General features: G+C 61.9%; 2 protein-coding genes across 5 annotated transcripts; one reads left to right on the forward strand and one right to left on the reverse strand.

Moving 5' to 3' along the window:
- The first annotated feature begins 838 nt into the window (after positions 1–838).
- Positions 839–51,411, forward strand: SMTN (smoothelin). Of its 4 annotated transcripts, XM_050923714.1 has the most exons (21): positions 839–925; positions 2,325–2,582; positions 17,890–18,050; positions 18,497–18,590; positions 19,970–20,048; positions 20,145–20,242; positions 21,291–21,384; positions 21,892–22,229; positions 23,426–23,492; positions 26,242–26,898; positions 27,699–27,787; positions 35,208–35,366; positions 35,911–35,986; positions 36,534–36,698; positions 38,073–38,135; positions 38,395–38,455; positions 39,100–39,270; positions 39,365–39,488; positions 41,513–41,664; positions 43,343–43,512; positions 50,254–50,352. In XM_050923714.1, exons 2-20 carry the CDS (start codon positions 2,532–2,534, stop codon positions 43,485–43,487), a joined length of 2,844 nt encoding a protein of 947 aa, XP_050779671.1. In that variant the 5' UTR covers positions 839–925; positions 2,325–2,531; the 3' UTR covers positions 43,488–43,512; positions 50,254–50,352. The 4 variants fall into 4 exon arrangements, with proteins under 4 accessions (XP_050779671.1, XP_050779668.1, XP_050779672.1 ...); XM_050923711.1 differs by lacking the exon at positions 43,343–43,512 and having other exon boundaries at positions 50,254–51,411; XM_050923713.1 differs by lacking the exon at positions 43,343–43,512 and having other exon boundaries at positions 840–925; positions 2,360–2,582; positions 50,254–51,411.
- A 1,315-nt stretch (positions 51,412–52,726) lies between these two features.
- SELENOM (selenoprotein M) lies at positions 52,727–59,093 on the reverse strand. Its single transcript, XM_050923887.1, has 5 exons — positions 58,939–59,093; positions 56,830–56,865; positions 56,492–56,526; positions 55,686–55,764; positions 52,727–53,381 (listed from the first exon to the last, which is right to left on the reverse strand). Exons 1-5 carry the CDS (start codon positions 59,038–59,040, stop codon positions 53,142–53,144), a joined length of 492 nt encoding a protein of 163 aa, XP_050779844.1. The 5' UTR covers positions 59,041–59,093; the 3' UTR covers positions 52,727–53,141.
- Positions 59,094–67,571: the final 8,478 nt, after the last annotated feature.

Consider the following 67,571-nt stretch of genomic DNA (forward strand, 5'->3'; position numbering starts at 1 on the left):
CTGCTGCCGAGCGCAGTCCCCCAGCTGTCTAGCCATCAGCCTGGGGTTCATAGGCATCACGCAGAGATGGCTGTTAAAGAGTGATTTCAAGGAGTGGCCTTGCACATGTTTTCAGGGAGCTCCTCCCGCACACATGGGCAGCATGGGAGAGAGCACGATGGCATGGTGGGGAACATGCCAATGGATGCCGGAGGGTGGCATGAGAGGTGTGGCTGGGTAAGAGACAATATGGAGGGCAGGGATGAAAGGCCAACCCAAGGCATCTGGGGAGTGGAGCAGGGGACAGCAGTAAAGCGACATGGAGAGGAGTAGCAACAAGTCCAGGAGAGAGTGGGGCAATGGGTGCCAGCAGCAGCTACTGTGGGCTCAGGCCCCAAAATAGGCAGCCCCGCCCCAGCACAGGCAGTGCCCCCAGCACAGGCTCTGCCCCCAGCACAAGCAGCCCCCAGACAGGCTCCGCCCGCAGGACAAACAGCCCCCAGCACAGGCAGCCCCACCTCCGCACAGGCTCAGCCGCTAGCACAGCAACCCCCTCATGCCCTCCCCACAGTGCGGTCTCAGCCCCCCGCATCCATTCCCTGTACAGTACAGCGTGCTCCAACCCGCAACACCCAGGCACGGGAATCTCCCTAGCCCCGCCCCGAGCCTCTCAGAACTACACACCCCAGAATGCCGCGGGCGAGGCGGGGTTCTGGCCACGGGGCGGGGAGGGCAAGGAATTGAAACGAGCCAATGGAGAAGCAGGGTGAGCCGGACTGGGCGGTCCGCTCCTGGTGACTGGTGGGAGTGGGTGAGTGGGCGGGGCTATCAGACGGGGGTTGCGGGCTGGCGCGGCGGGCGCCGCTCAGTCCCAGCTGAGGCTGAAGGGGAGCGGAGCTGGAACGTGGCCGGGGCTCGTGGCCTGGTCGAAGCAACGTTACGTGAGGTGCGCGGGGCAGCGCTCCGGATTAGAGGGGAGGCAGGCGCTGGCTAATCCGGATCGAGGGTTTGGAGGGGCAGCGGCCAGCGTGGGTTAAAGGACGGGCCATTCCTAGTGGAGGCGGGGGGCGGTGCTCTCTGATCCGGTAAAGGAATTAGTGGATCTGGCTAATCCCAGGGTGGGAGATCGGGTGGTCTCTAATCTGGATTGTACAATTGGGGAGGCTGCCAAATCTGTCTTGGGGTGCTGTGTGCTAATCCAGGTGAAAGAGGGAGGGAAAGACGCTGACCAACCCTTTCCCCCAACCCAACCCAAACCAACCCCAAAGTTGGGAAAGTCTCATTTAAACCAAGCTCTGGCTCCTTGGGGCAAACTATTCCAGAGCTGTGCCCTGGGGCTTTCTCCATCCCTTCCTTCAAGCGTCCGGTAGTGCCTACTGTCCGAGGCGAGCGACTCGTCTGAGCTGGGTTGGCAGTTCCTACTTCCTTTAGTCCATTTGGGGGGCCGAACCTAGCGCCAACGTGCATTAGGGAAATCTAGGACCCCGGCCAGTGCCAGCCTAGGACCTGGTAGGAGTGGGGGTGTAGGCTGTACAGCCTTTCACACAGGGCTAGTTTATCTGGACCTGAGACAAGCCATGCCTGAAAGCGGCTAATGGCTATTTGGTGGTTTATGTGAAATGAGCTCGGCCAAATCCCCACCTCACAGCTGGGACTAGCTGGTGACCTGAGTTGTCTTGGCGGAGAGGCCATGGATGGGATGGGATGGGATGGGATGAGCTCCCTGTCCTCCCAGAGCAGAGTCCTCCACTTTGTCTAGTAGCCTGATGACTTTCACCAGCACTAAACTCTGAGGGCAACAACTACAATGGGCAGGGCTGGCGGAATTGGCCGGTACTAAAAGGGTGGGTATGCTCGGACCAGCCAATCCACAATAATAAATGGGAGGTGACTGATGTGATTCTTTATGCCCAAATAGTGTACCTCTCTGAGGTGGAATGGCTCTTATTTTGGTTTTAATAAGATCAAACTGCATTTGGGGAATCTCTCTCTTCCTGATCAAAAAGTGGGTGGGTGTGTGGGGAGATGTGGGTGGATGATGTCTCTGGATAAACAAACTAGGGAGGGAGCGAGGTTAAGGGATGCTGACAGATCTGGAGGCATGAACATGGGGTGCAGTGCTGGAGAAGTAGTCAGAAGCCTTGTGTGAGTGGGATGGGTGCATTTAGCTCAGGTTCTGCCTCTGGCAGAGCATAGCATGTGGGTGATGAACTTGGAGTACGCTGTGGTTCACTTTCAGAGTGACTCTGTTTCCAGCACTGGGATTAGCAGCCAGTGAAACAGCTGTAGGTTGATCCCATTTGCCTTTCAGTAGAGGTTTAATTAATCCAGGAATCTCTTTGCAGGCATGTCAGCAAAGCTGCAATCTGTTCCTTTGCAGAATTCCTTCTGTGAGCTGGCAGTCCCAGTACAGCACGGGGCCTGACCCCAGCCCTACGGCCCGCTCCCATCCGCTCACTTCCACGCAGCATCCAGCCCTGAGAGCGGCCCAGAACTGTGCAGTGACTGAGACCAGGCCTGCCTCCCTGCATTCGGAGTGAAGGGAGGCAAGCATGTCTGAAGAGAACCTTCTGAGCATGGATGAGGGAGCCCTCCGGAAACTGGTGAGTCCCTCCTGAGGTGCAGCCCTGTGGGAATGTGTGTGTGTATCCTGACCTTGGTGGTGTCCTCTCCGCAGAGTGCTCAGACCTTCCCTGCTGAAAGAAAAGAGAAACCACTGCCAAGTTCACCTTTCTGCTGGAGCCTTTCCCCAGGCAGCGTGGCACTGGAAGCTGTAGCCTATGGTGGTTGGCTGAGTGCTGGGGCTCTCTGGGTGCCTGGGAGTATGTGTTAGGTGTTCAGCTGTAATCGGAATGGGACAAAGAAATGGAAACAATTCCTGTAATCTCCAGGCAAAACCTGGGGAGGACATATGGACAGCCTGCTGCTGCCAGAGGAAGGCCCTGCCCACTGGGGTTGTGGCTCTGTTTCTGTTTACACTGTAACTGTTGCTGGCTGGGGGGACTCAGGTACAGCCCTGCCATGCTTTGGTCCTGCAGTGTAAATGGGACGTTTGTGCACCTAGGCTCTGGCACGGTTTGGGATCTGGTTGAGACTAAAAGCAGCAAAGAATCCTGTGGCACCTTATAGACTAACAGACGTTTTGGAGCATGAGCTATCGTGGAGCAAAACGTCTGTTAGTCTATAAGGTGCCACAGGATTCTTTGCTGCTTTTACAGATCCAGACTAACACGGCTACCCTCTGATGGTTGAGACTAGTTCTCTCCCATGGTGGAGGCAGCTCAATGCCATGGCTGTTAGGCCCTGTCTACACTTCCTTTGAAACTGGTTTCCTAGCTGCTGGCTTGCTCGGTGCCTGATGGTGCTGCTGTGCGCTATGTGCATGCACTCGGGTGAGCTTGGCTGGCGCAGCTGGAGGGGCTGGGAGGCTGCTTGTTTGTAACTCAGGAGGTAAAACATCTCTGCCTGCTCCCCAGAGACCCTCTGGGCCTGGGAATGGCGTGAACGTGGCTGAAGCTGAGCAGTGCTAGTTTGTACTCAGGCCTGGGCATAACAGAAAGGTGAGCGGTCCTGGCCCACTGCTGTGTGGGGTGGGGGGCAATGAGACGGGGAGGTCTAGTGGAGTGGCCTGGGCTGGCCAGGTCCCTGAGCCTGGGGATGCTCCATACTGTGGGGCCTGAGCGAGCTGTGCCTGCGGGCCCTGTGTTTGGAGCCAGTCGCTGGCTGCAGGGCCTGTTGTCCATCACACCAGTGCCTGGAGATAACAGGGCGCTCCCAGGGGTCAGTCGCTATGTGAATGCCCGCCCCGCACCCCTGGTTGCGTGCTGAGCTCTTGGCTAAGGGAGGCTCGGGTCCCTTCCCTGTCTGGGATTGCGAGTGCTCCCCACTGAGCCAGATGCATTGGGCTCCAGCCACTGCTCTCACGAGGGCTCTCTGCGGCTTTCCTCCCCATGGGGCTGAGTGAGGTGGGGAGCGCCGAAGCGTGTTGGCCCAAATCTTCTGAGGTTTCTGCTGCTGCTGCTTGATCCCATGAGGGGCACAGAGACCCTGGGGGATCAGCTCCCGCCCCTGCTGAGCCCGCCCAACCACTGCCTGATGATGGGGCACATCCATAGGCAGAGAGGGCGATGGGTGCCCAGTGAGCAGCAGGGTTAGTGCTCGCTCTCTGACGAAGCAGGGCTCTGCCATGCCCTAAGTGATGGCCCCGTGGGGGCCTGACCCCCTTGTTCTGGCATTGGAAGGGGAGAGGGGGTGCCACTCCCCAGCTCTGTACCTAGCACAGTAGGGCTCCGTCATAGCTCTGGCAAGCTCACTGTTCTGTTGCTGCTGACCATACCCCTGGCCTTGGCGTGCATCAGTCCCTTCCGCACGCTGTCCTAGACGTACTCTGCCCTTGCCCCATCGCCTTGCCCTGCTCAGCTGAGCCAGGGCTCTGGGCTCCTGCTGCCAGGGACAGATGTTCATGCTGTTGCTTGTCACCTGCCTTGTGCTTGTCTGGCTCAGGTCTCTATCTCCTGCCCGCTCAGGTGGCCCTGCCCTGCACCTGACACCTGCTCTCTGCTGCTAGAATCCAGTCACAGCAGGAAGTGCTCTGCCCCCTCTCTGCAAGGCCTCTGCCCTGGAGCAGCCAGCGCTCCCCATCTGCTCCAGCTCCCTCCCTGGCGCGCGTCGTGTTGCTTAGTGTACCTGTGGAAGGGACCCCACGGGCTGGGGCAGAAACCTGCCATCCCCCTCCTTTCGGCTCCCACTTGCTGTGCCCAGCAGCAGACCACTCCAGCAGACCACTCCAGGACCACTGGCTCCTTCGGCAGCAGCACGTCCTCCTCTGCCCTGTTTCTCACCCGGCCTGCTGGACAGACTCTGGGTCCCGGGGCAAGGCATCTGCAGTCCCCCCGCAGTAATAACCCCCACCCTAGGCCCCCTCCCTGCTCAGGGTGTCCTGCCTGCTGGAGTGGTCAGAGAGCTCCCAACCCCAGGATGAGGAAGTTGAGGGGGACTCCTGAGTGGGTGGCAGCCAGCGGTCTGCTCCGGTGTACACTGCTGGGGCTGAGGTCAGGCAGGCGGGGCTGCAGCCTGTGTGGCTGAGCTGTGCTGTCCGCAGCAGGGAGGCTAGATTTCCCCCCTCCTCCCCACCAAGGCACCCTCCAGTGAGCAGCCCTGGCCACACCCCCCCCTCCCTGCCCCGCAGAGCAGCTCAGCGGGGGGTTAATAGGCCACCAATTGGCCACAGGCCCCATCACCCAGTGTGACACACTGGGGCCGTCGTGGGGTCGAAGGCCTGCGGCTAGAGCCCTGGGTTCTGGGGGAGGCCCCAAAGGCCCCATACTGCCCTCTCTGCTGTGGGGCCAGGCACAGCTGGACTGCTAACCACCCCCTCCCCCATCTCAGCTGCTGGCCCCTAGCAGGAAGGTTTGGCTCTCGCGCTCCAAAGGCCAAACTGCTGGTGGCCGAGGTGCCGTGTCAGTAATCCTGGGAAATGGTTAACGGCAGGAAGCTGAGTCAGCCTGGGAGGAACATCCCGTCTCAGCAGGCAGCGAGGACTGGAGACCTGGCACCCTCTGGGGCTCGAGGAGCCGGTGTTTGGCCTGTCCATCCTGGCCGTGTCTGGGAGCCAGCCCTTGGGAGTGCGCTCTGGGTGGAAATGTGAGGCTGACCCCCTCCCTCCAGGTTCGGCGGGGGAGAGTGGACTGATTCTCCCCCCTCCCCCCCACGCTTGGCAACGGGGAGTGGACTGACTCCCCCCCCACGGGCTTGGTGGGGGAGAATGGACTGACTCCCCCCCCCGGCTTGGCAGCGGGGAGTGGACTGACCCCCCCCCCGGCTTGGCGTAGGTAGAGGGCAGCGAGAGCAGCAGTACATGGAGCTGCAGAGAAGAAGGCTGTCGCCCCCATGCCGGGGAGTTGATGTGAAGGGATGGAGGAAGCTGGCACTAGATCAGCAGAGGGGGACGCACTGGCCAGCAGATAGAGCAGCCAGCTGGAGTGAGAGATCCTGCAGGGAGCCCGGGGTGTGGCTGGAGGGTGAGACTGATCCTCTCAGTGTGGTGAGCTGGCGGGGGCTCAGTAGTTCAGGCTGGAGGAGATGGGCCTCGGTGGAGGGGGAGCAGGTGCTGTGGTATACTGAGCAGTGCGGCCGAGGCAGAGGTGTGGGTGCAGAAGGTGAGCCAGGCTGCAGGACGAGGCCAGTGTTGCAGCCTGCGCTGAGAGAGGGAGGGGGACATGGGCACGGGGGCGCAGCCTGGGCTGGGGGGAGAAGGGGACGGGGGCACAGCCTGGGCTGTATGACACTCCACTGAAGCAGAGTCTCGGTGGAGATAGCAGCCCTGGGCGAGCTGGGGCACCCGGTTTGCTAGGTAGGAGCGGGGCTGTGCTGGGAAGGCACTGGGCGCTCACATGGCTGTCTGGAGAGCAGCAGGCCTGCCCCGTGCCAGGAGAGCGATAGCAGTCAGACACTCATCACGGGCTCCATGGAGGAGAGTGCTTTCCGGGTGATGCCCGGAGGAGGGGAGCTCTGCAGGGGATGGTGTTGGGTCAGGGCAGTGGCAGCTATTGGAGGGTTACTGGGGAGGGCAGCAGTATGGGGAGGTGGCAGGGCATGAGAGAGACCCGCATATGAGGCCTGGCTTGCTTGGGAGCCCCTTGCCCTGTGTGGGGCCTCGCTGTGGGGCAGGTGCACCCCACCAACAGCAGCTGGTGCTGGATGACTGTTGGGAGATCTTATCTTGTCTCCAGCACAGTCCCGTGACCGTCCCCTGCCCAGCGCCTGACTGCCCCCTCGGGGGCCCATGGCCCTCACTGAGCTCTTCTTTGGGTTGCTTGCTGACGGGTCTCCAGGTGCGTCTGTCCTGGCGCCTGGTTCTTGTGGCCAAGGTCCTGGAGTCTCATGTGGACTCTGCGGTCTGGCTTAGTGGAGAGCGTCTGCCCTGCTAGGGCCCAGTGCTGGGCTGTCACTCGGGCTCTGCCCTTCTGTGTGCTTGGAGGATGCACAGAAGAGCCGGGGCACCCAGCTCGATCTGTTCTGAGTGCGCGGAGGTGCGGAGTCCTCGCCGAGGCCACAGCAGAGAGGGGCTTTATTTCTGTTGCCTGGGGTAGACCACAGGTGCCCTAGCTGTACCAGAAACCCCTCTGTGTCTTAGTTTCCCCTTGAATTCTCCTCATACCCTGGGGAGCCAGGGGCTTGACTCAGTCAGTGATGGAGCAGCTGGAGGGTATGCTCGGAGGTAGAGAAGCATGGCTGGGATCCAGCGATGGCTGTCCTCTCTGCCCCTCCAGAGGCTACTTGGCCCAGCTGCTCCCCCCACAATGCGGATTGTCACCTGTGCTCTCGTCTGGCCTGGTGGTGGCTGCTGTGCGTTCAGGATGGGGCATGTAGGCTGGGCCCAGGCGTTGTGGTGAATGAGTTTCTCTGATGCATGTCACTCTCACCCTGTCTCCCCTGTGGGGCTGGAGAGGGCTATCTCCATCCCTGGCTGTGTGGGGAAGCCCCCTGCCCAGGGGCTGTCCCTAGCCCTGTGCTCTGCCTTGGGCGGCTGAGAGAGGCTCCCCCTGCCCAGGGGCTGTCCCTAGCCCTGTGCTGTGCCTTGGGCGGCTGGGAGAGGCTCCTTCCGAGCTGGCATGGGAGGAGGGATTTTTCTGCTGGCTTTTGGCTCTGCCGTGCTGGAATAGGAATAGCCCATATAAGGAGAAACTGCCTGCCTCTCCCTGCACTTCCTCCCCCTCTCCACGCCCAGACGCCTCTGCTCCCCTCTGCTTCCCCCTTCCCAGCCCTAGCTCCCTTTAAACCAATGGGTTCTCGCTCCCTCCTGCCCTTTCTGCTTTCCTCCCCAAGCTTTCCTGAGGGGTTTGCCATGGGGCGGGGGGCTGGCCAGTTCTTAGGGGGCACCGTGTGGGTGGGGAGGGTAATGATCTCTGCAGAGTCAGCTCCTGGCCTGTGCAGGCGCTGCCTGTCTCAAGGTTTACCGGGCTGGCTCGCTGGGAACCTTTCCGCCCCTGAACTGGGTGTGTGCCAGGCTCCCTGGTGCTAAGCTCTGCCCAGGGTGGCGCTGCCCTGGCCCAGCTGGCAGCTGATTGGCTGGTTTGAATGTTCACACTGCTGCCTCCTCTTCTGAAAGGGAGCCGGGCAGGCTCCTGGGGCTGACTCAGCCCATGTGGCAATAAGGGAAGTGTGGCCAAGCCTGATCATGGGGGAGACAGAGCCCCCAGGTCCTGCGGCCTGCATGGGGTGGCACCAGCCCTGAGAGCTTGCTCTGGCAGCCCCAGCTGTCGGGATCTGGGTAGCCCCCTGGCAGGGCTACGGTGCGATCAGGGGGATTGTAAATGTGTCTGAGGAACATGGAGTAAAATTCTCCCAGAGAGAGGGGGAGACTTGCACCCCTGGCACACAAGTCCTGGGGCAGAGAGGCCCGTGCTGTCACATGGATACCCCCACCTCTCAGACGCAGCCGGGTGCATCCATGGATTCCAGTTCAGCCTGTTAAGCTGTGCTGAGCCCCCTCTGGACCCAGTCGACCCAAAGCTGGGGCATGCGCCCCCCTCCCGGCCTCTCCACATTCCAGTCTGGCTCATTAGAGAGGCAGAATGCAAATCCCCTCCCAGCTGGGGCCAGACAAAGGGAGGGCCAGGGCTGGAGGGGTGCAGGTGCAGGGTCCACCTGTTTCTTCACTGATGCCACCCCCCTGCCCACTTTGGATCCTCGCTTTACCTTCCCTCAAGCCCTCTCCCAACCTGGGCTCTTGCTTTCCCACTGAACCCCCTCCCCCACCCACCTGCAGTCCTTCCTTTGACCTGTTGTGCAGTGTTATGTGCTGTTAAACAGCTGCCATGACCCACCCTAGAGATGGCTGCCTGGGGCTGGGGTGTATGTTCCTAGAGACAGGTGGTCCGCAGCGCCTTTAGAGGTGCAGGCCATGAGAGAAGTGCACCCGACTACTGTCTGTAGCTCTGTCTGCTCAGTCAGTCCGTCCATGTGCCCAGTGTCTGGCTCCTTGGTGCCCCTCTCTCCATTCTGTGCTGGCTCCCTCCAGTCCTTTGCCTGCTCCCAAAGCCGTGTGGGTTTGGAGGTAATTATAGCTTCCTAGCTGCAGCTGCCTATAAATGGGACAACGTGCCCCGTCCCAGTGCTGGGGAGAGGCCTGTGAATGGCAGGGAGCTCTGGCACTGCCAGGGAAGCCGCCCACCCGTGACTTACAATGCAGCCTTGTAAACAGGGCTCCAGCATGTTTCGCTAGGCAGGCGTTAGCTCGTAACCGTTAATTTATTGCCTTGCGGGGGGGTGTGTGCACAAGGGCCTCTGGCACGACCCGAGCTGAGCGGGGTGGGACGTTCAGTCCTTTCCCTGCCGATCGGCTCAGGCTGTGGTTTCCAGTACATTTGTTTCCCCTGTGCTGCTGGCCGCAGAGCATCTAGGGCTGTTTGTTTTCCCTGCCTTGGGCTCGGTGCTGACGTGGGTTAGAGATGTGATGCTTCCCCTGCTCTGTTGTAATCTCTCCTCCGCAGAGGGAATGCTGTCCAGGGAATCAAGCGCAGAGCAGTGCCCCCTAGAGCCAGCGCAGAGCTGGAGACCCTGGCTGGCTTCTCTCCCTTTCTCCGTTCTCCCCCACCCCGGCTGACTGGGAGCGAGAGGGCTCCAGAGGCCCCATAATAGAAGAGAAGACTGGTCTCTGGCTGGGCTGCTCCCTCAAGAAACATTAGTATGAGGGGTGCAGCTGCGACTGGGGAACTGCCAGCTGTGGGGCCGGAGAACTGCCAGCGCTGGGCTAGCATGATGCGTGCCGTTCTCCCTGGCTGTCTGGGGTCCTGGCCCATGCGCTGGGTGAACATGATGCCTGCCATTCCCCCTGGCTGGCTGGGGTCCTGGCCCGCGTGCTGGGTGAGCATGTTGTGCCTTGGGCAAGCATGATGCGTGCCGTTCTCCCTGGCTGGCCGGGGTCCTGGCCTGCACTCTGGGCGAGTGTGATGCGTGCCATTCTCCCGGCTGGCCGGGGTCCTTGCTCGCACGCTGGGCGAGCGTGGTGCGTGCCGTTCTCCCAGTTGGCTGGGGCCCTGGCCCGCACACTGGGCAAGCGTGATGCTTGCTGCTCTCCCGGCTGGCCGGGGTCCTGGCCCGCACGCTGGACGAGGACGCCATGTGGGGCAGTGGTGTTGGCTGCAGGCCGTGTCTCAGCAGGGAAGGGGCGCGGGAGCTTCTGGCCCTTGGCTCTGGGAGCGTGTGCGCCAGCCATGTTGATTCAGGCGGTCCTGCTCCTAGCAGGCCAGCGCAACCTGCCCTCTACCCTTCCTGCATGCCTGGGGGCCGGGTGTGCCGCAGAGGGACGTGGGGCGGCCAGGAAGCAGAGCTGACCACAAAGGTAAATGTGACCCATTGTCCAGGAAATGAGGCCAGGGCCAAGCGCTGTCAGCAGGATGGAGGAGGGAGAGAGGCACGCTGCGAGGGGCAGGCCGGGGGAGGGGTTCCCTCCTTCCTACTCCAATGAGGAGCTGCAGTGCCAAAAGGTGGGGACGAGGGGCACCTGCTGTCTGCACCGTGAGGAGGAAGGCTCCAAACCCCCCCATGTCCCCTCCCACTATCCCCACTCTGCCCCCCTCCCTGCGCTGCTGTGCAGTGATACCAGTCCCCTCGGAGAGCTGCCTTGCTGGGGGCTGGGCAGGCCTGTACCTGCATCCAGTGGGACAGAGTGGGAGGGGGCCATGGGGCTCGCTTAGCAGCTGGTCCCAGCCTGGGGGTCTCATTGGGACCAGCTGGAAGGTCCACAGGGCTGACGGCTCATCTGAGCCAACTGCCCCAACACAGTGGGGTGCTGGGCCTGTCGCCCACGGCTAGCCGGCAATGCCCCTGCCTTGCCTTGGGGAGAGTCCATCTGATTTCCTCAGGTCTCCCCTCACCCCGCCCCCGGATTTCCTTTCTGGGAAGCAGCGTCCTGCAGCTGAGCCCTTCAATGGGGCTGGGGCTCTTCCGGCTGGGGGGGTGGGTTTGCTGCCTCGGGGTGGGTGTCTCGGAGCTGCGTCCACACCAGGCTTCCCCAGCAGTGGCACTGCAGACAGGGCCCTGGGCAGTGACCGCCCCCACACCACAAGCAGGTCTGCACACCACAGTGGCAGGGCCGGTGGCCCATCTGCACTGGCTGGAGTAGTGGTAGGAGCCTTGAGCTTGGTGTGGACGCGCCCCCTCTTCCTGCACCGGAGGCTTGGGGGCTGGAGTGCTGCTCAGCATCTGGTAAGGCCGAGTGCTGACTAGGGGGACCTTGAGGCAGCGTTTGGAGAGGGCTGGTGAGGCAGACACCGGGCTGGTTCGGCTCAGCGGCCGGGGCCTTTCCAGAGGCTGCAGGTGGAGGCTGCTTTGGTGGATGGGAGGGGGAGGGGCTGGACCTGCTGGGGGGTGTCCCCCAACACTCACTCTGCATGGCAAATGCAGGGGGTTCCACCTCTCCTCCCCTCCCCCAGAATGACCTTGCTGATTCTGCACAGGGAAGCCCCTGCCTAGGCCTTGGAGTCCCCCGCATGTCTGAGCTCTGAACGAGCTGCCCGCTGTCTTGGCCAGCTCCGTTCTGCGTGTCCAGCCTGCCTGGCCCTCCTTTCCTCTGCACAAGGGGCAGGGCTGCACTCTCTGTCCCTAGGGGGCATGGCTGGGCTCTGGCTCAGGGGGCAGCCATGGGCTTGTGACAGCCCCACATGCCCTACTGTTAGCAGCCCCGGTGAGGAGAGCCCAGGACTCGCTGGGTGAGTATCTGCTGCTGGGCGTCAGCCAGGGAGCAGCCAGAGCCAAGTGGCTGCCCCTGTTTAGGTTCCCTTTATGCTCTCACGGGTGCTGCTGGCAGGGTCCTCCCCAGGGCTCCAGGTACGCTGCTGCCACGGGTGACCTGCCCCGCCCCGCCCCACTGAAGCAGGTGGCTGAAGGAGTTGGTCTATGTGCTAATCGCTCCTGCTGCCGGGGGCAGCTGACCCTGCAGGCTGGCAGCTGAGGGGGGAAGCACCCAAGCCCGCCCCTGTGGGCAGTGGTTCCTGGGGGGCAGCATGTGCCCAGCTCTCGGCCCTGGGGTGGAATAGCTACTGTTTGCGTGTTGCCAAGCCAGCTGTTGCTAGGCCTAGCACTGTTCTGACTCTGAATGGCCATGGGGCTGGCCCAGGCTTCCCCAGGAGGAAGCCCAGAGCCAGGGCACCTGCTTCCCACCCCACAAGCTATTGGTCCTGCGGAAGCTCCAGAGAGGAGCCTGGGGGGCCCAGTGTGGTGCGCTCACCCTGCAGAGCAGGCAGCGGCACTAGGCAGGACTGGGCCATGGAAGGGCAGAGGGAGGTGCTGTCCCAGGCTGAGTATGCTGGTGCCCCAGGTGGGGAGAGGCATTGCATGGAGCAGAACGGCCTGCCCTGGCGTGTCACGAGGGGGAGCTGTGGCTTGGCCTTGGCCTGCTGACAATTGCCGTATGCCCACTACGGGTTCACCTTGGGGCAGGGCATGCCTGGGACTGCCAAGGGGAGGGCAGGCGGCCCCCTGGCCCAGGATGCTGTGCAGTACGCCATAGCCTCTCCTGAGGTGAAGAGTCCAGCTCAGCATTGCTGGGCGAGGACAGGTGGGAGCACCAATCCCTGGCTGGGCTGGGCAGGGCGTGAGGAGCTCAGAGCTTGTGCCCCCATCCTGGCAGGGGGAAGGGCCCTGGGTCCTATGCTGAGCTCAGCTTCCTCCCCAGAGCTCCTCTCGAGCTCCTGTCCTCTGGGAGCCTGACTCCCGCATCCCTCAGGGCCTCTGGTGACTGCCCCAGTGGCAGCCCAGGGCTGAGGTCTCTCATTGCCCCTGGCCTGCATATGGAGTATGGGTGGCTTTGAACCAAAAGGGCCATTGGGACAGCTGGCCTGGCAGTGCCATCGGGGAGCGTGGGCAGTGGTGGAATCCTGGCTCTGTGGGATTGCTGAGTGCAGGCAGGAGCACTTGACTTCGGGGCCAGGATGATGGGGAAAAGGGAGAGTCCGCAGGGGAGAGTGGGGCAAGGTACCTTCCTTGGCGGGCTGCGTGGGGGTTGGGGGCATTGGGCTGTGAATCTAAGAGACCCCAGTGGAGCTGACTCATGGGAGGCGTGAGCCCTCACAGCCTGCCTGCAGATTGAAAGGGTATCGCTGCCAGGCAGGGTTTCCTGTCTGTGGCTGGGTGGAGTGGGTGTCTCCATGTGGTGTCTCCTGCCTGCTCCGTGTGCCAGTGCAGTGCGTGGCACTGCATGACTGACCTAGGGCTGTGGGGGGAATGTGTGCGGTGCTGCTTCCTGGGGATAGCAGCCACCGGCCTGGCTAGTCAGTGTGGAGTACCCCTCCACCCCCCCCCCCCCTTTACTGGAGCAGCTGCTGAGAAGGGGTGGGAGGAGGCCCGGAATGGAAGGGGTAATTTCCGCATTAGCTGCCCCTCCCTCGCACACCCGTCCAAGGGGAGCAGCGAGAGGCCCTGTCTCTTCCCAGCTGTTCTCCCTGCGCCTCTCTCCAGAACTGACTCGCTTTCCTTGCCAGGGTCCACAGAGTGTGAAGCTGCTTCCCTGCCCCAGGGGCCAGAGGCAGGGCCTGATCCTGGCTTGCAGCCCCCCATGGTAGAGCCCTGCCTGGGGCTGTGTGGAAGAGAGCCAGCTGGCCCCTGGCTGGCAGCCCCCCTGCTATGGGGACTGCTCTCAGCTGTGGTGAAGAGGCACCAGTTGCTGCAGAGTGTGAGAACCAGCTGCAGTGTGGCTGATACCAACTGCGCTGATGGGCAGCGTGTGAGAGGGAGGGGTCCCCACTCAGAGCCAGACGGGACCACGCTCGTGGCTCCAGAAGGGAGCTGCTATGCTTGCACTCTTCGGAGAATTGGGCAGCCCAGTGTGAGCCCTGTGCCACTCAGCGCCCTGCTGTCTTTGACGGCCCCGTCTCAGAGTGGGGTCCCACCGGCACGTCCCTGGGGCTCAGATGCTCTCCCAAGAGGTGCCTTGTAGCCTGCAAAATGCTACCTCCTGCCCTGGCGTACGTGGCAACCTGTGAGTGAAGGGCAGAGGGATGCCCAGGACTCTGCCACCTGGTCCCACCAGAGGCCCCATGGCTGGTACCTGGCTATCTCCCCTCCCTCTCACACCAATTAATCTCTGCTTGGTATCCCTTCCATCCCGTCTTTTCCTCCCCCTGCTCTCCTGTCTGACCCCATCCCCATCAGACTGTGGGGATGAGCTGGGAGCTCCGGGGAGGGGAATCCCTCCTATTCTCTGGGGATCCAGGGGCAAGGTGTCTGGCAGGCCAGCACACCCCACGCAGCATGGCGCAGAGCATTGGTGACCCGCACTTGCCCTCTTACCTGGCGCTACGGGCTCTGGATAGCTGTGGGCCGTTTGTGCAGCTGTTCTGGGCCAGGTGTTTGGGATTCAGGCAAGGACTAGCAGCTCCACCTCATGCTTCAGCGTCTAGGAAGCAGAATCTGGGGCAGCTCTGAGCTACCCTGCTGGCTGGTCTCCCCACCCCCCGGTGTGCCTGCCAGCTCCCCAACTTGGTGCATCAGAGCCACTCCCTAGGGACTCCACCATTGAGCACCCTAGTGGTGGGGAGGGGTGTCATGGAGTCCCTGGGCGATGCTCTGAAACTGCTCCCCACAAAGCCAGTCAGGACTCTGGAGAGCCTCCTTTCGCTTGGAGCAGACTGTCTCCAGGGCAAGAAGCTCACACGGCTTCACCTCCTGGGTCTGACCTTGGAGCATTCAGCATGTGCCCCTCCATGTGCTTCCCACAGCGAGTCCGTCCAGATGGGGTCCTGGGGAAACCAGAGGGTCCTGCACCCCCACTTCACAGTCAGACGTGACTCTCAGCCAGCCAGTCAAACAGAGGTTTATTAGATGACAGGAACATGGTCTAAAACAGAGCTTGTAGGTACAGAGAACGGGACCCCTCAGCTGGGTCCATTCTAGGGCACAGCGAGCCAGACAATCCGTGTGCCCTCACTTCCCATCCCCAGCCAGCTCCAAACTGAAACCCCCTCCAACCCCTCCTTTCTAGCCTTTGTCTCTTTCCCGGGCCAGGAGGTCACCTGATCTTTGTTCACCTTTAGCTACCCCCTTGCAGGGTGAAGGGCCCTGGCCGTTTGTTGCTAGGATACGAAGAGCCAGCACTTTATGCACACTGAAGACTTAAGAAATGCATAGGGGAAACTGAGGCACCCACCCAGTATTCAGAGGAAACATTAGGAACAGTCCCACTTCATCACAAGAGGCTCTGGGGCAGGCAGTGTTTACTCCACTGTGGGTGCCTGAGCTTCCAGAGGCACCAAAAGGCACCGGCTTCTTGCGGGAGGGTCCAGCTGGCCTGGCATCTCCCGGAATGACGCTTCATGTTGGCACAGTGAGCTCTGGCTGTGGAAACGGGGGAGCTGGTGGCTGACCCAACCCACACTGTGCTTCGTGGGCCCCCCCTCGTCGCATGTGGGCTGGATCCGGCTTGCTGCTGAAATCTGGGCCCAACCTGCCGCTGCTTTGTCCAGGCTGGAAGTGGGAACCAGGGCTGGAGCTGCCAGGAGGGAAGTGGGGGCTGTGGGGAGACTGGGGCCATCGCCTCCTGGACTGGCACCTGGGGGACTCGCCCTCTGTTGAGTGGTTGCAGTGTGGGGCCAGGAATCTGGAGTGGGGCCTCCCCCCGGGGAGTTTATGGAGTGGTGTCCTTAGCTGGCTGTTGGGGGGCTGATGGGGAATGGGCCCAGGCTACAGATGGTTGGAGATGTTAATTCCACCCTAGCCCAGTTCCCCAAGAAACAGACAAAGGCTGGGGCTGCCAGGATGGGAACTGCCTGCCCCCGGGGGGGGGGGGGGAATGCGGGTTCACTTTCTGCACTGGAGGTCTTTCCCCTTGGGCCTGGTCAGTGGGCTGCAGGGTTGGTTTGGCTCCACGTGCTCAGGGGGAGGGGAGGCGGAAGCAGGAGCCCAGGCTGAGGCTGGCACCGCTGCTCCCACCCCTCAAAGGCTCCATCTCGAACAGCAGCTGGTTTGGGTCAAATCGTTTATTTTTAACAAATTCCATGAGAAGTAGCTGCTGGAGGCCAGTGGCTCTTTCAGCACTGACGTGCTGCAGTCAGAGAGGCACTCCGGCTTGTGCAGGGCCCAGCTGGCTGTGCTCCTGCCCTTGCTTCCTGGGGTTTCCTGGGTCCCCACCCCTTGGGGCTGGGGGTCTCTGGACTCTCCTCTCCCGCTAGGCCTGGGCCTGGCTTCCTGCACCTGGCCCAGCCGTGGGGTCCCTGGCTAGTCCCTGGAGATGAGTCCCTGTGCAGAGCAAGGCAGGAGCACTGCTGGAGCAACAGCAAGGGAGCCACCCTGGGCTCCTCGGCCAGGCCCAGGGCACTGCCCACGTGGAACCTGCAGTGCCATTCGTCCTGCATGGTTGGCGCTGCCCCTGGCAGCACTCTGCAGACCTGTCTGAGCAGCCTTCCCCTGAGCAGCAGCAGGGTGTCCCGTGTGGTGGGCTGGCTGAGAGGGTTGGGGGGAAACACATCCTGTTTTGCCCAGGGTTTTGGAGGGTTGCTGGAGCTGAGGTCTCTGAGCTGGGCACTCTGCCCCCCAGAATGCTCTGTGCTGCTGGGAGCCTAGGTTCTTCACAGCCACCCCGGCCAGCTCCAACCACTCCCGAATCTGCAGTGTTCCCTGTCCCACCTACTACCCAAGATGCTGCCCCTCACCTCCCATGGGCCTACCTGCTGGACTGGCATGTGCCAGTGCTCACTGGTGCTGAGCTGGGCACTGCTGGGCAGGTCAGTTCGGTGCTGCAAACAGCGGCTGACCAGGCTCCTCTGGCTCATGGAGCAGGGGGCCCTGTTTGCTCCAAGCATGGGGGAGCTGTTTCTCCCCAGGGCCCTCCCTTGGGGCGCCCAGTTCCTGATGAGAACCTGTGCCCAGTGCTTGGTCACTGCACTGTGCCCCTTGCTCCCCCATTCTCTGGGCAGTCCAGTGTGGCTCCCCCACCTTGGCTTTGTGTGCATGTGTATGTGGGGGGGGACAATGGCTGGACATTGCTCCCAGCCAGAGCCCTCCCAAAGGAAGGGACGTGGGGATCAGCGCTTACTGCGAGATGGGACGTCAGGAAACGGGGCCTCCCATGCCCTGGCACACTGCCCTCGCCACTCTGGCGTCTCCCTCCAGCTGCTGCAGCACCCAGGATAGGGCCCCCCCCGCAGGCAGTGAACCAGAGCAAACTCTCAGGATAGAGAAGGGAGGGGTATGATGGGGGCAGGGCTGCAGTGGTCAGAGTGAATTGTATTGTTGCATCGGGGTGCCTGTCCACCCCATCCCATCACCATCTCTGCAGGCTCCCTTTGCCCCAAGCAGACCCAGCCCTTGGGCCTGCCATTTTCTTTCCCCTCCAACCACCACCCTGTGCCCCCCGGACAGATCTCAGTGTCTCTGCAGAGGGGCCTGGCGTGTGCTGCCAGCTTCCTTCCTTCCCAGAGTATGCGGCATGATCTGAAGCTGGACAGTGTGGGCCCAAGTCTTGCCTCTGCGTTCTGCTCCCTGCCCAGGCTCTGCCAGCTGCAGTGTCGGGAAAAGCCCGTTGGCCTCCTCTTGCCCAGTCCCTGCTCTCTGTCCCTGTTGGCACGTGCATCTGTGAGGCTGCCTCTGAGAGCCCTGCCAGCCATGCCAGTGCCCCTGCTGTGTAGGCACCCTCTGCTTTGTGTGCTGGGGCCAGCGGGCTGTGTGCCAAGGGCACACGCTGCCTGGCAAGGAGAGGACAGTGCCCTGCAGTGTATGCTGTGACGCTCCCGTGCAGCTAGCGCAGTGGCACAAACAACCCCTTTGTGCTGAGCGCAGGCGGAGGGTGGGGGGGCGGCTGATGGGGCGCTCCGCAGGGGTGGCACTCACCGCAGCTCCCTTGGGAGAAGGGGCTGGATAAATAGCAGGCTCTATCCGTCCCGGGTGACCTCCCCGCTCTGCTCTGCTCCTCAGCTGGAGGCCACGCTGGACCTCGCTGAGCGGCGCCAGATCCGCTCGGCCATCCGGGAGCTGCGGCGCCAGGAGCTGGAGCGGGACGAGGAGGCTCTGGCATCCAAGCGCTTCCGCTCGGAGCGCAGCAGCCACCGGCAGGAGAACAAGGAGAACTGGCTACGGTGAGTGCAGGGCGGGGGCATGGGGTGTGCTGCCCACCCCGGCCCAATGGGTCTGGTTTATGGAGCAGAGTCTTTGCCCCTCCCAGCAGGGATGGCAGTGCCCTGGCAGGCAGGCCGGTGATCGCTGCACGCTGCTCCCTGGATGCCTGTTCCTCCTGCCTTAGGGCCCGTGTGGGCTGAGGCAGGCTGGGATGGCAGCCCCTGGACTGCAGACTTGCTCTGCGTCCCTGGTTCCCACAGAGGAGAAGCTACAGCTCGGCTTAGGGGAAGTGCCCCTATCCTGGCATCATGCTGTCTTGGCCCCTCCCTGCCTGCACCCCCAGTAAGCTGAGCGTGCACTCGGATTTCTGGCATTGGGGGGCAGCCCTGTTCCCCAGCCTGCACCAGGTGGGGCACTTATCCCTTGCCAGCAGCCTCGTGCCCCTGGTCAGACTGTCTCTCTGCAGGTCTCAGCAGCTGGAGGAGGAGCAGCAGAAATCCCTGGCACTGCTCTCCGGGAAGCTTGACTCCATCACAGATGTGGAGGAGCTGACGGCTCTGGTGAGTTGCCCTCCAGGGCGTGGGCTGCTGGCTGCCCTCTGGGGGAGGGATTGACCCTGCTCTGGCTCCATTCCGGGAGCAAGGTCTGCGCTCTGCCCTAGGTGTGGGGTGGGGGGATCTAGTGCCAGCCAGGGTGCTTGCTGCCTTCCAGCTCGGCTCATGCCACTCCCTCTCCTTTCCTGTGATCAGAGCAGCCAAGGACAAGATGGAGAGCTAGGATTCCTGGGTTCTGTTCCCAGCTGTGCCCCTTACTTGCTGTGTGACCTTGGGCAGGCCATGTCCTTGACCCTCTCTGTGCCTCAGTTTCCCCTCAGTAAAACAGGCCAGGGTGCGGGTCCATTGCTGTACCCTTGCTACTGCTCGCACACTTTGGTTGGGGGTCCCCTGATCTCGTCAGCACCCTCCCCCATCTGCTCGCTCTCCTCCGCTCACCCAGCTGCCATGTCCCGTCACCTTCTGCTCCCATCAGCTACCCTGTCTGAGCAGTGCCGTCAGGCTGCTGGCAAGGCACAGAGAGATGGGCGGGCATGGAGCCCCTGGTGCCAGGAGCAGGGTGGGTACTTGCCGTAGTGCCAAAGGAGCAATTGAGATTGGGACCTCTCACGACCTGGGCATGGCTGGGGCAGAGCCATATGTATGGCAGCGTGGGGCAGAGCCAGCTGTCGACTGGCACGCTCTAGGGTCTCCCTTTTGGGGCCTAGGGCTGAAGGAGCAGGGCAGTGGAGGGTGTCCCGCCAAGGGGACCTGAGTCTAGGGCTGCAGGGTTCTGGTGGATGGGCGGTGGGGAGGATGCAGGCGGCTTGGTCTCCCGCTGGCATGGGGGTGCGGGCGGGAGGAAGAGGCTGCTGGCTAGTTTGCGTGGCGTGTGACCACCTCCCCAGCAGGTGCTGCACCTCTCACCCTTGCACCCAGTAGGCAGCATTCAGTGAGAGCGTCTGGAGCACTGTTCCCCCGGGGTAGCGCCTGACCACCTAGCCATGGGGAAACTGAGGCAAGGCAGGGACTTGCCTTCCCCAGGTACCGTGGGGAGTTTGTGGCAGAACTGTCACTAGAACCCAGGAGTCCTGGCTCCCAACCATCCACTGTAACCCCTGCTCTGTGCTCCCTCCCTTCCTGGCCCTGGCATGGCAGGGCAAGCCTGGTGCCCATGCACGGAGCAGCGGCAGAGGGTCGTCTGGGAGCCTGCACTGTGCCTGGCGGATCGTAGACCGTGACAGGTTTCTGGCGGCTGCAGAACCGGCCTGGCTCATGTGGGAATGGGCTGCAGCCAAACCTGGGTGGGCTGGACCTGGTGCTGGGGGCGCTCCCTCCCCTATCGTGCCAGGAGCCTGGGGTGGCTGTGGAGCTGAGAGTCCGTGTCGTGTCCCTTTCTGCCACAGCTGCGAGGAGCCGGCGAGTACGAGGAGCGCAAGCTGATCCGGGCCGCCATCCGCAAGCTGCGGGCCAATGAGATTGAGGGTACGCCCCCCCTCCCCTGGCTCCTTGCGCAGGCCTAGCCTGGCCCTGCCCTGGGCCAGCTACCTGTTAACCGGCTCCTTCCTCCCTCCCTTCCAGCTGCAGCCTCGGCAGGGAGAGCCCACAGCAGCCGGAAAGGGGAAAATGAGCCACTGGCCTCCAAGGGGAAGGAGAGTGCGAATGGGGGCAGCTCTGTGGTGAGTGGGGCAGGGGGTAGCTCGTCGGTGAGGTGTGGGGCTGGGGGGCCCTGCAGGAACTGGGAGGCCTGGGGCAGAGGGTTAGTGTAGGGCTCTGCAGTGAGCCGGGGATGTACCCACACCCACATGTGCTATCGCTGCACTTGGGGGCAGTCTCCCACCATGTGCCAAATATGCTGGGCATTGGGCTGGCTCCATCGTGTCCCAGGCTCCCCCCCCCCATGCATCTCGGTGCCCTCTAGGTTGCCCACTGTCGCTGGGTGCCATTCCTCCCTCTTGTATCTCAGGGCACCCTGGGACCCCACAGCCCCATGGGTAATCACCACGGTCCCACCCTGCCATCCCTGAGCCCGGGGGGGTGGGTTTCCCACAGCTGCTCTGGGCAGTGACGTGAGCGGGGGATTTGTGCCAAGGGGACCTTGAGGCTTTCTTCCTGAAAGCAGGAGGGAGACAAGCCGAGCCTGAAGTCTCCTCTGTCTGGCCAGGGCTTGTGGGACGCTGCGGGATGGTGCCTGGGCCTGCGGGCATTAGCCCGAGAGCTGCCCCACACGCTCACTGTCTGTGTGACCCGAGCGCTGGGGCTTCGGGGGGAGTTCTCTTCCCGCAGGATAAAGGCAGCAGGGGCAGGGCCAGCCTTGCCAAGTGGCCTGCCCGTGTACCCTCCCCTGCCCAGCTACCCACCCCTCTACCCCTCTTGGTCCTGCCTTGCATACCTGGCCCCCCGCCAGCCCTCAGAGAGCCCTCGAGATCAGCCTCCTGGGGCTCTTCAGTTCCCACCCCCTTGAGAGAAGGGCTGACTGGCTGGCTTGGGGAGTGGGAGCTTGCCTGAGCCCTTTTTCCGTCACCCTGGGGTCTTCCAGCCACTTCCTCCCTGGGCTGGATTTGAACCCATCCCCAGAGGAGCATGGCAAGCTGCTGAGGGCTTACTCCAGGCTCCTGAGGAGATATGTAAGGGGGTGGCCTGTACATCTCAGTCCTGTCGGGGGGGGGCGGGCACTGGCAGTGGGCGGGCTGACCTGGCACTCACGCCCTTGTCTCCTGGGCACAGCTAGAGGACCTGGAGGAGCAGGAGCACATCCGGGCTCAGATCCGGGAGCTACGCAGTGAGCAGAGGGGAGAGCCCCAGAAACCGGATGCCCAGGGTGAGTCCATGTAAATCCTGCCACCGGGGCTTGATTTCCATAGGCAAAGTCCTGCCCCGGAGCGCTGCATCCGGCCCGTCCCACACCGGGGCAGAGCCTGGGGGCCCAGAGGGGAGGGCACAGAGCCTTCTCCTCCGCTGGTCATGCAGGGGCAGTGGGATGGGGTGGGTGGGACCCTGCCATGCCCTGCCCAATGGGGTCGTGGCCTGTAGGGTCTGCCTGCTCTCTCCCTGGCAGGGAGCATCGGACTGGGGCAGCCGCCCCTTTCCCAGGCTGCAGTGTGTGGTCAGGGCAGCACGCTGTTTGCTGCTGGTCCTGAACAGGGGTCTTGCCAAGCAGGGCCGGACCATGGCAGTTGGTGTGCGGCAGGGAGTGGTGAGAGAGGGTTTGCCCCAGTGGGGATCTCACTCGGGAGGGGCTGATGGGGCGGTCTATCTGTGTGTGCGTGTGTGGGGGGGGACTCTGGGGTGACCTTCCCCCATAAAAAGCTGGTTTTTTCTCCTGCAGACCTGGCCTCGGGGACCCTGCTGCTCCTGGACCCGCTGCATCCTCCGCGCTGCTCCTCATCCTCGGAGCTGGAGCCACAGCAGAGAGCCGAGCCCCCGGAGCACAGCTCCCAGAGCCCGGAGCCCGGCCCAGGGGCAGAGCAGCCCTGCGTGAGCCCGACCAGCCCCTGTGCACAGGAAGGGGATGGCGAGGGGCTCGGCCAGCCAGAGGCAGGGGGCAGTGGGGGGCTCAGCCAGGGCGGGCCAGAGCAGCAAGAGGCACCTGCAACCACGGGCGACAGCTGCCCAGCGGAGGAGACTCACCAGAGGCTGCCCAGCAACGGGAGCTGGAGCAGCCAGGTAACGGGACAGCTGCCCCTCCTGGGGGGCCTGACGGGGGGTGCCCAGGAACGGGCTGTGGCTGCCCTGTCTGCTGGGCCGGCAGGTGGAGTGCGGTGCCCATGGGCTGTATGTGACAGGGCTGAGCCGGGCACTGCGAGTGCTGGCCGCTAGAACCCGCTTTCCAGGCCTGAAACAGGACGTGAGCGAAATGAGTCTGGGGCTTAACACGTCCCCCTTTATCAGCAACATAAAACTACCCTGCGCCTTGCAAGGTCCCTCCTCGCCTCCCCAGGGTCCCAGAGCGGCATGGCAGGGGGCTGCAGGTCAGGAGTGGGGCGCATCAGCGGGGCTGGGGCTAGGGTGACCAGGTGAGAGGGAGAAAATGTCGGGACACATCGGGGGGGGGGGGGGGTCCGCCAGTGGAGCAAAAAAAAGGCAAGTGCTGCCAGCGGGGGCTGGGGAGAGCTGAGTGCTGCTGGCGGAACAGTGCGGGGCGGGGGGGGATCCGAGTGCTGCTGGCAGAGCAGCAAGGGAGGGTGGCGGGAGGCAGAAGCAGAGTGCTGCCGGCAGAACAGTGGGGGGGGGAAGCTGAGTGCTACCGGTGAAGCAACGGGGGGGGGGGTGCGAGTGCTGCCGCGGAGCAGTGGCGGGCGGGGGGGGAGCCGAGTGCTGCCGGTGGAGCACCGGGGGGGGGGGGGGGTCCGAGTGCTGCTGCGGAGCAGTGGCGGGGGGGGGAAGCTGAGTGCTACCAGTGGAGCAATGGGTGGGGGAGGGTGAGAGTGCTGCCGGCGGAGCAGTGGCGGGCGGGGGGGGAGCCGAGTGCTGCCGGTGGTGCAATGAGGGGGGTGCGAGTGCTGCTGCGGAGCAGTGGCGGGGGGGGGGGAGCTGAGTGCTGCTGGTGGAGCAACGGGGGGGGGTGCGAGTGCTGCTGCAGAGCAGTGGCGGGTGAGGGGGAGCCGAGTGCTGCCGGTGGAACGAAATATCAGGACAAATTGCTTCCTGACCAAAGGTCCGTCGTGACGCGGGACAAACAGCTACATATCGGGGCGTCTGGTCACCCGAGCTGGGGCCGGGTTATCAGGGACTGTGTGGTGGGATTGAGGGGGGTGGGTAGAGCTGGGGGAGGGGGGCCAGGTGGCACTACCCAGCACCATCTGGCACCTGTCAGGTTGAGGAGTTCCTGGGACTAACCCCCCAACTCCCCCTTCCCCTAGGTCAGCGTCTGTGTCAAAAGCCAAGCGCCCGAGAAGCCGGCCAGCGCTGCCAACAAGACGCGAGCTGGTAAGACGCAGGCACAGCGCCAGCCCCTCCCGCCAGCCATCCCCAGCTGTGCCTGGCCGGGGCTTGTGGTCAGGGAGCCTGTGCCGGGAGTTGGTGCCCACTAGTGTACATGGGCTGTCTGCATAAGGACCTTCTTGCATCAAGTGAGGGCTTCCTTGTATGCTGGGGCACCGAGGCTGCGAGCTTCTCCGCAGCAGTGCCCCCTCTCCAGTGACGCTGCGAGCTTCTCCGCAGTAGCTCCGTGCTGGCCACGTTGACTTGTGCAAGTGGCGGGACCCCTTTCTGGAGGTGTTTTGCAGACGTCCAGCAGTGCTTCTGCTGGAGGTGCTTGTGTGGGCAGTTCTGGGAGCTCCCCTGTGTCAGTCTCCTCCTTGGGGCTGTGAGCTTCCCCACAGCAGTGCCCCTTCCAGTGTGACTGCTGTGAACCGCCTTGTTTGGGGATGCTGCACCCCCCCCCCAACCCCTTCCCCCACAGTGGTGCTTCCCTCTGGGCTGGCTGCAGAAACGGCTTGGAGCTCCTTGCGGTGGTGGAGGACGGGTGGGTGGAGCTGTGCCACTCTCCAAGGCAGGTCAGTGGGTGGCGCTGTGGGCTCTAAGCTCAGTGCTGCCCTCAAGGGGAGGCGGCGTGGCCTTGCCAGCGCTCCTGGCCAGCCTGTGTCCTCGTTGCTCCAGTCTGGCTATTTGAAGGAGTTGAGCCTTCTGTGACCAACTTCTGGGCTCCTGGCTGGGCAGAGCTGGATCTGTGCTCGAGCTGGGGGATGTGCACCCACCCTCCACCGCCCCCCCTCCTCCGGGATGGGACAAGCTTCCCAGGCAAAATCCAGACCGATGGCAGGGGGCACAAACATGGCGGTGCCTTGGGAGACTGGTGCAGGTCTGCGTGGGGTCCTGGAGGGGGTGCCCCCGGTGTCCCTGTGACCCAGGCCTGTGACCCCTCCTTGACCCTGCTCATCAGCTGCTGATGTGGGAGCAGGGCCGGGCTGCTGCTGCTGACATCCCCTGCCTGCTCGCTGGACTGCTGCAGGGCCATGAAAGGGAATCCGTGTGTGCAGCAAACTCTGGCCTTTTACATTCTTTAGCCCAATAAGGCGGGCGGCTCGGCACCGCTCTGGGCTCTCCTGGCCCTCCACCCCTCTCTGCTGGCTGGAGGCATCTCAGCAGGGGAGTTGGGCTTCCAGCTCAGGGACTGCCCCACGCTTCGACTCTTACCGTGGGCCAGCTGCGCCAGGCAGCTCCGGGGCCTCCCCCCCCTTGGTGTCTGCTGCAACTTGGGGAGCTGGAGGAAAAAGCTGAGGTCCTGGGCAGCCCCCCCTGCTCCCCTGACTCAACCTGCCAGGCTCTCCGCTAGGCTGGGGAGGGGCTGAGTCGGGAGTTCCCTGCAGGACAGGCTCTCGGGTTCCCTCTCCCAGGCGGAGCAGGGTTCGTTGTGCGTAGCCCTTCTCCAGTACCCCCCTGCAGGGGGGGTCATCTCTGTGACAGCCCCCCTGAGCTTCCTGCGCCGGGGCGTGAGGCAGGGGCCCTCACCAACTGGGCAGGGGAATAAGGCCCAGCAGGTGCTGCCCCCAGGCACTGAGCAAGGCTGGGTGAGAATTGGCAGCGGGAGGGTGCAGGAGGGGCAGGGAGGAGGCCTGGATACCTAGAGCTCTGGGGTCTGCCCAGAATTGGGACAGGCACCGCCCGTGCATCACTTCAAGCCACTCTCCATGGCCAAGAGGGTCCCCCTGTGGAAGTGGGTCAAGCCCCCAGGCTCCCCAACAGCCGTCAGAGGGTGACTGCTTGGCTGGGCCGGAGCCTGGCAGAGGTGGGCTCAGCGTCCCGCTGTGAGAGCCTGGCTCTTGCGTGGTGCTCGTGTCCCTGCCCTAGAGCGGGGGGTCCTGGGGATGACAGTGCCAGGGCTGCGTGTGGAGCAGGAGCTGCACAGTGCGCACTGCGGCAGCTGTGATCGCCCCTCTGGGCAAGGGGATGTCTCCCGCAGCCCCCAAGGCAGCCCCTCCCCTCAGCTCTCACTGCAGGGCTGGGCCCTGGCAGCATCGCCTGCTGGGCTGAGCCTGGAGCTCGCCTGCTGGACTAGCCCCTGGCCCAGGCTGTGTGACAGGACCGTCATAGCGGAGGGCATGGGGGCGCTGGTGCCTGGCGGCACAGGACTGTTATCTGTGCTCATGGAGAGTCGGGGTCCTGGTTCGGCCAAGTGTAACCCCTGGGGCCAGGTTCCCAGGGCGGACGCTCATGGCTACCGCTGCAGGTGGGCTTTCCCCGGGCAGTGATCATGTGCCAGGAACCCCTGCCCGCCAGGATCTCCGCCGCTACGCCCACATGCCATCTGCGCCGTTCTCCCCGCTGCAGGTGGGCTTTCCCTGCAGCACAGGTAACGCCCCCTCCCCTAGCCTGTGCTCTGCCCCATATCCTTCATGCAACAGGAGCCCCGGAAGGGGCTCTCTGTGACACTGCCTGCTGCCGCTCCAGGGATGCGGTGGGAAGGGGCCCTGGCCCTGGCTTCTCCAGAGAGCATGCCAGCCACCCTTTGGGGCAGGGCACCTGTCCCAGGGGCGTGAGAGATGGTGCAAGGCTGCTTCTCTGCTCCCCCTTCTGGGGTAATGGGCTGGCAGGGTCCTCCTGAAACCTGACTGAGCTGGGGGTGGGGATGCCATGTGGCCCCTCCTGGGCAAAGGACACCAGTGCCAGTCAGGCTCTGTGCCCACAGGCAGATGAATGGCTCGAATCCTCACTCGACTCCTGTCTCCCCTTCCAGAGCCCACACGGGAGCAGCCCTTCCAGAGAGCCAACTCGGTGCGGGAGCGCGTCCGCAAGTTCACCTCGGACTCCCTGGCCCAGCCTGGTCCCAGGTCCTGCAGCCAGAAGTGGGAGAGCCCTGGCAAAGGCTCTTGGGTCCTGCAGCAGCAGCTCCTGCGCCCCCAGGGTGCCCAGCGCACAGCAGACTTACCCATCGGTCCCCGGTGCGGACTCAGCCCGGCGCCTCCAGGCCATGCTGCCCTGCAGGGAGCCAAGGAGGGCTCGGGGGGCCCCCCAGCCAGCAGCCGTACGGAGCGCCGCACCTCCTCCTCGGAGGCAGAGGCTGCGATGGCTGGGGGCCCAGCCTGTCCTAAAGAGGAGGGCAGCTCTGTGGGGAGGAGCCAGGCTGGCCAATCGCAGGGCGGCCAGCTGACGTCCCCCAAGAGGCCCATTGAAAACGCCGTGGGGAGCTCGTCCTGCACAGAGGAGCCTGGCACCCAGCACGCTGCCTCTCTGCCCAGCAGCCCGGCCCGGCCCCAGCCTCCTGCCTGCGGCACCAAGGCTAGCGCCAGGGACGAGGACGCCATGAAAACGCTCTTCACCATCGAGATCAAGGATGGCAGGGCCCAGCCCGACAGCAGCCGCATTGTGAGCGCGCCGGGCAGCCAGCGGACAGGTAGGTTCCACAGCTGCCATGGCGGCAGGGCTGAGCTGCCAACGTGCGTGTCTCATGCCTCTGCTCCTGGGAGCAAAGGGCAGCCTCTCCTGAGCGTCCCCAGGTGGGGCTGGCTCTGCAGCCGTGTGGGGGTGCAGCCTAGCCCTGGCCCCCTCCTGACTACCATGCTAGGATGCCTTTGAGCAGCCGTCCCATGGTTCCCCCTCTCCCCAGGGCAGATCAGTGGGGCTCACGGGGAAATCAGCAGAGCCTCCACCCGCTCTTGGAGCTGGACTATATGGGCCCAGGGCTGGCTGCCCCTTCTCCCAGCCAGGGGAGGCTCGACTCCAGCCGAAGGGCTGTGGGAAGCTTCCCGGGCACTGGGTCCTCACCCCCGGGGAAGGATCCCTCCCAGTCCTGCCCCAGAGCTGGGAAGCGCCTCAGCTCGCTGTGGGTGCCTGGGGGCCTCAGTCTGTCACTGTGGAGCAGGCAGGTCCCCTGCTGGGGAATCTGGGTTTCCTAGGGGGAATCCCCTGCCAGGGCTGGGGATCCCTGTGTCTCTGGACTCTCCCTGTGCAGAGGCCAGCTGTGCCATCAGCAGGAGTGGGCTTTGTTCTGCATGGTGAGCCCTGGCGCTGGGGGAATGGGCTCTGAGAGGGTGGGGGGCTGTATCCTCTAGGGCTCCGCAGTTATGGGGGTCGGGTCCGAGCCCTGGGTGGCTCCGTGGGGTGCTGGTGTGAGTGTTGGGGGTGGGGGGATGTGCTGAGCTAGCCGTGCCCGATGCTGGCTGGCTCTCAGCCTCTCGTGCCCTCCCTTCCTAGAGCTGACCCTGGGACTGCGGAGCTCACCCATCCAGATCAGCAGCAGCAGCACCGCTAGTGGCACCAGCAGGGTCACCACAGCCAGCAAGGTGAGCCCCCCACCACCGCGGGCCTGGGTGCACACAAGGGCTCTGCTGCCCCTGCAGGTGTCTGAGTCCTGCCCTGCCGCACGCTATGCCCCCACCTGGGCACCTCGTGCCCGGTGCAGGCTGTCCCTGAGGGCGGGCGCTTTACCAGCACGATCGCCCTGCCCTGCACAACGGAAGGATGCTTCAGCCCTTGAGCCGGCAGGTGCAGGAGTTTGCCAGCCCTGGCTGGCTGGGTCTGGGGGGGCACAGAGCCGGTGCCAGGCACTGGGGCGCTCAGGCTGTGCGAAGCGGGTGGGGAGGGAAGCAAGTCCCTGGGCCTCCACTGGTTCTGCTGTGAAGCCAGATCCAGCCCTGGCCTGGCTATGGGCCCCGTGGCTCCCTGCTGGGATTGGGCCAGGCCTGTCCCCAGCCCCCCAGGGTGTTTGCCAAGTGGGGGGGGGGGCTCACAACTGAGCCCGGCAAGTGCCTGGTGGGGAGCTGTCATAGCTGCCCCCCCTGGTGGCCAGGTCCGAGCAGTGTTACTCCAGGAGCTCTGTGATGGTGTGCTCTGTGTCAGGGTGGCAGCCCAGCGTGAGGAGTGTGTCCCCATCCCTCCACACCCTCTGGGGATCCTGGCCTCACTCTGGGGGCTGAGTGACCCCATGAGCCACGGGACAGGACCCCAGAGTCCTCCCAGAGTGCGGGATGGTACCTCTGCCCTAGACCCTGCTGGGCACAGCATGGAGCCACCTGGGCCAGACCTTGCCCATCATGGCTCCAGAGTGGGATTCTTTGGAGGACTGGAGAACGTACCCTTCTCTGCTGCCTTCCTTCTCCTAGGGGGTCAGAGCTGGCTGGTGTCGGGGAGTGGCCACCTAGCCCCTAGGCGGCTGCTTGGAGCTGGGATTCCTGCGTGTGGTCAGGCGTGTACCGGGGGGCTGGCTGCAGGGGGAGGTGTGTGTACCAGGGGAGGAGATGGGGGGTGTGTGTGTTGGGGGGAGGGTGGCGGCCCTTGGAGCTGAGCCAGTGAAGGGAAACCTGCAGGGGAGCAGGCGTGTGCAGCTGGACATGTCCCCAGGGCGGGGGGCAGGCGCATGTGGCCAGGTGTGTGCCCCCAAGTGGGAAGACAGAGGGTGGGCGCATGCAGCCAGGACCTGAGCTGGCCTGGTTGGCACTCTTGGCCATGTAGGGTAATGCAGAGCACTCAGGCGTGTTGCAGTGTTTAGGAAAAACAAAGGCATCGGGGCCGGGCTGCAGTGTTGTTAGGGACCCAGCGGCCGTGGGGCCCAGGATGGCACCGGGTCTGGCACGTGCCCCTGTAGGTGGCTCCCCCTTGTGGCACAGGTCTCTGCATCTCCCCTTCCCCAGGAGATGCAGCACCAGAGTCATGTCCCACACGGCTCCTGGAGCTGCAGGAGGGGCTGAGCTGTCCCATCCCTCTGCAGGGTACATGAGGCACCTCTGGCTGAGTCTGCAGCTCGGCCGCTCTGTGTCCAGGTCCGGCGGGGGCCACACGGTTGGGGGAGGGAGGGCGCTCCCCGTAGGAGCAGCCACATGGGCTCCAGCCCAGCCGCCACCCCACAGCCCTGGTGCTCCTGAGCCCTGCTCTGAGGGAGCAGTGGGGGTCTGTGGGTCGGGATTGAGGGGCATCTGCAGGGCAGATTGGGGGAGGAGCCGTGCTCTCGGCAAGGACAGTTCTTGCTGGGTGTGTGTAGGGGGGGTGGCTTCTCCTGCACTAATGAGGTAACGTGGCCCCGTGGCCTGGCTGCAGTGCGGGCTCGCCCGTCAGCTCTCATTAAGGTATTAGCATGAAGGGCACGGAGCTGGGTCTGCCCGGTGGGAGAGCGCAGCTGCCAGGTGGGCGCCGAGGCTGTCCGCAGGGGAGAGGGGCAGGAGGAGCAGCCCACGACCCCTTCCAGGTATGGGTGGCCAAGGGCATGGAGTACGCTGTGGGGCCGGCAGGTGCTTGGGCGGGGGTCCAAGGGGACCATGCTCTCAGGTGCCCATGCGGAGGGTGAGCCGTGTGGCTGCTGGGGGGGGGCTTTATTCCAGGGGCCCCTGCGGAGGGCACTGTGAGCTCCTGGGCCCTAGAGGGGGCAGGCTGAGGGTGGGCGCTTCACTCCTGCTGCTGCTCGCTGCCTGGGAACCCGATCTGCCTGGCTGATGCTTTATTTACCAGCCCTGCCAGGTGCTCACGGGAGCTCAGCTGGTGTCAGAGCAGAGTCAGCCGGTGGGGCTGGAGCAGCCTGCTCGGAGCCCCCGTGGGGCGGCAGCAGCTGGCGGGGAGTGGCCTGTGAGGCAGAGAGGTTTGGCTCCGGTGGGTGGAGCGGGCCCGGGGGGGGAACAGCGTCCCTGCCAACGCTGGCACTGGGCTGTGTGCACCGAGGCCATGGGGAGGGAGGGCCCAGGGTGAAGAAGGGGACCCCCTGAGGACCCCAAGCTGGGGTGGGCTGTGTCTGTTACCCCGCCCCAGAGGAAATCCTGCCCCTATGGCCCATGGAGCGTAGGGGGGCCTGGCCTGGGCCGGCAGCCACCTCCTGTCTGTGCATTGTGCTCTCTCTGCCCCCAGGCTGGGCAGTGCTGGCCCAGAGTCCAGGTGGAGGCCTCCCTCCTGCGAGTGAGATCCATGCACGGGACGCTGATGAAGGGGTCAGGGGCTGGCACTGTCAGGGTGCAGGATGGGAGCTGGGTACACTGCCTGGATGGGCATGGGTGGCGCTGGGAGGCTGCCCCTCCCCAAAGGAACTGTAGGGCTGTGTGCTGAGGGCCCTGACTCCCACTCCTTAGGCTGTGGGGAGGGGACACTAGTGCTGGCCTGTAGGAGCTGGGGTGCAGGGGGTGGCACAGCTGGGGCTGGTCTGGGGGAGTCACAGACAGGTTGTGGGGGCTGGGCTGGGGGAGTTAGGGGGTGCAGTGGGGAGTGCCATGGCTGGGCTGGGGGAGGTGGGGGATGTACTGAGGGGGCAGCATGGTGGGGGCTGGGGGTGTGTGGTGGGGGTGGCATGGCAGGGGCTGGGGGAGTGTGGTGGAGGTGGCATGGCAGAGGCTGGGCTGGGGGAGGTGGGGGGTGTACTGAGGGAGCAGCATGGCAGGGGCTGGGGGTGTGTGGTGGGGATTGCATGGTGGGGGCTGGGTTGGGGGAGGTGGGGGTGTACTGAGGGAGCAGCATGGCGGGAGCTGGGGGTGTGTGGTGGGGGTTGCATGGTGGGGGCTGGGTTGGGGGAGGTGGGAGGTGTACTGAGGAAGCAGCATGGCGGGGGCTGGGGGTGTGTGGTGGGGGCTGGGCTGGGGGAGGTGGGGGGTGTACTGAGGGAGCAGCATGGTGGGAGTTGGGTGTGTGTCGTGCGGGGGGGGGGGTGGCCTGGCAGGGGCTGGGCTGCTTTGTCCATGCCCCTTTCTACCCAGCTGTGCTTTGGCTGACCCCTTCCCCCATTTGCTGAGGGCGAGCCCCTGGTGGGCAGCTCGGGGGGAGCCCAGGCTGTGTGTGAGGGTGGGGAGGCAGGTGGCTTCCACATGGAGCATATCCTAGTGCGTGCCCCCACCCCTCCCTTGGCTTGGCCACCTGGCCCGAGTCCATCACTGCCCGGCCTGCGCTGGGAACTGTCCCAAGTTCAGCACCTCCCCACCCGGCTCTTGTGTCAGCCCCTCTGCCAGGCCTCGGCCTGCGCGATAAGAATAGCTGGGCTGAACACAAAGGCTTGCTGGTGGTCTCCGCCCCGGGGAGGGGCAACGCCCGAGAGCCCCTATAAAGAGCTGGGAGCTTGCAGAGCCCACCGCCCGGAGCTGGCGTGAGAGGGGCTTGACCACACGGTGTCTCGCCCCGGAAGCCTGCAGCGTGGCAGCGAAGGGCCCTGTCGTGCCCGTGTCCATCCCCAGCCAGCACCATGCCGGGGGTGCACCTCCCCAGCCTGGACAATGCCCGGGAGGCCACGATGGAGGAGATCCAACTGGACCTCCAGGCCTTCCGGCTGGCCACCGAGAGGCGCCTGGAGGAGGCGCTACAGCAGTTGCAGCCCCTGGCCAGTGCCCTTAATGACTTGAAGGAGGAGCACCTGGTGCTACGGGGTGAGCAGGCTCGCCTCGGCCGGCAGCTGGAGGTGCTCACGCTCTGGCTGGGAGCCCGGGATCTGGAGGAGAAGGACCCCAGCACCCTCTTCCTGGAGGCACAAGATCCCTGTGCCCACTTTGCGGGCACTGAAGAGCCCAGCAGCCCCGTGGCCCATCCGCCCACCTTCTCCAGCACCCGCAGGCAGTCGTCTGTGCACCTCTCCAGGAGCAACAGCTTTGTGAGTGTGCGGGCTCCGGGCAGGGGAAGGCAGGGGGGCAGGCCCACACTGTCCAGTGGACGGCTTCCCCGAGAGCCCATCCCACGGGCAGCGTTGGCTGGCTGTGTCTTGGGTCCCTTCTTCCCTCCAAGGGGGAAGGAGGCAGGGGTGGGCAGATGTTTCTGGGCAGAAGCCCTGGCCTGCCCCTGCTGGCTGGTCTGAAAATCTACTCTGGATGCCCAATGCCGGCACCTCGCATACCCTCCCCCCTGCTGGGGCTGGGGCCAGGGCAGGTGTCCCTGTGCAAGGCCCCTGTCAGCCCTTCCCCAAGCCTTGGCCCCTGGGCAAAGGGAAGCTGTTCCTGCAGTGGGGGAGCCCCAGAGCTGGGGTCAGCTGCTGCTGGGCCAGGCAGGCGCATTTTCACGGGGGATTAGCTGGGACTGGGGCAGGAGATTACAGCTGGGGGTTGCTGGGGGAGACCTGTGCCAGCCGAGGCTCCGATCACCCGGAGCCAATCCAGGCCGCCTGCCTTGCATTGCTGACGTGCCGTCTGGAGCAGCCTGTTGTGCTGGGCGTTGCTGCCTGCCCGCTTTTGTTTGCAGGGACAGCTGGCCTGGGGTCTCCTTACTCCAGCTCCGAGCCCAGCCAGGGAGCTGCGCTCTCCCATGGGTGCTGGGGCACCATGGACATGTCAGAGCTCCTTGCTGCGTCACTGTGAGGCAGATCTCCCCTGGCTGCTGGGCAGGGGGGCGTGGGCCGCCTGGATCTGGGTGTGGCCCTGCAGGGATAGTCTGCCTGAGCACCAGGGCCTGCCCTGGGCTTGGTTCCTCCCATCGCTGCCTGCCTACCACCAGCCCTGGTGGCCACAGAGGCCAGCTTTCTGCCAAGGGCGCTGGGCATCGGGTCGGCCCCTGCCCCAAGGGCTGCTGGGAGATCCCAACCCTTGGTCCCCTGGTGTTTTAGCCAGAGAGAACAGACCCCCAGCGAGCTGCTGGCAGAGTGAGAGAGGCCGCGCTGCCAGCCGTCATGCTCAGCACGCTAGAGCCAGAGGGCAGCTCTGCTGTGTATGTTGGCCTGCATTGCGCTCCTGCCATGGGGGCACCCTGCTTCAACGGGACTACTGTGAGCTGTCCCCTCTCAGCCCCTCAGCTGGCCAGCGCCAGGGGTGCCCAGGCCCTGCTGCTCTGCCAGGGGGTGCGAATGGAGCCAAGCAGATGTGGTCTCAGCCCCCATCCACAGGCCTTTGTGGTGCTATTTTGGGCCTGGCCGGCTGGCCAGGCTGCATTCGCTGGGGGTCGTGTTGACAAGGAGCCGGCACCATATGACTGCTCAGAAGAGGCTGGGCTTGCCTAGTTGCCAGGGCAGCTCCTGATCCCCAGCACAGGATCCTCTTTCCGATAAGCCCCTTAATCCTCCTGGAAATCCTGTGCTGGAGCTAGAGGCGTGCCCTGACCGCTCCCGCTCCCTGGTGCCTGCTGCCCGGGCAGCCCCCCTGCTCACTAGGCAGTGGGGCCTGCCTGCTGTGGGCAGCCATTGCTCGCTGGGTGTAACTGGGCTGCCTGATGTGTATACTCACTGCTGGGGAGCTCAGATGGGCTGCATGGACCCTCATGCCATGAATCTTGACAATAGCTTTGTCCTCGGCTCTTCCATTCCCGTTGCAGGGTTCTGCACACCCTTTGAGGCGGAGAGCAGGAGTTGGGAGGGTAGGGAAGGAATCACCCGCCTGCAGGAGCAGCACGTCTGCCCCGGGCTCTGGTGGTGTGGGGTGATGGCCATGGTGTCATGGAGCCACAGGATCAAAGCTAGGGCCAGCTTTGGATCAGCGTCTGGGAGGAACCCTTCCATGGGCCAGAGCCCCGGCATCTCTCACTTCCTCCAGGGGAAGCCACGCTGCTTCACCGCCTCCTTAGGCTGGACCTCTGGGTCTGCAGCCCCTCTGCTCCACCCGTGAGCTCTGGTCAGCGAGTCCCGCTGAGACAGCCAAGGGGGACTTGTCCGCTCTTGGGGGATGCATGCACCTCGTCCAGCTTGTGCCGTAACACTCGCAGCATTGTCAAGCCAGTCGGGTTTATTAGTCACAGGATGTCCTTAGGGTAGCCAAGAGGATGAGGGGTAAAGCGTCGTCCGTTCTGGGTCAACCTGTGCCCCAGCCAAGCTGTAGTGAACTCTCGCTCTCCGTCTGTCTGACCTTGGTCCAAATACCAGGTCAGAGCCCCTCGACTGCCACTAGCAGCCAACACTTGTCCCCTAGCTCACACCTCTCTGGACCCCTGTTTCTGAGCTGGGAAATGCTGGGCAACCCCCTTGCTGAGAGGTGGGGAAGTCTGTGTGCCTCTGGGTCCTTGCTTGCTCAGTGTCAGTGTCAGGGTAATTGGATCTTCTGTTGTGTTCCCCAGAGCACCATTGAACTTGGATCTAAGGGCCAGACAGCTAGGCCACAGAGTGGCCTGCCCAGAGTGCAAACAGCCCTTTTCCACCTGCTGGTGACGGTCCAGCACACAGGAGAAACTGAGGCACAAACTGATGTCCTAAAAGTATTACAAAAAATTCCCGCTTTGTCACATGTGGCTCAGTGGCAGAAGCCCAGGACTCCTGGGTTCTATTCCCTGCTCCTGCCCTGGCCTGCTGGGTGACCTCGGGTCAGTCACGTCCCCTCTGCATGTGGAGATGGTCAGGGCTGCCCCCCAACAGAGCTCTACTTATGGGATGCTGGGGGGATTAGTGGGAGGGGGGCTAGGGAAGGACAGGACTGTTTAGCCTGTCGTGTGGCCGTAGAGGATTGGCAGATGGAGCCTCTGCTGGGCTCACTGGTACGGCCTGGCTTGATGGGTAGCGGGAGCGGGGCAGATGGTCAGGCAGTGGCATTGGCAGCTCAGCAGGTGGCGCTCCTCCCTCTCGTCAGCCCATGGCTAATACCCAGCCTGGCGCTGAGGGCATGGTAGTACTGGAGCTGCCCTTTGCTAGGGGTGTAAAACCAAGTCGCTGGCTGCCCGTGGGCATGCGCCCGGCTCATCTGCCCAGGGTTGGGAGCTGGGGCTGATGGCCGGGGGCAGCATCCAGAGCTGCTCTCCCTGCGGGACCGGGGGTTGTGCGTGTGAGGTTTGCCCGGGCCCTCAGCAGGGCAGGGCGCTCTGGAGCTGGGAGGTTCTTGACATGGGCCCCTCTTGTTGCAGATGGAGGCGGAGCTGGTGGAGCAGCCCCAGGTGCCGGTTCCGGAGCCGGAGCTGTCCAATGGGATGGAGAAGGCCCAGGCGAGGGAGCCGGAGAAGAGGAGCAAGCTGAGCGCTGAGGAGCTGAGCAGGATCGAGGAGGAGGAGGTGCTGGATAAGATGGTACGTTGGGCCTGTCTCCCTCTGCCCCTTACTGAGCTACCCCAGCTGGGCTGTGGCTTGGGTTTGAGGGGGCAGTGGGGTTTTGGGGGTGGCTGTGGGGCAGGATGAGAGTGAGGCCATGGTGGGACAGGATGGGGGTGAGGCCACGGTGGAGTTTGGGGGCGGCTGTGGGGCAGGATAGGGGTGAGGCCTTGGTGGGGCAGGATGGGAGTGAGGCTGTGATGGGAGGGTGAGGTCGCAGTGGAGTTTGGGGGCAGCTGTGGGGCAGGATGGGGGTGGGGACATGGTGGGGCATGGTGGGAGGGTGAGGCCGCGGTGGAGTTTGGGGGTGGCTGTGGGGCAGGATGGGGGTGAGGCCGTGGTGGGGCATGGTGGGAGGGTGAGGCCGCGGTGGAGTTTGGGAGTGGCTGTGGGGCAGGATGGGGATGAGGCCGTGGTGGGGCATGGTGGGAAGGTGAGGCCACGGTGGAGTTTGGGGACGGCTGTGGGGCAGGGGGTGAGGCCGCGGTTGCTGAGGTTGCTGGTGTCACGCTTGCCTTGGCAGCTGGACCAGACGTTGGACTTTGAGGAGCGACGGCTGATCCGCTCCGCCATGCGGGAGCTGCGCCAGAGGAAGAGAGGTAGCTGCTCATGGTTCTCCAAGGATTGGTGGGGGAGGAGCTGTGGGCTCACCCAAGGGCCCGGGTGGGCTGGGGGGTGGCACCTTGACCCTGGCAGCGGGCTGGCAGGGCTGTAGAATGGAAGCAGAAGAAGTGGGTCAGGGAGCCAGGAGCCGTGCTACTGAAACCTGAACTGGCCTGGGGATGTCTGGGCCCTCCTCCAGGGAGGGGCTCGGCGATGCAGGCAGGCAGGCTCTGTAGCCTTTGCGGATCCTTGTGTGCGAGTCTCCACAGTGCCATAGCCCTGGAGTCGTCTGGCATGGCAGCATCATGGGCGAGGGGCAGCAGGGGCCTGGCTGGAAAATGGCCCTGTCCCTCCTGCTGTCTCCAGCTCTGTCAGGCCAAGGAGTTCCCCGTGATGCCCTGACTCCTGGACGTGTCGCGGAGGATGGACAGGGCAGGGCTGCTGAGCACCCCAGAGAGGTTGTGGTGGCTCCATGCCGGGCAGCATCCATCGCCCAGGTGCCCTCATCTCCGTGTTAACGCCATCCCCCGCGTGCATTTGCAGAGCAGCGAGACAAGGAGCGGGGCCAGCGGCTGCAGGAGGTGAAGAGCCAGGCCGCGGCGGGGAAGACAGGCCGTGCTACCGAGAACACCACTCGGCAGAGCGCCCAGTCGGCTGATGGCTCGGCCCGCCACACGCTCACCAAAACCGAGCACCTCGTCCAGTCCAGTAAGGGGCCCTGCAAGGCCACTGGGCGCTACCGCTTGGTCTCACGGCGTGGTCCTGCTCACGCCCAGCACAGCCCGCTCTGTGCCACCCTGGCACAGGGCCGTCTCTGCTGATCTCTGCCACCCTGGCACAGGGCCGTCTCTGCTGATCTCTGCCACCCTAGCACGGGCTGTCTCTGGGTGCCTGCCAGTCTCTGCTTACCTTTTCTCTATCATCTCCCAAGGCGCAGCCCCTACTCTTGGAGTCTCTCTCTGTTTCTCTCTGTCCTTCGCCGCCCCTGTGCAGACAGTGCTTGGCTGCCTGGGCTTCACTCTGAAAAAAGGCCTCTGGGCCCATCCACTCCAGGACAGCTGGCAGCCATGGGGCCTGGCTCCACGCCGCTGAGAGCACCAGCGCTGATGTGCTCTGCCTTGCTGAGAGTCTGCTGGGCTCTGGAGGTGCAACCTCTGTGCCAAGAATCCCCTGCTCTCCAGGGACATGCCAGCAATGCTGTGGCAGGCTCAGGGAGAGCTGGGCCTGGGGCACAGGATTACACGCACCTTGGGACCTGCATGGGGAGCCCCCAGTGAGCCCGGCCCCCGACATGGCAGGCATGGAGAATTTGGGGTGGCCAAGGGTCTGCAACAGGGCCCCTGAAGCCCTTTGTTAAAGCTGGGCCTCCCACTGGCTGGCAGGAGCCATTCCTGGCCTCGCCTGTCCCTTCCTTTGCTGCCCAGATTGGCATGAGCTCAGGCAGCCAGGCCCTCCAGCAAGCCCTGCCTAGGGGGCTCTGCCAGCAGCCAGCAGGGGAGGGCTCCCGTCCAGCACAGCACCCCCAGGGCTGGGACTCTTCTCTATCCCATCAGCCTGTGTGCCCTGTCCTCAGCTGCACCCTGCTTCCTACGCCTGTGGCTCCAGGAGTCCTGGCCCTTACGGTTCCTTCCTGTTGCCACCTGCCTTCTCCGGCATACACGGAAGCTTGGCCACGTGGGCACTTCCACCAGCTGCTCTGGCACTTGGCCTGGCCCGGCTCCGGCTGAGTGGCTCTCTCCTCAGACAAGCCTGCCTTGGCTGCTTACTGCCTCTGCCCCTTTCGTTCGCTGCCACTGGCCTCTTCTCTCCTGTCTCCAGGCTGGGGCAGAGCCTTCTCTGCATCTCCTGCCCTCAGGCCGGGCCTCCCTGCCTCCTTCTGCCCCGGACTCTCTGTTGTCTTTGGAGCCTGCTGCACACACACCCATTGGCCTGGCCTTTGCGGGACGCGCTGGCCTCACTCAGCTGCCTCTCTGCAGCCACGGCGGCTCGCTGGCCCTGCCCTCTCTGGAGGCAGGGGGTGCTGTAGGTGTTGGTCTTGCCCCACCCTGGCTGATCCTTCTTTGTCTTTTCCTCCCTTTGCAGATGATGGCACCAAAACCTCCCGTATGAGGACAGTGGAGTCGAGCTACACAAAGAGATCGGAGAGTAAGGGCCCTTCGCCCCCTCCTGGCCCACTCTCCTGCCACCTGGTGGCAATTCCTCCTTCCTCTGGGGGCACCTGCTTGCCCATTGGCACTGGGCATTCAGCCCTGGGCTGGGGGGGAAGGGCAGCCACTTGCCCGTTGGCGCTGGGCCCTGGCGGAAGCAGGCTGTGGCACCTCTGGGCAGCGCCAGGCACAGAGAAAAGACAGCTGCCACTTCCTCCTTCACCAGTGACCTGAGGTTCTTCTCCTTGCCTCTGCAGATGGCAGCACATTTGTCCAGACCAAATCCTCCTACAGCTCCTCGTCCAAGAAGGTGGGCAGGTGAGTGACACCCTGCTGAATGGGCAGTGCCCTCTGAGGAGCGCGCCCACACCCGTGCCCAGGGGAAGGTGGAGAAAGGCGTGGCAGCTCAGTGTGTGCTGCCCGAGCTCCTTGGGCCGCTTGCCCCCACCTGCTGGGGTCCATGGGTGGCACAGGCCTCTACTCACCATATTTGGGTGTCCCCAAGAGTCAGCGACCTTGGCTACCCTCCACCGCCCCAGGGCAGCTGCTGTCGCCCAGCCTGCTGCCTGCTACGTGTCCTTCCAGCAGCCCCCACAGGGTGTTAGCCTTTGGGAGTCTTGTGATGTCCCACGTGGCTGAGTGCCCAGTGCACTGTGGGAGGGCCTGGAGAACCCGAGGCCTGTCACTCGGGGATCTCTGAGCACTGTGCAGACCCCAATGATTTAAGGCTCCCATGACCCTGAGTGGTGTCATCCTTGCTACACGAAGGCAGATTCTCCCCTGGTTTGGGGGCCCATTGAGACCTTTGGGCCTGCAGCTGAGTCTGGGGAGCTGCAGCTGCTCCTTGGGGCCCCCTCGGGTGGAGTTGAAAAGATCCCTGCACTCCCTCCCCGGGGCGCTGTTGGGACCTGGCTGAACAGAGACCCCCTACCATGCTGAGTCTGTCACTCTCCCTCCCCTAGCATCTTTGACCGTGAGGACGAGAGCAGCTCACGCCAGGGCAGTCTGGCCGCTCTGGAGCGGCGCCAGGCCGAGAAGAAGAAGGAGCTGCTGAAGGCTCAGAGCCTGCCCAAGACGTCAGCCACACAGGCGCGGAAGGCCATGATCGAGAAGCTGGAGAAGGAGAGCGGGAGGTGAGGGCGCCGGGTGCGGCCGGGGCAGGGTTGGGCTGGGGTGGGCCGGTACTGTGGGCAGTTGACCAACATGCTGTGCGTGTGTTCCCTGCAGCCCCTCGAGCCCGGCCATGTCGCGGGTGGCCGTGCAGCGCTCCTCCAGTTTCGGCGTTCCCAACGCCAACAGCATCAAGCAGATGTTGCTGGACTGGTGCAGAGCGAAGACCCGGGGCTACGAGGTCAGTGCCCCTCTTCCTGTGCAGCTCCTGGCCAGGCTGGGTCCACTTCCTGCCCCCCATCCTTCGGGGCTAGGGTTGCCAGATCTGGAACACCACTGACCAGGCTGTTAAAAATCTGGTTGGCAGTGGTGCCGGTGCAGTGGAGCTGGCAGGCTCCCTGCCTGGCTCCTGGAAGTGGCCAGCATGTCCCGCCTGCTCCTGGGCGGAGGGGCAGCCAGAGGCGCTCTGTGTGCTGCCCCCACCTGCAGATGCCCACTCTGCAGCTCCCATTGGCTGGGAACTGTGGCCAATGGGAGCTGCAGAGGCACAGAGCCACCTGGCCCCTCTGCCTAGGAGCAGGAGGGATGTGCCGGCCGCTGCCCAGAGCCCACACCCGGAATTCCCTCCTGGACCCCACACCACCTCCCACACTGCGATCCCCTTCCCCAGCCCGGAGCCCCCTCCTGCACCCCAAGCCCCCTTATTCTTGGCCGCACCCCCAGCTGGAGCCCGCACCACTTCCCACAGCTCAACCTCTTGCCCGGTGAAAATGAGCAGGTGAGCAAGAGTGGGTGAGAGCGAGTGACAGGAGAGAGGGTGGATGGAGTGAGGGGGGGGTAGAGCCTTGGGGAAGGGGTGGGGCAAGGGTATCCAGTTTTCTGCAATTAGAAAGTTAGCACCGCTAGGGGGGCTACGAGCAGCAGGCGCTGCTCGCCCCACCCTCCTTCTGCTACAGCTCCTGGCCAGGCTGGGCTCTCCTTTCCCCTCCCCTTCACCCCTAGTCCCTACCCTGCTCCCCCATCCCCTTCGGCTCTTGGCCAGGGCCTGCTCAGGGATGAGCTCCCAAAATCCTAAGAACCGATTCCCTAGCGGGTCCTCGGCAGCACTTCGGCAGCAGCGACGGGGTCTTCACTTGCTCCGGGTTTTCAGCGGTGGGTCCGTTACCCGGAGCCAGTGAAGGACCCGCCACCAAAGTGCCACCGAAGACCCGGTAGGGAACAGTGCGGTGAGTACAAGCTTCACGTGCCTGTCTCTTCCCCCCCAACTCATTCAACCCCAACCCACATCCTGCCTCCAACTGCCCCCATCAACTCCCCTTGCTCCTTGTCCCCTGACCACCCCCTACCCAACTCACCCTGCTCCCTGTCCCCTGACTGCCCTGACCCCATTCACCACCACCCTGACAGACCCCCAGAATTCCCACGCCTACCCAACCCCCCATTCTCCATCCTCTGACTGCCCCCATTGAACCTCTGCCCCACCCAACACCTCCCTGCTCCCTGCCCCTTATCCAACCCCCCCAGCCCCTTACCGTGCCGCTTACCCCCCGCCATCCCCCTCTCCTGGAGCCTCAGTGCGCCGCGTCCAGGAGCGCCTGCCGCTCGGCCTGCTCTAGCTCGCAGCCCTGCCCCCTTACCACGTGGACCTGAGCTGCCCCTGGAGCCACGCTGCTGCAGTGCTGTACAGGGCCACTCCTGGACCCAGCCCGCTGAGGATCCAGTAGAGGGGGGAGGCGGGGATAAGTGGCGTGGTAAGGGGCTGGGGGGGTTTGATAAGGGGCAGGGAGTCCCCGGGATAGGGAGTGTGTGTGGGGGTGGTGGTTGGGGACAGGGAATGGGGGGGGGGAGGTTGAGGAGGAAGGCGGGGGGGTGGGGCCAGGGGGAGCCTCAGAGATTCTTGTGGGGGCCTCTCTTGCCCCCCCCACTCTGGGCGGCCCTGCCAACCCCTCCTCCCAGTCCTGGCCTGGCCCCTTTACCATGCTGCTCAAAGCGGCAGGAGCTGCAGAGCTGCCCAGAGCGCTGGTGCCGGTGGCTCTGTGGGGGGAGGGAGCAGGGAAGGGGCCGGGGGAGCCTCCCCAGCTGGGAGCTCAGGTGGGCTGGACTGGACGGTCCAACGGGCCGGAGTGTGTCCACCCACCCACCCCTTTAGCAACCGGTTCTACACCGGTTTCTAAATTTAACAACCGGCTCTTGTGAACCGGAGCAAACCGGCTCCTGCCCACCTCTGGGCCTGCTCCCTCTCCTGACCCTGCCTCTGCCCCGCAGCACGTGGACATCCAGAACTTCTCCTCCAGCTGGAGCGACGGCATGGCCTTCTGCGCCCTCGTCCACAACTTCTTCCCCCAGGCCTTCGACTACACGCAGCTGACGCCCCAGAACCGCCGCCGCAACTTTGAGGTGGCCTTCTCCTCGGCAGAGTACGTACCCCTCCCCGTTGCACCGTGCAGGCCAAGGCAGGGGCCCTTCCCGCTCCACTGGCTCAGGAGCATGGCGCTGCCCTGCTAAGGCTGGCTCAGGGAAGCAGCAAGTGCCCCCAGGGCTGCCTCTCCTCCGGGCCGAGCCAGCTCCCTGCTGCCCTGCCACGTGCTTGGGACTCTCGGGCCGGCTCTGCTGCTTCCCAGCATGCCGTGCGTGGCTGCTCTGGCCTGACCCTGGGCAAAGCGACGTCCGTGCAGGTGCATGGGAAGCCAGCGCAGCCCAATGCTCAGTGCAGAGATGTCGGGTCAAACTCCTCTCGCCCTATAGCCTTGAGCATCGCTGAGACGGCCCCAGAGCAGCCTTCACAAGGGACTGAATGATTCCCCAGAGAGCTCTTTGCCCATAACCAGCAGCTGCTACCCCACCATGCCACTGAGCACCAACAGTGGCCGGCCTTCCCTGGCTAACCCTGGGTGCACGGAGCCCCTTCCCCTGCCACTGTCCCCCTCTTCTAACCGCTTGAATGCTGGAGCAAAACCTGTGCAGGTGAAGGCCTCTCAAGCTGCCTGGGGCTTGACTGGCGTCGAGTGGGGAGGGGATGGCAGGGCTGGCGGGGCCTGGTGCAGTGCAGTGTTGCAGCCCAGGGGGCTTGGGGCGGAGTCCCGTCTCGGGGGCTAGTGCAGCTTCCTGAGGTCCCCCTTTTCGCTTCTGGTATCCTGGGGTGCTGAGAAAAGGGAGCGGGTCCAGCTGGAGGCTGAGTGTCAGCCCCTGTCCTTCCTTCTGTCTCTCCATCCATCCATCCACCTATCCCTCCTTCCCTTCAGCGGCTGGCTGCACCCTCGCAGAGCCAGAGGCAGGCTAGTTCCTCCAGTGTCTCCACAGGCTGGGGTGTGTGTGTTGGAGGGTATCTCTGAGTTCCCTTGGCCCGTGCAGGCTGCCTTGCCGGGGATGACGTCTTGGGGCCAGGAGGCCCCAGATGGTGCGTGAGTGTCAGCTCTCCAGGCCCGCGCGCTCTTTTGTCTAGTCCGCACAGGGTACAGTGAGCGGTGGTGTGCGGGGTGTGTGTGCCTGGGACTTCCGCCTTCCTATTAATTATGCCTTTTGCCTTAACGGGGACTGGTGCGTGGACCATGAGAGCAATCGATCCCTCCGGCCTGGAAGCCAGGTGGCCCTTCCCCTTCCTCCCCCTCCAGCCCTCGGTGAGCTTTCTTGCACCGATTCCAAGCGGAGCCAGGCGAGGAGGGAACCGGGCCTTCCCCTCTGCCACCCCATCTATATACGCAGCTATATAGAGAGCCGCTCCGCTCTGGAATCCGCTCCTCAACCACTGGTTGGCGCCAGAGCACTTCACTCCCTTCCTCTCCTCCTCCTCCTCCTCTGTCTCGCTCTGTTCTTCCGCTCTGGATCTCCTCACGCTGGACCTCACACTCCCGCACCTCTGACTCCCCCTGGCTGTGCTCGTGTAGCCCCGATTCCTGGTAGTCTCACCGTGGCAGTAGTACAGCGGTACCCGGGAATGCGCACCCTCCCCAGAGCATGTGTGAACTGGAGCGTTGTTATGGCCCCAGGGGAATGTGAATTGGATTGATACGTTTCTCTTTCTCTCTCTCTCTTCTCCCCCACCCCCCTCCCCGACTGGGCTGTGATCACTCGCTCCCCCTTTCCCCCTGCCCCCAGGAAGCACGCAGACTGTCCGCAGTTGCTCGACGTGGAGGACATGGTCCGGATGCGCGAGCCGGATTGGAAGTGTGTGTACACATACATTCAGGAGTTCTATCGCTGCCTGGTCCAGAAGGGGCTGGTAAAAACCAAAAAGTCGTAGCCTATTTACACCCCCGGGAGCGATGGTGAGAATCTTCCTCTCAATCTACCGCCCAGCCCCGGCTTGGCCGTGCTCAGCAGGAGGGGGCAGCGAGGGGCCTGGTTGCGCTGTGCTGAGTTGGGGGCTAGCGGGCAGGGCAATGTCCAGGTCCAGCTGTGCAGTAGGTCAAGGGAGGGGGGGTGAGTCCTGCCATCCTTGGGGTGGGGGTCTTGGGGACACACCCCTCTTCCCAGAGAGCAGGCCAGATGTCAGGGCACCAAGGGGTGAGCCCTGTTAGCCAGACTGACTCTGAGCTCAGCCAGGGTTGTCCAGAAACACTGCCTGAGTGTCAGCATCTAGAATGAGGGCCAGGGAGAGGAACAGGACATTGCACCCCAGCGCAGCACTCGGGCTGGGACCCCGCCAGATGGAGGGGTGCCCTGACGAGATTTCCCTCCCCAGCTCTCTGAGCCCAGGATGTGGGGCACGGGTGGCTGTTCCAAACTGCTGCTTTAATTACACCTCCCCTTGTGCTGGAGCAGCCTGCTGCTGGAGCGAGGGCTGGCAGTGCGACTCCTGCAGCCCTCCCCGCCCCATTGCTCATGCTGAGTGGGCTCCCCTCCGGCAGGGCCAGGGGGCTAGTGAACTGGGCCTGGTGCTTCCTCAGTCTGTGTCCTGCAAGAGCAGCGTTCTCGTCCCCGGTGCCCGCTCCAAGCCCTCTGCCGCAGGCCAGGGAGGCTGAGCCGGGGTTCAGGCGAGGGGAGTGAGCCCTCCCACTCCAAGGTGCCTCCTAGTCATATATGGGCAGGCGACGGGAGCAGGGAGCCTGGAAAGTGTGACTCAGGCACGTCCATCACGCTGCTCCTTGTTTGTGTTTGGGCCTGTCTGGGGGCATCTCTGCTTCCGCTGGAGCCTCCCCCAGCCCGTGGGGCCCACGCTGCGCTCTACACACTGCAGACTCAACTATGCCTTTATAAGGGCAGGGATACTCCTTAAGCTGCCTCAAGCTTTTCCATCACAAACCCAGCTGGGTCGGTGCCGGGGGGGGGAGGGGGAGGGGGAGGGGGGAGGAGGAGGGGGAGGGGGAGAGGGCCAGCTGCCTGGGGCTGCATTTCCAGAGGTGCTGGAACCAAGGGGAGCAGCAGCTGCGAGCCAGGGGCACCTGGGCTCCAAGCCCCCCAGGGCCAGTAGGGCCCCCAGGCTGCAGATGTCACTGCAGTGATCACCCACTCTCTGCTGCAGTGCAGGACTCAATACATTGAAAGAACCATTCGAGGCCTAGGACTGGAGCAGGATGGGTCGGCATCGGCCCATCTGTATGGGAGGGGAGCTGCAGGGCAGAGGGCCTCTGGGTGGTTAAGTGGGCAGGGCTGGGCGGGGCAGAAGCTCTCTTTCCCCCCAGTGCTATATGGCCTGAGCAGTGCTGGTGCTGCCCCTCTCCAGGCCCACGCTGGTGGAAGCAAGGAGGCACTGTTGGGGGAGGGACACAGGGCGGTGCCTGCCCTGTCCTGGCTGTCATGGAGTCCCTGGGCAATGCTCTGAAACTGCTCCCCACAAAGCCAGTCAGGACTCTGGGGAGCCTCCTGTCCCTCGGAGCAGACTGTCTTCAGGGCAAGAAGCTCACCCGGCTTCACCTCCTGGGTCTCTCCTTGGAGCATTCAGCATCCTCTGCCCCTCCACGTGCTTCCCACAGCGAGTCTGCCCAGGCAAGGTGCTGGGGAAGCCACAGGGTCCTGCACCCCCACTTCACAGTCAGATGTGACTCTCAGCCAGCCAGTAAAACAGAGGTTTATTTGATGACAGGAACATGGTCTAAAACAGAGCTTGTAGGTACAGAAAAGAGGACCTCTCAGCTGGGTCCCTTCTGGTGCCCAACGAGCCAGACAACCCCGTCTGCCCTCACTTCCTGTCCTCAGCCAGCTCCAAACTGAAACCCCCTCCAGCCCCTCCTTTCTGGTCTTTGTCTCTTCCCAGGTCAGGAGGTCACTGGATCTCTTTTTTCTCCCACACCTTTAGCATCCCCTTGCAGGGGGGATGGGCCCAGGCCGTTAGTTGCCAAGAGACAGAGTGTTGGCCAGAAACTGAGGCACCCACACAGTATTCAAAGGAAACGTTAAGAACAGCCCCACTTCATCACACTGGCACTTTGGCAAATGCCTGGAAGCCGCTGGGCCAGCGAGCCCCTTTCACTCCCAGCGCCAGCGGTCCTGGCAGGGAGTGCTGAGCCGGGTGTGCGGAGGGCTGGGAACTGCGTGTGCACTGAGCCCCCCCCCCCCCCTTCAGGGCATACAGCAGCTGGTCCAGGTGGGTAGGGCTGTGCCCTCCCTTGGTGCAGATCAGCAGGTGTTGGCGAGAGCGGGAGGCAGGGTGGGAAGCTCCGTGTGCAGGGCCATGGGGCAGCCCACTCAGCACAGGTTCTCGTGTGGGTCCCCAGCTGACTGCTGGGTTCTGCTGTTACTCTGGCTCAGGGGGAGCCGGGCTGCTGCAGCTGGGTGCAGTAGTAGTGAGCAGCAGCTCCCAGCTGTTCTGTCGCAAGCCAGCATCCCTTCACTTCCATCTCAACTGCCCACAACTGCCTTACTGCCCCGCCCTGCCCAGGCGGCCTGAGCTGGGAGAATAACACGCTGCAAGGGGTGCGCGCTCAGAACTGGCAGCAGCACACGACTGGTGGATGGAGCTCTGCAACGGCTCGCTGTGTATCCTTGGGCAAGTGGTGCCTCGGTTTCCCCACCTGCAGAGGTGGGAGTCTGCTGAAGGGGCTAATGAGTGGCGAGGCAGCACGTGGCGCTCCCTGGCTGGAAGGTTGCTGAGTGATCTCAGCCCTGCACAAGGCAGGCAAAGGGTGGGGTGGGTGAGGTGCAAAGGGTGGGGTGGGTGGGGGACAGACTCCTCCCTCTAAGGCGGGGGCGGGGAAGAAGGGCTGAGCTTGTGAGAGGGAGGGGGTTGGTGCCTACTCTCGCTTAGTGCTGTTGTTTTAATACTGCAGGTGAGAGGAACTCCTCCGCCTCTGTGAGGGGAGTCAGGCACGGGCTCTCTGATGCCCTGGGGGCAGGCCCCCCCCGCAGGCCTCGCTGGGGGGGATTTCCTGCTCTAGGCTCTGCCCCAGGCCTGAGCAGCGCAGGGAACGCCTGGCCCCTGGCTCCTAGGAAATCAACCACTTGGTGGTAGGAAGCCTGCGCCAGGCACCAGGGCTGTGAGCAGCTGGGCTTTGTCTGAGCCCCTGCCTCGGTGCCAAGGGGCTCCAGTGCCCGGACAGACGGGGGCTGGGGAGGGGTCTTCTGCATTATGGGGCTGTTTCACAGTGAGTTGGGGGGTCCTAGGTGCTGGCTACAAAGCAGCCTGCTGCTGTACCCATAGCTGCCACTGCTGGGGGCTGTTCCTTCCTGCTGCACCATGCACTTGGGGCACCCGGTGTCAGGGCCTGTTCAACAGAAGGGGCTGATGTCTGGGGGCAGAGGGATCCTTCATCCCCCTCGAGCACTTCCACACAGTGATCTCTCAGTGCTTTACAGGCACGAGCCATCTCAGCCCTGGGCCCCCAGTCTCAGCCCGGCCTCCGCTGGGCTGGCTGCTCAGGGGGTCTGTGCCAGCCCGGGGGAGGGGGACACTGGCTCTAGGCTTGTGCTCGCCCCACCAGCCCTTGCTCCCTCTGCAGTTGGGATGTCAGATGGGCTTGAATGCGCGGCTCTTTCCTGGGCGCGAGTTGGGCAAGGCCTGGCAGTGGGTTACCAACTCCATTCCTTCAGGCTCACCCCTCTGCCCCTTCTGTGCTCCAGGCAGGGCTGCTGCTCTCTGCTGTGGGGCTTGGCATCTCTGCAGAGCCCCAGTGCTTCCCCACGATTTAGCCATGTGCCCTATTAAAATCCACTCCCCCTCATTCCAGTCCCAGGTAGCAGAGCTGCTGGCAGAGCCTGGCAAGCCAGCGGGGGCCTTGAGGGAGCCTCCACGTCTCCTTTCCTGCACTGTTTTTGCAACAGCTGCTGTGTTCCTGGGGCTAGTGACAATGGCTCCCAGTGGAATCTGCCTCTGGGAGCCTGTGCTGGAGCTCTGGGTGCAGAGTCTGGGCCATGCCCAGCCTGGCCTGCCCACTCCCCCGCTCCAATAACCTTTGCCTCTGCTGCAGCTTCCCCCTGCATCCTCTCCTGGGGAGGTGGTGGTGGGGCGCTATGTGCCCCTGGGGCAGGCAAGGGGCTGGTACTAAACTAGTAATCCTGCTTGGGCTGTGGCCCAGACCTGCAACACTTCCTCCCCCAGTGCTGCACCCAGGGCTTCCATGACACTGCTGAGGGTGGGTCTGGCAGGCACCTCACAGGCTCAGCCCTGAGCCTTTCACCAGCTCCCCTGCAGAGCAGCCGTCCAGGGGAAGGAGGTGAGGTGCAGCTTGGCTGGGCCTGCCGGGTTGGTTCATCTGCTCTTTGCAGCGTAGCTATGCTACAACTCCCCTTGCAGCCCCAGTTCTCTTTGCTCCAGGCGCGGTTTCTGCCCTGGCTGCTCGCAGGGAGTTAATACAGCAAGACCCCTCTGCTTTGGCTGGGGTGTGGCACAGGAACTACAGCTCCGAGCATGCATTGCCCCCCCCCCACCCCCGGTGCTGAGAGGGTGCTGAGCTGCAGGCTGGGACCTTGATAGGCTACCCCTGTGGGCCCTGGGCAGCTTGCTGTAGCATTTCTCCCCCTTGCCCCGTTGGCATGGGTGTGCTGGCAGGGCCGTACCTCCTGCTCTGGGAAGGACAGCACAGGAGCTGTTGGCATGTGGAGCCAGGGCAGGCCTGGGGTGCAACCTGCAGCACCAGAACATTTACATCAGCAGCCTGTGTCAGGAGCTGCTGTGTGCCAGGCCATGTTGGCACTGTCATCCCTGGGAGAAGCTGCAAAACCAGGCTCCTGCTTCCTTCCACTCTGTGTCTGCCCTGGGGCTGGCTCGATGAGCAGGGAAGGGTATTTCCCCTGGTGGGAGATGAGCCAGAGCAGGTCACAGCTGAGCTGCTTGGGGGGCGAGGGGGCTCGTGGCACCGGGGCCAAGGACAATGGGCTCTGGGGGGTGAGCAGCCCTGGAGGGCCCTGGCTGGGGGAGGTGTGGGATGTGCCTCTGCCCATGCAGTACCTAGACTGCCTGTCTGTGCCCACTCGCTCTCCTAGCTTGTATCCCAGCCGGGCTTCAAATCCTGCTGTGACACCAGGGGAGAGCCTCAGCCTGGGGCTGATGGCGTCGCAGCCTCTGCCTGGGGACCTGGAAAGACACTGGTTTCTCGGGCCTGGGCGGGGAGGGCGAGTCTGCCAAGGCTGGAGCGTACCCATTCACCTCAGGCCCAGGCTGCGGATTGCCTGGTGCACAGCTCTGGGGGCAGCCACCCACATTGGTTCCTGATGGGGCAATTTGCAATCAGGAGTGTTAGGGAGCAGACTGGCAGCCTCCTCAGCCAGCGGGGGCCTGCCTGGGTTGCTCCAATGCTGCCAGTCGACTGCCAGAGCTGGGGAAGTGTTGGGGCGGGTGAGCAGTGCCTGCCGCCGTTTGAGGCCTTGGGCCACCCTGGGCCTGGCCCTGTGATCTGCCCACGCGCTCAGGCTGCCGATATGAGGATGGGAGTTCAGGATCAGGCCCTTTGCCTGAGGCACCTGTTATGGTGCCAGTGGGATGATTGTGCACATTTGGGGGGAGGGCACTGTGATTTCTGGGCCTGTGCAGAAAGGAACTCCCCCATCCTGGGGCGAAGGGGACATGGTGGCAGGGCCTTGCTGCTGTGTTCTCAGCTGGGCACAGCATGCCCTTGGCTGCAGGGGGGGAGAGGATGGAGGATTGGGGGAGCACAGAGAGAAACTGCAGAGGAGGCTCTTGTGGGGAGAAGGGGTGAGTCCTGTGGTGTGTGGTCAGGGACTCGTGCAAACATCTGCCCTTATTCTGGGTACCTGCTGCCCCATGGCTGGCACTGGAGCTAAAGCTTTAGGCTGCCCTGTTCCTGTCAGAGGGGCCAGGCGGAGGTGACTGCCATGGGACCCAAGGGGCGGGAGGCTTAGGAGGGAGACAGGACAAGGGAGGGTGGCACTTCAGCTCCCCAGCCGGGCGGTGCTGGGGGGTGCTCCTTTCTGTGGGAACATCCAAGGAACAGGTTAACACATGGGCTGAGGGCACGGCCCCCTCCAGGTGCTGGAGGTGAGCAGAGGCCAGGGGTGTGTGTGTTGGCCTGGGGCTCTGAGGGAGGCTGCACTCAAGTCAGGACCAAGATTTAAAGGCAACGGGCACTAGTCCTGGAGCCAGGCAGCTGAGGCGAGCAGGCCTGGGGCCACCTCAGAGCTCACGGGGAGAGGAGCAGGGGCAGGGATGTGGGGGTGGGGCTGGGAGGAGAAAGTGGGATACGTGGCAGGTGCCAGCTTTGGGGGTCATGGGGCCAAGTCGCTGGCTGGCTGGTGAAAGCCAAGGCTCTGGGCAGTGGGTCGTGTGGGCAGGACCTAGGGAGCAGCTGCGCTGATGGGCACCCCACCTGCCTGGGTGTGTTTGTCCGAGATGTTTAAGTGAAGGGAGAGGCTGATGCACCAGGGTTACCTGTGCCAGCTGGGCCCAGAGGGCTGCTGGTTGTGGAGGGAGCCCTGGGTGGTGGCTAGTGCTGCTGGGTGGGGGGGGCTATGCAGGATGTGAGCAAGGCCTGGTGCTTGGTGGCTGGGACTGGGGAGGGGCTGTGTGGGGTTTCGGCAGGTGTGCGGTGGGAGCTGAGCAGTGGGGGCTCTCGGCAGGGCAGGGGCTGGCCTGCAGGAGGCAGTCGTGCCCATGGCTCATTGCCCTCTCCCCGCAGGATGCTGGTTGACTGCATGCCCCTGGTGGAGGTGGAAGACATGATGATCATGGGGAAGAGGCCAGACTCCAAGTGTGTCTTCACCTACGTGCAATCCCTCTACAACCACCTGCGGCGCCATGAGTTACGCTTGCGGCAGAAAGAGTTCTAGAGCCCCCCCATCCTGCCCCCGCTGCCCTGGGCACGGCTGCAGTGTGAATAGACCCCTGCTGCCCCCCGCAAGGACACAGGTGTGCAGGGGGGGCGCCCACCTGCCCCCAGCAGACCTGTCTAGCCACCAGGCTGCCCTGAGTGGCCTGGGTGAGGCTGAGACTAGTCCTGCACTGTCTGTGCTCTGCCCCCTCTGTCCATGCTACAAGCTCCCTCCAGCTGCTGCTCTGCCCCATGGTCCCTGGCCTGGTCCCCCTGCCAGCTTGGCTCTCACCCCCTGCCCTGTGCTTTCTATAGTGTTGTTTTAAGTTATTCATGTTAAAGGAGTTGTTTTTATGCTGTGCAATACACCCCCCCTCCCCGCTGGGCTGGGAGAGCCCTGTGTACGTCTCAGGCTGGCTGTGGGGCCAAGGCCCTGCCCTGTCTGGCTGTGGCCCTGGGCGCCGCATGGTGGCAATGGGCTGGCATGGTACTGTAGACACCTGGCCCAGGGGGTTGTTGCTGGAGTTAGGGGGGCAGGTGAGGGAGCATCCCAGGGCTTGTGGCCTGGGTAGCTGGGGTCTGGGTGCAGCACACATGTGCGTGGTGGAGTTCTTGGCCCTTGGGGGGAGGTGCACCCCAGAAGGGTGCTGCTCACGCTCCTGCTTGCAGCCCTCTCCCTTGGGAACTTCCACGTTCAGCAGTGCCCAAGCCTGGGGGCAGCTCCCACATTGGCACACTGCTGCTAACACCCATCCCCAGGAGCCACTGCCAGTGCTGGGACCCACATCCCCCTTGCCCTGGGGAGCTGGACTGGAACCTGGTGAGGGGGTGGGCTCCTGGGGCATAGGCCCTTCCCAGTAGGACAGCCCCCCAGGGCTTGGCTTGGTACCTCCCACTCAATTCCCAGCCCTCTGACCTGGCCCTGGGCCCTTTGCACTCAGTGTCACTAGCCGATTGTATAACCATTTCTACACCTGCGTAGACACTTGTATCACCAGCCTGACAATAAAGTTCTGTTATACAGGGTCCGGCCTCTGCTCCTTGCCACCCTTGGGTGGGCAGAGGGCTGGCTGTGGCAATGCTCCCACTGTCCTGGCTCTGCAGGCTGCCCCGGTTAGCACTGCTACCCTCCCATTGCCTGGGGTGGGGCGGGGGGGGGGCATGGGGCATGCACACAGTGCCTCCCTCTCCTTTAGGGGAAGGGCCCTGCATTCTCTCACCTGCTGCTCTGCCCAGTTCTGGCCTGGCCAGCTCCTTTCCCTGCCAGCAGGCACTGTGGGTGGCTCCAGTCCCTCTGCCCTGCTCCCCTCTCCACCACCAGTTCACCTGTGATGGCTGCAGCCCCCAGGCCGGTGGGTTCATGGAGCAGAGCTAGGCCCTACCCCCTATTTTCCACCCTCAACCCTGTGGTTATGGCTGCAAAGTGGATCCCTGTGGTCTGAGCGCCTCCTGGAACCACCAGCAGGGCTGTAGCCTAAGGGCAGGAGGCAGATGTGTCTGTCTCCCTGCCCTATTGGTGTCCCTGTGCCAGGCTCCTGCAGGGGCCAAGTGTGGGGCATGGGGGACTTCTGAAGCCACGCTGCACCTGAAGAGGCTGCACTGTTTCTGGGGCATCCATGCTAGGTGTATTCCTGGCTGAGCCGCACCCACATCTAGGATGACCAGACAGCAAGTGTGAAAAATCGGGGCAGGGGGTGGGGGGTAACAGGAGTTTATATAAGAAAAAGCCCCATATAGCAGGACTGTCCTTAAAAGCTTGGGACATCTGCTCCCCCTACCCACATCCCCTCTGCTCAGGCTCCCAGGATCAGACACTCGTCCTACCCTCCCCGCTGGCTAATACCCATGGCTGAGATGCCAGCACTGGCTGGGCTGGCGTAAGCCCAGACCGGGTGTTGAGAACGGGGGTGCTGCTCCGGCTCCCACCACGGGAGCAGGGAGGGAGTGGAGCCATGTGGTTAGCGAGGCCACTGTCCAGTTCCCAGTGAGGAGCCCCCTGCATGGCTCCACCAACCCATTTCCTGGACACAGGGCAGACCCCGACTCAGCCCCTGGCTCTTCTGCAGGGCCCACTGCTGCTCTGTCAATCAGCCAGGACCAGCAAGGGGGCTTCCCTCCCCGGCAGCTGGGGAGCCAGCAACAAAGAGCAGCCAGGACTAGCCCCTAAAAGCCCCAGGTCTGGTCTGAGCCACCAGCTGCAGCCTGACTACAGTGCTGGTTCCCCGCATCCCCCACCCAGGGCCCCTGTTTGTGCTGATGGGTTGGGGTGGTGTTTGCTGTAATCAGCTGGGGGGGCTCCCCAACCCCCCCCCCCAGCAAGAAGATGACACACTGCAACAGGTGGGGTGAAGGGGCCTTTATTCCAGCTGTGGACACAAGCCCGTGGACCACAGCGCAGATGGCAGGGGGCAGCAACCCTGTGCCCTCTGGGACTCAGCTCATCCACCCTCAGCACCCAGAGCTTTCAGCTGAGGGCTTCATTCTGTCCCTGCAGGCAGGGGGCACTGGCACAGCACAGAAGCACTAGCAGCCTGGTCTGGGTGCCATGGGACTGCCTGTTAACAGCCACGGGGCTGGGCAGCAGGCAGGGGAGGGCAGCTGACCCAGGGCTGGTATAGAACATCTTGTGCCCTAAACAATGCCCCCTGGGGGGCAGAAGCTGTGTCACACCTACCAGTGGGGTGGACGCACAGCTCCAGTCCATACACCCCGTGTGTGTACACACACCCCTCCCCATGCACACGTTTGGCTGCTTTCTATAGATCCAGATGTTCCTGGTTGCCAGGCATCCTGGGGTGCTCGCCTTTAGCTGCAGGAGCTGGGGGGAAGGGTGGTCCAGCACCCTGTTCCTTCGCTTGCAGGATGGGCAGAGGCCTGGCTGGGGCGAGCTGGAACTCCTCAGGCACCAGGGCATCAGGTGCCTCCTTGCGGTAAAATCCCAGCTCCTGCACCAGCTGGTTAATCTCTTCCCGGCTCATGTCACTCAGGGGAATTCTCTGCAAAAAACAAACAAACAGGGATTGCAGTGCCGGACATCCAGCAGCCCCAGCCCTAGTCACAGCTGGGCCAGCAACTCAGCCCCCTGCAGGCTCAGCCCCCTCCCACAGCTAGGACCAGGGCTCCTCTCAGTCCAGCACCATGGCCGACAGCCTCCCACTGGCTTTCACAGGATGACTGCAGAACACATCCCCTGCTGGGACAAGCAGCTGGGAGCGACCCCACAGCCAGAGCCCCAAGCCTACTCCCCACATCCCGATGTGTATAAACAATAGTAAGTATGGCAGACAACCAGTTTGGCTTAACAGTGAAATCCTTGCTGATCTTAAACACAAAAAAGCAGCTTACAAGAAGTGGAAGATTGGACAAATGACCAGGGAGGAGTATAAAAATATTGCTCAGGCATGCAGGAGTGAAATCAGGAAGGCCAAATCACACTTGGAGTTGCAGCTAGCAAGAGATGTTAAGAGTAACAAGAAGGGTTTCTTCAGGTATGTTAGCAACAAGAAGAAAGTCAAGGAAAGTGTGGGTCCCTTACTGAATGAGGGAGTCAACCTAGTGACAGAGGATGTGGAAAAAGCTCATGTACTCAATGATTTTTTTGCCTCTGTCTTCACGAACAAGGTCAGCTCCCAGACTGCTGCACTGGGCAGCACAGCATGGGGAGGAGGTGACCAGCCCTCTGTGGAGAAAGAAGTGGTTGGGACTATTTAGAAAAACTGGACGAGCACAAGTCTGTGGGGCCGGATGCGCTGCATCCAAGGGTGCTAAAGGAGTTGGTGGATGTGATTGCAGAGCCATTGGCCATTATCTCTGAAAACTCATGGTGATCGGGGGAAGTCCCGGATGACTGGGAAAAGGCTAATGTAGTGCCCATCTTTAAAAAGGGAAGGAGGAGGATCCGGGGAGCTACAGGTCAGTCCGTCTCACCTCAGTCCCTGGAAAAATCATGGAGCAGGTCCTCAAGGAATCAATTCTGATGCACTTAGAGGACAGGAAAGTGATCAGGAACAGGCAGCATGGATTCACCAAGGGCAAGTCATGCCTGACTAACCTAATTGCCTTCTATGAGGAGATAACTGGGTCTGTGGATGAGGGGAAAGTAGTGGATGTGTTATTCCTTGACTTTAGCAAAGCTTTTGATACGGTCTCCCACAGTATTCTTGCCGGCAAGTTAAAGAAGTATGGGCTGGATGACTGGACTCTAAGGTGGATAGAAAGCTGGCTAGATCATCGGGCTCAACGGGTAGTGATCAACGGCTCCATGTCTAGTTGCCAGCCAGTATCAAGCGGAGTGCCCCAAGGGTCAGTCCTGGGGTCGGTTTTGTTCAACATCTTCATCAATGATCTGGAGGATGGTGTCAACTGCATCCTCAGCAAGTTTGCAGGTGACACTAAACTGGGAGGAGTGGTAGATATGCTGGAGGGTAGGGATAGGATACAGAGGGACCTAGACAAATTAGAAGATTGGGCCAAAAGAAACCTGATGAGGTTCAACAAGGACAAGTGCAGAGTCCTGCATTTAGGACAGAAGAATCCCATGCACTGCTACAGGCTAGGGACTGAGTGGCTAGGCAGCAGTTCTGCAGAAAAGGACCTAGGGGTTACAGTGGATGAGAAGTTGGATAGGAATCAACAGTGTGCCCTTGTTGCCAAGAAGGCTATCAGCATTTGGGCTGTATAAGTAGGGGCACTGCCAGCAGATCATTCCCCTCTATTTGACATTGGTGAGGCCTCACCTGGAGTACTGTGTCCAGTTTTGGGCCCCGCACTACAAGAAGGATGTGGAAAAACTGGAAAGAGTCCAGCGAAGGGCAATGAAAATGATTAGGGGGCTGGAGCACATGACTTATGAGGAGAGGCTGAGGGAACTGGGATTGTTTAGTCTGCAGAAGAGAAGAATGAGGGGGGATTTGATAGCTGCTTTCGACTACCTGAAAGGGGGTTCCAAAGAGGATAGATCTAGACTGTTCTCAGTGGTAGCAGATGACAGAACAAGGAGTAACAGTCTCAAGTTGCAGTGGGGGAGGTCTAGGTTGGATATTAGGAAACACTATTTCACTAGGAGGGTGGTGAAGCACTGGAATGGGTTCCCTAGAGAGGTGGTAGAATCTCCTTCCTTAGAGGTTTTTAAGGTCAGGCTTTACAAAGCCCTGGCTGGGATGATTTAATTGGCGTTGGTCCTGCTTTGAGCCGCGGGTTGGACTAGATACCTCCTGAGGTCCCTTCCAACCCTGAGATTCTATGATTCTAAGAGTACCCAGGAGCACCCCTCTCTCCCCCCCCACCCAGCCAGCTCTTACCTCCAGCTCCTCGTATCTGAAGCTGAGCAGCACAAGCTCAGGGTCAGCTCCAGGGAGATGCTTCATCACCAGGTTGTGGCTGGAAGGTGCCCTTAAGGATCCTGGCAGTGATGGGGCAGGGCCCTGGCCTGGCATCAGCATCCCACTGACCATGGCCTGGGTGACTCAGGGCCCCAGGCCTGGAAGTTGCAGGGTCCTCTGTGTCCCCTGGTCTGGGAAAGCAGGGCATGGGCCCCTTGCTGACGTGCAATTCACTGAGCATCCCAGCAACCCCCGGGCTAGCTCCTGGGATGACCCCGGCCCTAGCACACTGTCTAGGGAAGCAGAGGGCTGCGGCTCTGGCCCCAGATGTGGTGGGAGGCAGTGTGGGGTTTAGCCTCCAGCAAGTGGCTGAGCATCTGCCTCTGGGGTGCAGCATCTCTGCTTCCCCTCCCCACAGGCACAGGGACTTGATGCTATTTCTGAGGGTAAAGGGAGCTTGATCTCATAGCGCCCATCCCTCGCAGCCCTGGACACCAGCCAGCTGTCCCCAGGAGCCACCACCACATCCCACAGCTCTGGGCATGCTGGGCAAGTTAGTGGTAAATGGTCGTCGGGCTCCAGAGTCAACACCCAATTGGGATGAATGGGAGCTCTTGGCGCAGGCTGTCTGCAGACTCAGGCAGGCGACACAGACCCACTAACACGCACAGGGGTTCACAGCCTTGCAGGCTGGAAATATGAGCTTGGATCTTGGAGCCAAATCCCAGGTTTGCCAGCCCCCTCCCCATCCACCGCCCGGCCCACCCCAGAGCAGGAAAGGATACTACAGAGGGATGTCCTCGGTGACAAAGGCCTTCACCTGGAAGGGAGCAGAGATCAGTGCTGCCCCCGAGGCAAAGGGCCAGGAGGGCTCCCTCACACTGCAGAACCTCCAGGGAAAGCAGGAGGCTGCATGAGACCTGTGCACCAGCCCATCCTGCCAGAGCTGCCCTGGCAGAGGGGTTTGGCAAAGCACTGTGAGAGCCTGACCCCGGCACAAGCCTGGGGGAGGAAGGACCCAAGGAGGAGGCCAAGGGGGTGCCTCTGTCCCCTGTATGGCAGCCCAGTGGAGGGGGTGGGGCTTGATCCTTGTGTCCCCAGCCCAGGGAGCAGCAGCACTCACCTCCTTCAGGCGGTTCAGCCATCATCCTCCGCAGGTCTGCGGGAAAGAGAGTGCACGGGGAGTGAGAGCTGCCCACAGCCCCCCACAGCCCCCACAACCCCACTGCAATCTCCCCACTATCCCCCCTGCAATTCCACCAACAACCTGCCCCTTCGCCCTGCAGCCCCACCTGTAACCCACTTCCACAGCCTCACACGCCCCTTGCCCCCTGCAATCCCACTTATAACCACCTCAATCTGGCTTTGCACGCCCTCTCCACCCCTCTGACACCCGCTCACCCACCTGTAGGGCACCTCCCCATATCCCAGGGCCCCAGCCTGCCCTCTGCTCCATCCCACTGACCCCACCCAGACCCAGCTGGTCCTTCTATGGCCCCCATCAGCAGAGTGTCTGAGTTCCTCCCAGTCTGTAATGGGTTGGGGCTGTGCAGGGCCAGAAAGGCAGTGAGTCGCCAGGCTCCCACAAGGAGCCTGTGGCAGAGCAGGGCCCCAGCCACGGGGCCACCCTTCCTTTCATCCCCTGGGCAGGGTGGGCTGCTCCTAGCTGGACCTAGCCCCTCCCTGCCTGCCCCTGCCCTGGCCCCACACTGGGCTCCTCCATGTCTCCAGGGCCAGGTTACCAGGAGAAGCAGAATGCCTGGTTGCCAGGGTAATGAAGCATGCATCAGGTTGTCCTAGTAACAGGTCATGTTAATGGTTTCCAGGGGAACTCATCGGGAGGCTCCACCCCCTTCCCCAACCAGAGTTTGGGGGTTCATCCCCACTAGGGCTGTGCCTGTCCCCACCTTCCACTGGTGTGTGGTCACCATCCAGCTGCCCCATAGCACTAACTGCTACTCACGGGTAAAGGGGACCCCTGCCCCCAGGTCATCCGCCCCCCCATCCCAGCACCCTGGCCCCTCCCCAGATTCCCTGCGACCCCGGTACCCCTCCCTGGGATGGGGGGTGGGTGGATGCTGATGGCCACATGCCCCTGGTTAATCACTGAGTGGACATAGGACCCAGGTGGTAGCTCGTCTCCCAGGTAGTCTGGGGCACTCAGATCTAGTTCCAGCCCAGGTCTCCCCAGAAGGATTTGGGGTACCCTGCCCAGGGGGTTCGGCAGACCCCCCGCGACACAGGGAGGGGCAGGCACTGGGTCTAGCTGGGCTCTGGAGGCGCAAGGTGGCAGGGGTACCCCAAGGCGCAGCAGAGGAGAAGGCTCTCACTCCCCGGACGGGACGGAAGGGAACGGGTGAGGCTCCTCTCCCCAGGCAGCAGCCAGCGACCGGCTGCGGGCGGTCCTGCTCCAGCCCCCCGGGATCAGCCTCCCCCCAATTTGGCTACTTGGGTTCCAAGCGCTGGCACAGCAGCCTGTTCACGGGGCTCCCCTCACTCGGAGGCGGGGAGAGCTTGGGGAAGAGGGATGCGCTAAGACACAGGCCGGGGAGGCAGGACGTTCCCCCATCTTGCCTGGACATCCCAAGTCCCCGCATGACCCACTCCTAGCACTCCTTATCCTCAGGGCTCGGCCTGGCCCCCAGTCCCCGATCCGCCCCCTCGCTCCCCAGCACTCGGCCCGGCCCGATCCCCCCACGCCCCGTGTCCGCCCCCTCGCTCCCCAGCGCTCGGCTTGGCCCGATCCCCTCAAGCCCCGTGTCCGCCCCCTAGCTCCCCAGCGCTCGGCTTGGCCCGATCCCCCCACGCCCCGTGTCCGCCCCCTCGCTCCCCAGCGCTCGGCTTGGCCCGATCCCCTCAAGCCCCGTGTCCGCCCCCTAGCTCCCCAGCGCTCGGCTTGGCCCGATTCCCCCACGCCCCGTGTCCGCCCCCTCGCTCCCCACCGCTCGGCCCGATCCCCCCATGCCCCGTGGCCGCCCCCTCGTTCCCCAGCGCTCGGCCCGGCCCGATCCCCCCACATCCCATGCCCGCCCCCTCGCTCCCCAGCGCTCGGCCGGATCCCCCCGTGTCCGCCTCCTCGCTCGGCCCGGCCCGGCCCGGCCCGATCCCCCCACGCCTCGTGGCCGCCCCCTCGTTCCCCAGCGCTCGGCCCGGCCCGATCCCCCCACGCCCCGTGCCCGTCCACCTCTCCAGCCCAAAGCAGCGGGTGGTTCCCCGCGCCCCTCGCCGTTACCTCCACCTTGCCCCGGGCCAGCCCCTGCAGCTTCCCCCAGTCCGGCTCGTAGGCGCGCAGGGGCGCCAGCAGCCCGGCCAGCAGCAGGAGCAGGCGGCGCATGGGGCAGGACCGGGCCGGGCGTGCAGGGGGCTCGGAGCGGAGCCTACTGCTGGGGCCGCTGCCACGTCGGTGGGAGGGGAGGGAGGCGGTGCAAGCCGGGAGCTGCGCCCCCGCCTGTCCGGCTGCGAGGGGGGGCTCCGGCCCCTCCCACATGGTGCCGCCCGGAACGCTCCGGTCCCAGGGCTTGGGAGGCAGAGCGGGCCCGAGCCACTGACAGCCCCCGGCTGGAACTGGGGGGACGCAGCGGTTCGCTTCACCAGCCGCACTGGTTAATTCGGGACTTGGCTCCAAAGGGAAACCTAGGGGCGCCACGGTCATTCCGGAGTGAGAGCGTGCACACGGGCCCTGCACCAGGACAGCTGCAGCGCGGTAATTGTACTGGTAGGGGGAGAGAAACCCTGGGTTTAAACCCTAAATTGGGGCGAAAGGCCATGTGGACGCTCCGAGTTCAGTGTAAACCAGGCTTGTTTCATTTAGGTTTGTGTTTAAGCTAAACCAAACTGAGCTGCTCTTACATCAAAGTAAGCGTGTCCCCGCAGGAGTTAATGAAACCAGCACCAGTTGTGGGTAGACAAGGCCCCTAGGGGATACCTGCTGCTTCCTTTCTGGACCCACAACCAGCTGCATGGAAACTTTTTAAAGACACCATAATAGAGGCTCAATTTAAATGTATCCCCCAAGTTAAAAAAACATAGCAAGAGAGCCCAAAAAGTGCCACCGTGGCTAAACAATGTAAAAGAAACAGTGAGAGGCAAAAAAGCAGCCGTGAAACAGTGGAAGTTAAATGCTAGTGAAGCACATAGAAAGGAGCATAAACTTGGGCAAATGAAGTGTAAAACTCCAATTAGGAAGGTCAAAAAAGAATTTGAAGAACAGCTGGCCAGGGACCAGGGCCGGCTCCAACTTTTCTGCTGTTCCAAGCAGAGAAAAAAAAAAAAAAAAAAAAAGATGATGAGCGGCGGCAGTTAAGCGGCAGCTAAATCACGGTGCTTCTTCAGCGGCACTGTGGTGGCGGGTCCGCCCTCTCCTCCTCTTCGGTAGCAATTCGGCTGCAGCTCCAAGAGGAAGAGAGGGGATGAGGGACCTGCCACCGAATTGCCGCCGAAAACCCAGATATGCTGCCCCTTTAAATTGGCCGCCCCAAGCACCTGCTTCCTGCGCTGGTGCCTGGAGCCGGCCCTGCCAAAGGCTCACAAAGCGATAGCAAACATTATTTTAAGTACATCAGAAGCAGGAATTCTGCTAAACAACCAGAGGGGGCACTGGACAATCGACATGCTAGAGGAGCACTCAAGGACGACAAGGCCATTGTGGAGAAACTAAACAAAATTTTTGCATTAGTCTTCACAGCTGAGGATGTGAGGGAGATTCCCAAACCTGAGCCATTCTTTTTAGGTGACAATTTGAGAACTGTCCCAGATTGAGGTGTCGTTAGAGGAGGTTTTGGAACAAATTGATAAACAGTAATGAGTCACCAGGACCAGACGGTGTCACCCAACAGTTCTGAAGGAACTCAACAGTGAAATTGCAGAACTACTAATTGTAGTCGGTAACCTAGCATTTAAATCAGCTTCTGTACCAAATGACTGGAGGATAGCTAATGTGATGCCAATTTTTAAAAAGGCTCTGTTGATCACTGATTACTCTCGCCCCTTGCTCCACCGATATGGTCACAAGGTGCCCTTTATCTACCGGGTAATGAGCGTTGGGATAGGGCGGAGGCTCAATCACTGGATGTCCTCGGGAGGGGTGACAAGTGCCCTGAAGGTAGCAATGGGGATAACGCAAACAATGAGTCGTGGGGTTAAAATTGAGGGTTTATTGAATGGGTCACAAATGAGGATGAGGAACAACTTAATACTAGTTACAACTTGGGCTTACAATATAATACCAGAACAAATAATAAAAATACTGCAGTTACAAACAGAAGCTGACCCTGGTACCGCTCTAGGTCCCAGTAGTTATTCAGGTCCTTCCAAGGGTTAGTAAGGGTGCTATTGGTGCTATTTTTAAGCATAAATGCAATTACTAGTCTAAGTAAAAAAAAAAATGCAATAAGACAGTTAAAGATTGCCATGAGACTCCGGTCAATCCCCCTTGCGTTCAAGGTTTCCTGGTTAACGGGTTTCCCCTAGCAGGAGCCTTGGGGCGGCTGGGATCAGCTTTCGTCTCCAGCTTACAACACGATTACAGGCTCAGTTAGTTAGCAGAATTAGCAGAATTAGCAGCTAGGCATACTTACACACACAAACCACAAACGTTTCATTACCACCGGCAGACGGGTAGGCTTCTGAGAACACGGAGCCGAGAGAGACTTCGAGTTGATCAGGCTCGGTTACGGGTACAGCTTTCTGCGTTTCTCCCTGCCCACCCTTGCACGGTGGGCAATTTATAAGGGTAATGACGTGTTCAGTTTTTTGGCCAGGTTTCTCCTAATTAGGAGATTTACAGGTGCCTCGTTACCACCCTCGGGGGTCGGGGGGTGTTCCTGGAAATGGCTGACCACAAAATTTGCCTAGCCCCAACGGTTACTTTCAGGAAATGTTTCTCGCTTGAGAGTACGTGCATGCTCGTTTCCTGAACATGGAGGCCAGGGCAGAGCTGCTTAGGGCTGCAGCACTAACATAGGCACTAAGATGCCCCCGTGCCCTGGGCTCCATGTGAACGTTATGCCTATACCTCAGATTCATCGTCCGACTCGCCACCCCCTTCTACAAGAGGGCGTGTGTCGGGGGAAGAGGCAATGTAGGCCGACCCGATAACACGATGGACGCAGGCTTTTAAGCAGGCACAGCCAAGGCAGAGCAGGATACACCCGACCAGGAGGGAGATAAGGAGAGATTGGAAATAAGCCTTGTAGGCTCCGAGACCCAACCAATCGAGCCAGGACCAAAATCGGAAGGTCTCCCTGGACTCACGCACGGCGGTTCCTAAAGCCCTGAGGTTATTAATTACTTCCGTTAAATTTCCAGATACAGAAGAAACAGAGACACAACACTTATCCTTAAACTGTGGGTACAAAAATCCCGTGATTGCAGCAGAAATTGTATCATTAATCGGTTCTGAAAAGAATAATCTGATAATTCCGTTAGCTGCTGATTAACTAAATTAAAACCTTTTGCGGTGGTATTTGCCAGCGTTTCAATAGCCAGTGATTGGAATAATACTTGCTCACGTAATAACATATATCCAACGGGGTTAAACGAGACCACTGAAGACACTACAGAGGACAGCGCACCCTTTGCCTTCTCCCACCAACCCCAGGAACGTCGAACCCGTCCGGCTGAGTTGGGATGCCAGGTCTTAACATAAATACCACCCCCTTTTATCAGGATAGAGCCAATGGTACATATACCTCTAGGGTTAGGGGGGAGCGCCATATAGGCTGCCTCGCCACACAACCAAAAGTGACCGGGTCTGGGGGACCAAGGGGAAAAGGCAGAGTCTTGGCATGCCAAGCCTCCCTTAAAAACTAACTTCTTAATGTGGCTGTGGGATAGATATGTGTGTTTGAGGGGCTGGTAGAATTTTTTGCCGCTATAAGTGATGCTGCCGGACCCAATTATCCGGCCGCGGCTACCGCATAAAACAGGGGGTGGGGACGTACGATTGAAAATAGGGCTGCTGGCCGTCTCATTTCTGTCTACAAGCTGCCACTGGGAACAATTGGGGTAGGCCCCAACCCAAATGGTTTCTGTTCGATTATTTCCCAAAAAGGCCCAACAGTGGGATGCCATGGGCCTTTCTCCAGGTGACAAGGGGAGTGGGCCCATACGACGTACCCTAGTTTCATTAAAAATAGAAAAAACAAGGGGGGAAATGGGGTCGAAAAGATCGTTTGTGCAACCTATCCATTGTACGGTGGGGAGCCACTGAGCAAAGGGAGAAGAGCAATTAAGGGGACCATTAATGCTACTAAAATTAAACACTAAAGGCAATAAATCAAACAAAGGCCTATTTACAGACAGCCTGTTGGAACATGCAAGGCAGTTATCAGGGGTCAGTGAGGATAAGTCGATGTTTCCTCCCAGGACTTCCTGGATCCAATAGACTGCGAACATAAGCTGATGGGTATTTTCGCCCACGGGATACGGATGTCTCAGGTTCAGCAGATCTGGGCCCTTCTGGTTGTCGTCCCGGCTTCCCGCCGCTATGGTGAGCTGCAAGACAAAGCAGAAGGCGGCCTTATTGGCCCCCGTTAGTTAGCTCCTGATTCGGAACGTTTGCTTATCCAGTTATGGTGGACCAAGGTGTGATTGCCCTGGACATGTACAACCGTATAGGTATTGGGATATTTGCCCGCAGTTACAATTTGTGCAGCATAGGGTTCCCGGTGACCTGAGGCCTGTGGCTTAGCCACCCAGACAGGTTGGTCAGGGTGATATACGGGAGTCCAGGGGCCTCTAGGCCTGGGGCTGATTTTAGGCCAACGAGAATAGTTTGCGTTGAGGGAGATAAGAACCTGTGGTAATAGCGCACTCCAACCCTTATAGTCAGCGTTGGGATTGACTGAACGTATCATGGTTTTCAGAACCCCGATTTTCCGCTCTACAACGCCATTACTTTCGGGGTGATATTTTAAGTGAATATGGAGGGAGGCCCCCCATCCCAACACCAATGCTTCAAAACGCTTGCTGGTAAAAGGGGGTCCCCCATCTGCTTGAACTTTGGAGGGCACACCCCATGCCGTGGCCACCTGTTGCAGCGCCCCAGCCACGGCCGCAGCCGTGGTGGTATTCAGGGGGATGCAGTGAGTTTGACGGGAGCCCAAATCCACCACGACGAGAGCCTTTGGGTGGCGACGGGCTCCGGGTAGGGTTCCCATTAAATCTATTTGCCACACCGCGCCTGGAGGAAAGTACTCTGCCGCGTATGCCCACCGCTCGTAACGCGGGTGGTTTTGGGACTTGATTTGTGCACACTTAAGGCAGGACTGTACTATTCTTTCGCAGTCCTGCTGCCGTACCTCGGGTTTTCCCTGAGCACCTAGGGCTAATTGACTGTATAAGCGGCCGCTAGGCAAATGCCCCCAATCCTCATGAAGCCATCGGAGGAATGGATCGATTTTGAGCTGGAGCTGTTGCCCCAGACACACTTGGGGCGCTTGAATTTCCCTCATTTTTTGGTCCAATTTGGAGTGGAGGGGGTTAGAATTAGGACGATGCGACAGACAATGGGTTATAAACCAGGACCGGGAGAACTTACGTACAAGGCTGAAAATAGTGTCCCACAGGGGCGTAAATGCTGTGGGGGTAGCCTCTCCCGTGAGAATGCTGAGACAAAACTGTGAGTCTATGCCCAACACGACTTGAATAGAAACGGAATGGGCCTGGGTAACGTGCTGGGCAGCGAGGAGGACCCCATGGACTTCGCTATACTGGGCCGATGAACCCGGCGGGAGGAGATCAACCTGGAAGTGGTCGCATTTAGCACAGAGGACTCCTGCCCGGGGGGTCGGGGAAGTGCCCCCGTCGGACACAATCCAGGGGTCATATTTTGTTTCTATACACAAGGGCTCCGAGGCCGTTGGGAATCGGACATCGTTCGGCAGCGATTTAAGCGTCCATTCCCTCCACGTGATTTCCCCCAAATAACACAGCTATTGCCAAGTTAGGCTGGTCCCGTGAAAACTGGGGGGGGGAAGCCACGTGAGCCAAGGAATGAGGTGTACCTCTGGGCCGATCAGGGTTCCTTTACTAGATAGCGGAGCCCAAATGCGCGCCTCGCCTGCGGCTAGCAGCATAAGCCCTATGGGCCCATATCGATACTGAGGGCCCTTGAGCTGTCGGGCCCAGTTATAGACCGGTTGCCCGTCTTGTGATACTGAGTACCCATAGTGATGTTGTGTAAAGAAAAGGGTAATGGTAAAAGGTGAGTCCCTTTTATATCGCGCCAGCTGTGGGTTAGAGGCAAACCAGGCGGCTGTTCGTTCCAGGCTTTTTTGGGCCTCAGGACTCCATATTTCCCATTTCCGTTTGGACGAGAGGGGTTCCTGGATCGTTTCAAGGTCTACAAGGTGTTTATCCGGGATGAAGTGTCGGTGATAATTAATTAGGCCTAAAAGTCTCTGTAGTTGCTTTTTATTCTCGGGCGGGTCTTTTACCCAAGGGTCTAGAATTCCCGAGGTGGGTTGGCCACAGTTGTAGGGGTCATAATGTTGGCCTAAGAAGGAGAAGCTTTGAGAGGGCACGAGGTGGCTTTTTGTCTCATTAATTCGCCACTCATTGGCCTTTAGCTCGGCTACCACGGTGTTAGTTACGTGTTGGACTATGTGTTCGTTGGGCCCAATTATGATTATGTCGTCCACACAGGCTGAAATGGTGGTGCCCTCAGTGTCTTCTACCCCTTTTAAGCTTTTTGCAAGAGCGGACGTGGCCAAGGCGGGGGAATTACAGAACCCTTGAGGGCACACCTTCCACTGGTACTGTGCGCCCTGGAACGCGAAGTTTAGGATTTGGGGTTTGTCCTCTAACGGGATTTGATAGAACATATCCTTTAAATCCAGGATGCAGGCCCACCTCCCACTGGCATCGCTTAGCTGCTGCCGTATTTCTGGAATGGTGGCCGGGCCCGCAAATGGAAGGTGTCGGACTCGGCTGTTTGCTTGTCTATAGTCGATGACCAATCGAAATTCAGAGGGGTTGCCGGGCTTGGGGATACCCCAGCCGGGTGATAGATAGTTTGACGCTGTTGCCTGTGCTATCCGTCCCTCCTTTAATAATTGGTTGAGCAGTTGTTTAATGAGGGAGATGCCTTCAGGCTTCGTGGGAATAGGGGAAAATTTCCATGAGCTGTTATTAACCAGCTCGGGGCTATAAGGGCGGGGGGGGGGGCATCGGGCGACAGGGTGACGGGCAGGGCCTGACAGACCTGTTTTTGTAATCGTAGTCGTTTTATATCCCCAACCCCCAGCAAATTTGTTCCTCCCAACAAAGCCTTAACTTTCCACTTATACCCTTTGTGAATCAGAGTAAAGCGGACTACAGGTTTTTCTTCAATGCTGTTAAGACCCTGAATAAACATAGTAGAACTTGTGGGTACATGTGGTACATCGGGTTTAATAACGGAGATTTGAGCTCCGGTGTCCAACAGGAAAGATACAGGGGTGTGAAGGGGTTTGGGACCGGCTACCAATAGGGTGTAATATGGTCGCTCATCCCATGTCTCCGTGGAGGCCGGGGCGCACCCGGCCTCTACTCGTTTTTTGTTCTTAAATAATCGTCCCAGTCCTTCCATCCTAACTGTTTCCCCAGGTCTTGTTGTTGAGAGTGAGACATCTTCCGCAGTTCTTCCTTGGGCACCCCCTTATGTAACAGGAACCCAAAAAGCGCCCTTTCGGCCTTGGTACGTTCAGGGTGCTTAGGTTGGCCCTTATTAACAGGGTTCTCAGCTGGAAGGGCTGAGATGGGGCTCTTGGGGGCTTGTGGCATCCGAAGACGGGACATAGCCTTATATAAAGTAATAAGAGGTTACCCAACCCAACCATGCAGCAAAAGGGTTCCCCCTGTGTCAATCGGTGGGGGGCTATCTATGGCTAAGTCCACTGCATCCCTGTTGACCAGGATCTGGGTGGGGTCCCCGACATAAATGAGCGGCGTGTTGGATTGGGCTTGCTGCGGATTCAAGTTCAAGGGCACCGTCTGTGGGTCCCACATTACGATGGATGCCCCGGCAATAGCCCATTTGATTTCATGGGGTGTATTTATGCTGCCGGGAGGTATATACATGCCGTTAAAACTGCCCTTCATGGCTAAAGAGGCTGCAGCTGGTGTAGTAAGTGGCCAGACCCCGTTTCTTAAGAGGTTATGGCCTGAAAATCCTCCCGACCAGGTGGACGTTTTGGCCAAGAGACTAGCCTCCTCCCTGTTCACTATCTCTGCCCCGTGATCCAGGGCCAGACAGCCCAGCCAAACGAGGGCGGGCTCACTCTCCCCACGCCTCGTGTCTACCATAAACTCCTTCAATTCTGCCTTAGTGCGGGTACAATATTCGGTGGTAGTAGTAATTTGGCCTGTATTAGAGTCCACCTTGCTTTTTGTAATAGCAACAGGCATTACCTCCATCCGCATCTCCTTCTCAGGCGCAGGTGGGGCTGAGGGGAGAGCGGGATAGATCGAAGGGGGAAGGGGCTTCATAGGGGGGTGGGTTTCTGCCAGCCTGACTCCCGTCCTCCTCCTCCTTGTCACTCATCTCGCTTTCTGCGCTATCGGTGCCGTTCGCGGCGGCCTGTTTAGCGGCAAACATAGTGCTTCCATGAAGGACCGCACAGAGGTCCAGCGCTTTGTTTAGTGCGCTGAACAAGACCGTGGACACGTCTTCCAACTTATACTCGTCCGGTCTAAGTTTCTTTGACCGCTTGGTCTGTTCTAATTCCTCCATTAATTGGGTTAGCAACCCGTGGGCTGGGTCACCCGGCTGTACCCGGGGCGGGGGTATGAGTTTAGAAACGGTGGCCCCGGATTTTTTAACGATAGAGCTACACTCCTTCCAAATGCCGGACGGTGTCTCGGTCCGACTAGTATCCGCGACCC

The sequence above is a fragment of the Gopherus flavomarginatus genome, chromosome 15 (assembly GCF_025201925.1).
Source record: "Gopherus flavomarginatus isolate rGopFla2 chromosome 15, rGopFla2.mat.asm, whole genome shotgun sequence".
Lineage (NCBI taxonomy): Eukaryota > Metazoa > Chordata > Testudines > Testudinidae > Gopherus > Gopherus flavomarginatus.

Excerpts from the sequence above, each read along its gene's own strand:
- SMTN (XM_050923711.1), top strand. The coding sequence starts at position 2,532 with ATGTCTGAAGAGAACCTTCTGAGCATGGATGAGGGAGCCCTCCGGAAA. Across the intron at positions 20,243-21,290 it reads CGAATGGGGGCAGCTCTGTG|CTAGAGGACCTGGAGGAGCA; the intron begins GTGAGTGGGGCA and ends TCCTGGGCACAG. Across the intron at positions 26,899-27,698 it reads GCCGGGCAGCCAGCGGACAG|AGCTGACCCTGGGACTGCGG; the intron begins GTAGGTTCCACA and ends CTCCCTTCCTAG.